The sequence below is a fragment of the Jaculus jaculus genome, chromosome 14, assembly GCF_020740685.1.
Source record: "Jaculus jaculus isolate mJacJac1 chromosome 14, mJacJac1.mat.Y.cur, whole genome shotgun sequence".
In the NCBI taxonomy this organism is placed as follows: domain Eukaryota; kingdom Metazoa; phylum Chordata; class Mammalia; order Rodentia; family Dipodidae; genus Jaculus; species Jaculus jaculus.
In genome coordinates this window covers 29321861-29389879 of record NC_059115.1, presented here as the reverse complement: position 1 = coordinate 29389879, position 68019 = coordinate 29321861, and the positions used below count along the sequence as shown (strand labels likewise).

The following is a 68019-nucleotide window of genomic DNA, read 5'->3' as shown; positions in this document are numbered from 1 at the left end:
ACATGAATGACAGTCCTCTCTAAAGCACACTGCAAAAACTCAGTGACTCGCAGAATTTTGTTTCTAGCAGAGAATTCATCATGTACTTTCGCTCTATGAGGTTGTTCACAAAAACCTTCAACACAGTGGCTATTTTGTCTGTCCATCCATTTCTGTTTCTTTTTTTTGGACAATTTTGTACATGTACATACTGTGTAGTACTTTCCTCAAAGTGCCCTTTCATTGTCTTTTCTTGTCCCTCTCCCCCGTTCTGCTTCCAGTGAAAAAGGATTGTTTGTACTTGTGTTCATGGTGGTGGCTGCACGTTTGTGCACTTGGCCTTGCTGTCCTTTCTCAAGGTCTGATGATTTCCAGTTCTCTGCTCACATACAGGATGGAGGTCACAGGCATGCATGGCCTTGCCTACTGCTCCTGTGGGATCTGACATCCAACTCTGGCCGTATCGGGCCCCTTCAGGCCCTCATACCCGTGCAGGTAGCATATTTACCAGCTGTATCACCTTTCCAGCCTAACTGCCTCTTTAATTTTTTTTTTATTTTTATTTATTCATTTGAGAGCCACAAATAGAGAAACAAAGAGGCAGACAGAGAGAGACTTAGAGAATGGACCTCCAACCATTGTAAATGAACTCCAGATGTGTGTGATCCCTTGTGTATCTGTAACGTGGGTCCTGGGGAATGGAGCCTCAAACTGGGGTCCTTAGGCTATAAAGGCAAGTGTTTAGCCACTAAGACATCGCTCTAGGCCCTAACTCCTTCTCTAATATGGCCTTTCTTAAAGCCCAATGAGTGGGTTGCAGACATGGTTCAGCAGTTAAAGGGCCCACATGCAAAGCCTAAAGCCCTGGGTTGGATCCCCAGTACTTATATAAAGCCAGATGCACAAGCTGGCATATGTGTCTGGAGTTTGTTTGCAGTGTTGGAGGTCCTGGTACACCAGTTCTCCATCTTTCCATTCTTTGTCTTCCTCCTGCTCTCAAATACATAAATAATAACAAGTAAAAAAAAATAAAATAAAGGGCCAATTAATTTTTATTACAAGACTTCCAGTTTTTAAATTGCTAAAGACATTTTCAATGATAGTGGATGAGTGATAGTGGGAAAAAAAGAGTATTACACTGCAAGCCAGCAAATATGGGAAAAACTACTTTTTTTGGTTTGCTTTTTCAATGTAGTGTCTCACTCTACCCCAGGATTACCTGTAATTCACTCTGTATTCTCAGGGTGGCTTTGAACTCACGGGGATCCTACTACCTCTGCCTCCCAAGTGCTGGGATTAAAGGCTTGAGGATCAATTGTGGGTCCTTAGTCATCACAGGAAAACAACTTAAAAACTAAGCCATCTCCCCAGTGAACACGCTTTACTTTCCAAAATATAGAGGTAAAGGAAGAAGGAGAGGTGATAGGTATTTTTGGATATGAAGGATTGAAATAAGTATTACTTGATCAATCTACAGTTCTTCCAGAAATATAAACAGGCATATATTTAAGTGGGGTCTTATGTAGCAATGCAGCACAGGCTAGCCTCACTCTTTCTATGTGTCAGACACAAGCCTTAAACTCATGATCCTCTTGTATCTACCTGCAGAATGCTGGGATTACAAGGAATGCACCACTATAGCTGGTTTAATTTTTGGGATCATTGAATTCACATGCTACACTTTATAAAATGAATGAATGGGGCTGAAGAGATGGCTTAGCGGTTAAGCGCTTGCTTGTGAAGCCTAAGGACCCCGGTTCGAGGCTCGGTTCCCCAGGTCCCACGTTAGCCAGATGCACAAGGGGGCGCACGCGTCTGGAGTTCGTTTGCAGAGGCTGGAAGCCCTGGCGCGCCCATTCTCTCTCTCTCCATCTATCTGTCTTTCTCTCTGTATCTGTCACTCTCATATAAATAAATTAATTAATTTAAAAAAAAGTTCTGATAAAATGAATGAATGAATGATGTGTGTGAGTGTGTATGTGTGTGTGTGATAACTCAACCGACCCAGGCTGACCTACATCTCACACTATATTCCCAGACTTGTCTTGAACTCACAGTGATCTCCTACCTCTGCCTCCAGAGTGCTAAGAATAAAGGCATGCACCACTGTGCCCAACTAAACAAATAGTGTTTAACGAGGTGTTGTGTCAGAATGAAACACTTCCGAGGAGTAAGGACATTTGTAAGTTTTCAGAACTTTCCCCTGGATGTCAAATTGCATGATCTAACTGAGAACCAAAGAAGCCGAGCAACTGAACTTCAGTCTCATCTCTTATTCACATATTCACTTTCTTATGTTATCTGCCCCCGAAACAACATCACTCATTGTAAATTTCATTTACTTTTGCTGAGTAGGGGCACATAGCACCTTGGAAATTGAAAGCAGAACTTTAGTTCATTAAACAAAATCATGGGCTGGAGAGATGCCTTAGCGGTTAAGGTATTTGCCTGTGAGGCCCAAGGACCAAGGTTGTGTCTCCAATATCCACATAAGCCATATGCACAAATAGGTGCATGTGTCTTACATTCATTTGCAATGGCTGGATCCTCTGGTGAGCACATTTTCTCTATCTGTCTCTCTCCACTCTGTCTCTCTCAAAATGGATGAATAATTCAATAAAAAAGTACCGCATCATCCACCTACATTTAGACATGTAGATTTGGCAGCAGAATTTATACTCATATGTAAATGGTTCTTATTTTTTTTTTAATTTATTTGAGAGCGAAAAACATAGAAAGAGGGGGAGAGAGAGATAGAGAGAGAGAGACAGAGAGAATAGGCACACCAGGTCCTCCAGACACTGCAAACGAACTCCAGATGCGTGCACCCACTTGTGCATCTGGCTAACATGGGTCCTTGGGAGCCAAGCCTTGTACCGGGGTCCTTCGGCTTCACAGGCAAGCGCTTAACCACTAAGCCATCTCTCCTGCCCATGTAAATGGTTCTTTCTGACAGGAGAGGGGCATGTGTAAAGAAATTATTTGATTCTCCCTATGTTTTCCACATAATCCCTTCAAAGTTTGCATCAAACTCCTAAATATGGTTGTGTTTATAACTCAATATATCCTTCCTTCCTTCCTTCCTTCCTTCCTTCCTTCCTTCCTACCTTTTTCCTTCTCTCCCTTCTTCCCTCCCTCCCTTCCTTTCTTTGTTTATTAATTTTCTGGGGTGAGGGGGTTCAAGGTACGGTCTCACTCTAGCACAGCTGACCCAGAATTCACTATGGCATCTCAGGGTGGCCTCAAACTCATGGTGATCCTCCTACTTCTGCTTCCCGAGTGCTGGGATAAAAGGTGTATGCCACAACGCGCTGCCAATTGTTTTTCTTAAACTAAGACTATCTTCCCATTTGAACAAAATATTTTTCTATGTTCATTTATTAAATAGACGAAACCTTTTTGTGCTATTGCTCAATTATCTAGTTTTGAATTCACCATACAATTTTCTGCACATTTTCCATTCTGCCTGATTTAGCCTCAGCTGAGAGAGCTAAAGCATTTTCACATAACTCATCAACACCAACAAGATTTAAAATGATCATGAAATAGTTTGGTGTTGTTTAGATATTTAGCTCATGGCTGATTTCAAGGAAAATTCTGTTGTCTGTCTTGATTTAACTAACTGAAAATAAAATTTGGAAAACTACAGCAAATTTTTATTTTTATTTTGAAACATATTTAGAAAAAAAATATATATATATATATTTACCTTTAACTTATCCATTGCTTTCTCTAATATTTTTCATATATGTATACAATAAATCTGTCCCCAGTACCCTGTAAACCTTCCTATGTCTATTTTACTCCTTTGATACTGTTTTTTGGGGGTGTTGGGGTAGTTGAGCTAGGGTCTCACTCTTGCCAAGGCTGACCTGGAATTGACTATGTAAACTTATAGTGGCCCTGAACTCATGGCAATCCTCCTGTATCTGCCTCCAGAGTGCTGGGATTAAATACATGTACCACCACCCCTGGCTACATTTGTAAGTTTTTATTCTAATTTAACAGGGAAAGAGGGAGGGGAGAAAGGGAGAATGAATGGGCATGCCAGGGGACCCAACCACTGCAAACCAACTCCAGACACGTGCGCCCACTTGTGCATCTAGATAACGTGGGTCCTGTGATATCAAACTTGGTTCCTTTGGCTATGCAGGCAAAGTTCTTAACTGCTGAGCCATCCCTCAAGCCCCCATTTGAAACTATATAATCAAGGAATGAGTGAACTTCTCCATGTGGAAAATGGAGTGACACATGCTACTGTTGGAAGAAATGTTCATCAAATATTTTGTAAGTGAGGTTGGTCATGCTTACCTTCACTTTGACTTCAGGGTCTGCATGGTATTCTAAGCAAAGTGGTCACCACTGGAGGGTAAATATTGTAGATGGCGTAGCGAAGGCCCATGTTCTTCTTGGCATCGGCGGCTTTGGGATTAGCATCAAACTGCAGTAGGATCTTCACACACGCTTCATGCTGGTGCTGTGAGGACTGTGGGGATTGTACCAACAGAATACATTGTCAATTCAAGAATTCCAGATAAGCTTTCTACAAGTTTCTCCCAAGAGATATGTGTAAGTGCCCTAAATTCAATTATTCTATGATTAAAAAAATTGTTTTATTTATTTATTTATTTGAGAGTGACAGAGAGAATGGGCATGACATGGTTTCAGCCACTGCAGACAAACTTCAGAAGGGTGAGACCCCTTGTGTATCTGGATAAAATGGGTCCTGGGGAATAGATCCTCAAACCGGGGTCCTTAGGCTTCACAGGCCACCGCTTAACCATTATGCCATCACTCCAGCACACATTCCATCATTTTTTAAAAAAGACATTTCAGGCACAGAGTCTGCTTCTTAGGATTAAATCAGATTTCCTAGGGAGTCCAGGCTTTTTGGAATCACAATCGTACTGTCTCAGCTTCCAGTATGCTAGGATTACAGGCCTGTACCACCACACCAGGTGATCTAAACATCTAGGCCAAGTCCACTTCATGCTGAGAGTGTGGGTTAGTCTTTACCTTAATCAGAGGTGTGCATCTGTCACTATCACATGCATTGATCTCACACTTCCTCTTTAGAACGAGCTGCCACTTTTGGGTGTCCATAATTACATGCATAGTTCAGTGTGGTCCTGTAGAAAGGAGACAGCTTTTAAAAATATGAAAGAGTATCACACCAAAACAACCATCCAGGTAACTGTAAAGGTTACGGAACATAGAATCATTTTACAGTGTAGAAATAGTATGATATTTCTATGTGGGCTGAGTTATATATCATTTCATTACTTTAGTTGAGATGAGGCTGTTACACATGCCAGCAAGCATCTGCCTCTGAGCTGTGTCCCTGCCCTGGCCACCAAAGCTGAACTCAAGAAAAATGACGTTGAGGTTTAGTTCAGACAACACTGAAATCCTACTTTCACATTTGTTACTTAACACCAGCTACTTCTTAGCTTAGTTGTGAACTCGACAGCTCAGTTACCCCATCCATAAAATGGGGATTGAAATTGTAGATACATTAGAGAAAACCATTTGGACGCTTCAGTGGGAATATATGGGGCGTCTTGAGAACTGTTCCTAGTACATGGCACCTCACTCTTCATTACATATTATACTCACTACTACTAACAAACATATATGCATATATATTTTTGGTTTCTTGACGTAGAGTCTAACTCCAGACCAGACCGAACTGGAATTCACTATGGAGGCTCACAGTGGCCTTGAACTCACGGTGAACCCCCAACCACTACCTCCCGAGTCTTGGGATTAAAGTGATGCGCCACCACACCCAGCACACACACATTTAAATGAGTACAATAATAAAATTATTCACAATGTAGAGATATGATTTAAAGGTTTTGTATTGTAACAAGTGTGCGATGACACCTATGGTGACCTTAATTCTGCTATATCTTTCCGCTCCAATCTCCAAGTAGTGGGATTGTGGGCCAGCACCCCCATACTTGGTTTAAAACGCTCACGGTAACACACGGAAACCCCTATGGTCTGGAGATGCCACTTAGAACTCATGATGTTTACAATTATAATTCGTATGAATTGAAACTTTTTTCTTAATAACCAAAACAAAATGAAGGGTCATCATACATTCAGCATTTCCCAGGAAAATATTCAGTAGGCATGTGGCAGTTCTCGTCAAGACAATGGCATTTCAGCAAAATTTATTTCTCAAAAGAATTATAGGTAAAGGGGGTTGGCTAATAAAATAACTCTAAACAAAGATTTCTCACTTTGATCTATGAGAAACATTAATCCAAAGGCAGGACAGACAAGCAGAAATGAGTAAGTACAGAAACCAAACTATGAACTTGATAGAGTCTCTCAAATTTGGGGTGATTACTGCTTCAAACAGGGCCTGGGGGGGAACTACAAGCGAATTTGGAAAACAGGTAAGGGTTCATGTTTGTTTGGACTCTCTTATAGAATGCCTGGTGTCCAGACCCATCCAAGGTGTGCAGGACCAGGAGCTGAGGAGCCTATGGTGGGAAGAAGACCCAGCATCTTCCGTGAAACCAGCTCTTGGGGCCCCCTTCTCTCCCCTCCAGTGAGCCAAGGCCAGGAGGGTGGCACTTCTCTCCCGTTAGGGCCTGCTGCCCACCGCCCCTTCCTGGGAGTCACACCTGTGGACCCTCTTACCTCTTGTTCTTGTCCGAATGGCTAATGAGGCTGTTCTTCATTGTGAGCAAACTCTGTACCTTGTCTAAGTCCCCCTGGTTTGCTGCTTTGTGGAAGTTTTCAATAGGCTTCTTCCCTGGCAAGTACCAAGGCTTGTCTAGGAGTGACGTGCTCCCAGGACCCAAGAACTTCTTCATGGTACAGGCTGTGGCCTTAATGGCCCCTTCTTTCCCACTAGCCTACTCTAGAATTGGCACATGTTAGGATGGCGTATTGTGTTCTCTCCTGGGGCAGAACACTCGACAAAAAGCAGCTGTTGGTAGAAAAAGGTGTATTTAGGCTTACAGTCTCTACAGGAAGCTTTATAATGGCAGGAAAAGCAGAGGTTGGACGTCATTTTTGCCATAGCAAGTGGAAAACTGCAACAAGAAACTAAGCTTGGGAGGGGTACTGTGTATAATGCTCCTCAGCCCGCTCCCCTCCCACCAACATGCTTCCTCCAGCAAGGTTCCCCTCCATGTTGCCATTAGCTGGAAACCAAGCATCCAAAACGCGTGCTTTTATGGAGGACGTCTGATTTAAACAATCACAGTATTCTTCAATGTCTTTGAGGTAGACATATACCTCGAATTATGAAGGATATATATAAAGATTTTCATTCATTGGCAGCAGGAGGCAAGACCTGAGTGATACAATTGAGTATTAGAATGAGACAAGTTGGATCAGTAGAGGAGAGATTCCAACATATTTTGGCTGTTCTGCCCAGAAACAAAAACAAACAAACAAACCAAAAACTCTATCTGTCCAAAGAAAATAGAATGGACAGTTGAAAGACTACTGAAATAGAACAGATGAGAAACAATCGTACCTAGACTTTAGGTTTTACAGGGTAGGATTTTGGATATGTATAGAAGGTAGAGACCATATAATTCATAAAATTGCATTTTGTAATATGAAAGTATATATATTCTGGATCTCCTCAGCAGAAGAGATGGGGGGCTTAGTGGTTGGGGCACTTCCAGGCTCAACCAAAAGACCCAGGTTTTATTCCCCAGGACCCACATAAGCCCACATGCACAAGGCAGTGTATGAGTCTGGATTTCATTTGCAGTGCTAAAGTTGACACTCTTAAGGGTTTTTGTATAAAAATAAAATGTTTTGAGCCTATGCTACTAATCTTCTAGGGCATTTTGCGGAAAAAAATCTACACTTAACAAATGACCCAAATGAACAATGAAATTCAAAAATACCAACAAAAAACCAGTACGTAAAAGACAGATGGCTCCTTAGTTAAGGTGCTTGGCTGTGAAGCCTAAGGACCCAGGTTCAATTCCCCAGTACCCACAGAAAAAACATTGTACAGAAGGTGGGACATGCGTCTGGAGTTTGATTGCAGCAGCTGGAGGACCTGACACACACATTATCTCTGTATCTACCTCTTTCTCTATCTCTCTGGCTCTTCTCCTTGCAAAGAAATAATTTAAAAACAGATCATCTTAATTTCCAAGAACTGAGACATACTTGCTTTCCTTACATGGAATTTGTGCATAAATTTGGTAAGATTTGCACCCCCACTAATGGCCACATGGTTTGGAGGATGGTGATGGCTTAGCGATTAAGCACTTGCCTATGAAGCCTTAGTATCCCGGATTCAGGCTTGATCGCCAGGGCCCACATAAGACGTACAAGGTGGTGCATGCATCCGGAGTTCATTTGCAGTGGCTGGAGGCCCTGGTGCACCCATTCTCTCTCTCTCTCTCTCTCTCTCTCTCTCTCTCTCTCTCTCTCTCTCTCCCTCTCCCTGTCTGTCACTCTCAAATTAATAAATAAAAATAATCAAAAATTTAAAAACATCAGTCTGCTTCTTATTACTTGTTTATGTTATAATAATTTGTTTTACGTTTCATTTTTAATTATCTCAGGGAGAACGAGGCAAAGAACAGGAAAAGAGATAGAGAGAAGGGGCACACTAGGGGCTCCAGCCACTGCAAACAAACTCCAGATGTATGTGCCGCCTTGGGCATCTGGCTTTACGTGGGTGCTTGGGACTTGAACTTCAGTCCTTTGGCTTTCCTGCAAGTGTTCTGATAGCTAAGCCATTTCGCCAGCCCTGCAGTGAGTTTAATGTGAGTGTGGTAACTTAGCAAGATCCTGTCTTACTTGAAACAAACAAAATGAAAAAAAAAAAAAAAAAAAAAACAGGAGGATGGGGTCTGGAGAGATGCCTAAGCAGTTTAAGGTGCTTGCCCATGACACCCAAAGATCCTGGTTTGATTCTCCAGAACCCTCATAAGCCAGATGCCCAAGGTGGTGCCTGTGTCTGGAGTTGTTTTGCAGTGGCTAGAGGTCCTGGTGTGCCATGGTATCCCTCCCTGCCTCTCTATCTTCCTAATATAAAGAAATAAAATATTTTTAAAAATAGGATGGGTATTAGGTCAGTGTCTCCCAGTAAGATTCTATGGTGTCACAGGGGTTCATGTAAAGATGGCAATCTTAGCAATCAGTGACAGACTGTGGTTCAAATAAGATTGGGTGACCCCTTCCTTCTCTCTCCTTCTCTCTCTTCATGTCTCCCTCATTCTCTCTGTGAATTAAATAAATAAAAATACGTTATTTTAAAAAAGAGTCTGGGGCTGTAGAGATGATTTAGCAGTTAAGTGCTTCTCTGTGAAGCCTAAGTACCCTGGATCAAAGCTCAATTATCCAGGAACCACGTTAGCCAGATGAACACAGGGGCACACACATCTGGAATTCGTTTGCAGTGGCTGGTTGCTCTGGTGAACACATTCTTTCTTTCTTTCTCTCACTCTCTAACTGCCTCTTTCTATCTCTGTTGTCACTCTCAAATAAATAAATAAAAATATATTAAAAAAATTTAAATGAGGGCTGGAGAGATGGCTTAGCGGTTAAGCGCTTGCCTGTGAAGCCTAAGGACCCGGGTTCGAGGCTCGGTTCCCCAGGTCCCACGTTAGCCAGATGCACAAGGGGGCGCATGCATCTGGATTTCGTTTGCAGAGGCTGGAAGCCCTGGCGTGCCCATTCTCTCTCTCTCTCCCTCTATCTGTCTTTCTCTCTGTGTCTGTGGCTCTCAAATAAATAAATAAATAAATTTAAATGAGGCTGGAGGGATTGCTTCTTTTTGGACAATTTTGAACATGTGCATGGTACATAGTACTTTCCTCAAAGTGGCCTTTCATTACCTTTGCTTGTCCCTCTCCCCCGTTCTGCTTCCAATGAAAAAGGATTGTTTGGGTTTGTGTGCATGGTGGTGGCTGCACGTGTGTGCACTTGGCCTTGCTGTCCTTTCTCAAGGTCTCATGATTCTCAGGTCTCTGCTCACACACATGATGGAGGTCACAGGCGTGCATGGCCTTGCCCACTGCTCCTGTGGAATCTGACATTCCAACTTTGGCAATATTGGGCCCTGTCAGGCCATCACACCTGTGCAGGTAGCATATTTAACAGCGGCACCACCTTTCCAGCCTAACTCCGTCTTAATTTTTTATTTTATTTTTATTGATTTATTTGAGAGCAACAGAAAGAGAAAAAAAGAGGCAAACAGAGAGAGAGAAAGAGAATGGACTTCCAACCACTGTAATTCATATTATTTTCTAGGCTAAAATGGACAAATTAGTAAATGGCCTCTTTTCCACTTGGGAAAACTAAGTATATTTCCCACTTTTAATGTTTTTTTTTTCTTTCCTTTTTTTTTTTTTTTTTAGTTTTCCAATGTAGGGTCTGGCTCTAACTCAGGCTGACCTGGAATTCCCTCTGCAGTCTCCGGTGGCCTTAAACTCAAAGCATCCCTCCTACCTCTGTCTCCCAAGTGCTGGGTTTAAAGGCATGCTCCACCATGCCCAAAAACGTTTAGTAATATTTTTTTTTACTTATTTGACAGAGAAAAAAAAAGGAGGAAGTAAAAGAGAGAGAGAGAGAGACAGAGAGAGAGAGAGAATGGGTATACCAGGCCTCCGACCACTGCAAATGAACTCCAGCTGTGAGTGCCCCTTGTGCATCTGGCTAAAATGGGTCCTCTAGCCCACAGCGACTCTTATATAAGGGGCAATCACTATGCTGCGGTGTGACCTCAACTTGGTACATATTTAAATGAAGATTTCTTCCCTATCCTAATGTACTATTTTCTGACTCATAACTGGCTAAAGGTCAAAAGGGAAAAACTAAATAAATTTGAGAATTACTTAGAAATATAGAAACATATAGTAAATATTAGAATAGTTGCAGTTAATGGGAGGTGCTAGCTCTTGATTGAATTTCTATATAAATAATATTAAAATCAAATACTGCCTCCGGAGATTGCCTTAGTGGTTGAAGTACTTGCCTGCAAAGCCTAAGGATGCATGTTTTAAACCCCAGATCCCACATAAGCCAGACACATAAGGTGGCTAAGGACTGGAGTTTGATGACAGTGGCCAGAGACCCTGACCTGCCAATTATCTATCTCGCTCTTTAAAAACTGCCCTTCTGTTTGACTGGCCTCAATAAATTCAACCTGCAAAAATATACCCTTAGGACTGGAGAGACAGCTTAGCAGTTATGGCACATGACTGGGAAGCGTAAGGATCCAGGTTTAATTCTCCAGGTCCTACATAAGCCAGAAGCACAAGGTGGCATATGCATCTGGAGTTCATTTGTAGTGTCTAGATGCCCTGGTGTGCCCATCCTCGCTCTCACTCTCTCTCTAATAGATAAATAATATAAAAAATATATACTCTGAGTCTCATATAATAAAATATGTTTAGTGCTGAGGAATGTTCCCAATTTCACCCAACTTTGCCAGTTGTAAAGCTATTGTTCAACACAGACCTCAGGATTGAAATTTTCTCAAGAGGAGAGAAGGGAGGCTGTGATTCAGGAAGTACAGACTGGGAGACCTGAAACCTGAAGGTCATGCAGTTCCTTCAAGGTTTTGTAAATGACAAAGTGAAACATTTCTTCCTCGGTGGTGGGCAGAATAAATTAACTTTCAGAGAGTTAGGATGTCAGCAATACAGGAAAGTGTTGCAAGTCCACACTCTAAAGATAAATGAAAGTGAAAACAGGGCTGGAGAGATGGTTGAGTGGTTAAGGAGCTTGCAAAATTGTGAGGCAAGTGCAATGTTGCACGTGACCACTATGTGGTGCAAGTGTCTGAAGTTCCATTGCAGCGACTGAGGGCCTCTGCTCCAACTCTCTCTCTGTGTCTCTGTCTCTCTCACATTCTCTAAAAACATAAAATAAGCAGGGCGTGGTGGCACATGCCTTTAATCCCAGCACTCTGGAGGCAGAGTCAGGAGGATTGCCATGAGTTCAAGGCCACCCTGAGACTAAATAATTAATTCCAGGTCAACGTGAACCAGAGTGAGAACTTACCTCGAAAAATCAAAATAAGAAAATAGAATAAAAAAAATGTTTTAAAGGTAAAACAACTGTTTGAAACTGACTCTTGGGCTTGGAGCAAGTGGTGCAGTGTGCTGGGACTCTCTGATTGAGCTGCCTGCAAGTGGTCCAATGTACTCAGGACTCTCTGAGCAGCCGAGCTTGTGCAGTGACCTCCAGAGGCACACCTTTTGTGAGGTGGCATGAGTGCTGTGGTAGGCTTTTGTGTGAAGTGTCAGCCTTTCATTCATTTATTGCTTGTACAATCCCTCATTCTTCTATGTGAAGAACCCCAGTAAACTTACTGGTTACCCCTAAGATGTTTTTGGCAATCATCCTTTGCTCTGGTATCTATGGCCAACATGGGGAAAAGACATATATTTGGGTCATCTCAGGGAAACAGAACTGCTAAGACAGAAAGATCTAAAGTAAACCTAATCTCATAGGAAAATAAGAATTCTCATTGGATTGGACAGATGGCTTGGCAGCTAACTTGCATGCCTGCAAAGGTTAAGGACCCAAGTTCAATTCCTCAGTACCCATGTAAGCCAAATGCACATGACGATGCATGCAAATGGAGTTCGTTTGCAGAGCATAGAGAAAATTGCCTCCAATTCTCTCTTCTCTGTCTCTCTCCCTTTCTTTCTTTCTCAAAGAAATGAAATAAAAATAAATTTAAGAGATGGATAAATAGCTTAGTAGTTAACACACTTGCCTATGATGCCTAATGACACCAAAGAACTAAGGTTCGATTCCCCTTACCCACTAAGGTATATGCACAACATGACCTGTGCATCTGGAGTTCGTCTGCAGGGCCTGGAAACCCCGGAGAATCCATTCTCTCTTTCTCTCTCTCTATCTCTCACTCCCTCTCAAATAAGTAAATATATAACCATTTAAAAATATATTTTAAAGGCTGGAGAGATGGCTTAGCAGTTAAGCGCTTGCTTGTGAAACCTAAGGACCCCGGTTCGAGGCTCGGTTCCCCAGGTCCCACGTTAGCCAGATGTACAAGGGGGCATACATGTCTGGAGTTCATTTGCAGAGGCTAGAAGTCCTGGTGCGCCCATTCTCTCTCTCTCCCTCTATCTGTCTTTCTCTCTGTGTCTGTCGATCTCAAATAAATAAAAACATAAAAATTTAAAAAATATATATGTTTAGATTTCCTTTTTTCATTCACTTGAGATATCTTCTTTAAAGAAAAAGGATCCAGGCCAGGCATGGTAGCACATGCCTTTAATCCCAGCCCTTGGGAGGCAGAGATAGGAAAATCACTGTGAGTTCGAGGCCAACCTGACACTATGTATTGAACTGTAGGTCAGCCTGAGCTAAAGTGAGACCCTAACTCGAAAAACCAAGCTGAAAAAAAAAATTTCAAGCTCAAGTGTATCAGTGAGGTAAAGTAAGTTTCAAAAGAATTTCTGCTTAACATAGCAATCCAAGGAAAAATATATAAGAAGCAGAGCAATAGATTTTATAAAATGATTAAGAATTACATGGTACATTTAAAATTTAGTAAAAATTCTATGTTTCATAGTTACACTTACATGGAACTGCTTTAGTTAGGACCATAAATGACAAAAACTTTACTACAAATTACAATCAGTATTAAAATGAGAAATGATGTATGTCTGTATCTGTTTTCAGTTCAGTGTCTTTCACCGTATATCTGTGTGCATCAGTTAATCTTCTAACTATTGACTCAGTTCTGACATATGTATTTGTTACCACTCGAAAATACCAAGAGGGGTTTTTGTTGTTGTTGTTGTTGTTTTAAAGGATAAATGAGGGCTGGATAGGTGGCTGTGCAGTTAAGAACACTTTCTTTGTAAGCACGAGGTACAGAACAGGCCTGAGAACCTACTCAAGTTTGCTCCTCTGGGCTCACATAAACAGCCGGCCATGGCCAAGCACCTCTGTCACCCCAGTTCTGTGGGGAGCCGACACTGGGTGTCACAGGGGTTCATGTAAAGATGGCAAGCTTAGTGACCACTGAGAGATTGTGTTTAAAATAAGAGTGGCTCATCCCTTCTCTCTCTCTCTCTCTCTCTCTCTCTCTCTCTCTCTCTCTCTCTCTCTGTGTTTCCCTCTTTCTCTCTGTCAACTATATAAATAAAAATAATTGTTTTTTAAAAAAATGCTCGGCTGGAGAGATATCTTGGCACTTAAGCACTTGCCGGTGAAGCCTAAAGATCCTGGTTCAAGACTTGATTACCCAACACCCACGTTAACTACATGCACAAGAGGGCACATGCATCTGGAGTTCGTTTACTGTGGCTTGATGCCCTGTTGCACCCATTCTCTCTCTCTTTCTCTCTCTCTCTAACTGCCTCTTGCTCTGTCGGCCACTATCAAATAAATAAATAAAAATACAGAAAAATTTTTTAAAATATGCAGGAGGGATGACTTAGTGGTCAAGGCATTTGCCTGCAAACCCAAAGGATCCAGGTTCGATTCCCCAGGAACTGTGTTAGACAGATGCACAAGGTCGTGCATGCATCTGGAGTTCATTTGCAGGGGCTGGAGACCCTGGCCCTCCCATTCATTCTCTCTCTCTCTTAATTTCTCACACTGTCTCACCCTTATTCTTTTTCTCTGTCAAATATATAAAAAATAAAGAAATAGAAAAGAAAGGGTGGAAGAGCAGAGGCCAGTGCTCTCTGTGGGTACATAAACATGCATGCACCACATCCCACAAAGACAGACAGACAGACTGCCCTCCCCACATCCACGCATACACAGACAGCATGAAGCCTACCTGTTCCACTACTCGCTGGCATTCACGTTCGCCTTCGTCAGCAGGATCACCGCTACCTACACACTGTCCTTCACCACAGCAGCTATGAGTGGCGTTAAGCCATCCTGGGAAAACGCAAAAGTAACTAACAGCTCACAGAACCGTGCGCGTCTCAAGCCGATGGAAAATGTTAGAAAAGCCCTTATGCGCATGAATGTGGAATGAGGAGAAGGTACAGTGATCTCTGCTCTTCTCTCTCAGCCACACATTCACGTATTTGGCTCCTCACTGGGAAATCCTCCTCCCCTCCCTTGGGCTGTCACGTCAAAGACAGTCCTCTCCAAAACAAACTGCAAAATCTCACTAACTCGCCGCATGTCTGTAGCACAGAATATGTCATGGTATTTTGGCTCCTTGAGGTTTTTCACGTAACTCTTGAACACAGGATTATTTGGTCTGTACAACCATTTTTGATTCTTTTTTTTATTTTTGGACAATTTTGAACATGTGCATAGTACATAGTACTTTCCTCAAAGTGCCCTTTCATCACCTTTTCTTGTCCCTATCCCCCGTTCTTCCTCCACCAAAAAAGGATTGTTTGTGCTTGTGTGCATGCTGGTGGCTGCACGTTTGTGCACTTGGCCTTGCTGTCCTTTCTCAAGGTCTCATGATTCTCAGGTCTCTGCTCACATACAGGATGGAGGTCACAGGCATGCATGGCCTTGCTGACTGCTCGTGTGGGATCTGACATTCTAACTCTGGCATTGTCGGGCCCCTGCAGGCCCTCATACATGTGCGGGTAGCATACTTAACAGCTGTACCACCTTCCAGGCTAACTCGCTTTTTAAATTGTTTTGTTTAGTTTTACTTATTTAGTTGAGAGCAACTGATAGAGAAACAAAGAGGCAGACAGAGAGAGAGAAAGAGAATGGACCTCCACCCACTGTACACAAACTCCAGAGGTGTGTGCCCCCTTGTGCATCTGGCTAAGGTTGGTCCTGGGGAATCGAGCCACGAACTGGGGTCCTTAGACTTCACAGGTAAACACTTAACCACTAAGCCATGTCTCTGTGCCCTAACTCATTCTTTAAATATGGCCCATTATAAGCCAAATTTCTGGGTTGGAGAGATGATTCAGCAGTTAATGGGCCCACCTACAAAGTCTAAAGACCTGGGTTTGATCCCCAGTACCTATAATGCTGTGTCTCTAAGGACAGGGGTCTTCAAAAATCCCTGGATTAAAAGTCCTGGGAGTGCATCTTTGTAGTATAACACATATGTATCATATATGAGTTACTGGGTTCAACGCCCAGGAATGCCAAGGAAAGGTCCTAAACTACAGAATTCTCTACCCATTGCTACATCAACTTAATATAGCATTTTGCTTAGTTTCTGACTGATAAGTCAGCTAGCTTACACTCATTCCAACTTCTAGAATTAGACTATGAAATTTCACTGGATATTCAAGTATAATATAGTTGTAACAATTAAAAAGGCATCCAAAGGTGTTGGAGAGATGGTTTAGTGATTAAGATGTTTGCCTATGAAGCCAAAGGACCCACGTAAGCCAGATGCACAAGATGCCGCATGCATCTGGATTTCGTTTGCAGCATCTGAATTCATAGTGTTCCCATTCTCTCATTTTCTATCACTCTCTTTCTCAAATAAATGAAGTCAATTTCAAAAACCACCGAGAAATCCAATAATCATTACATCTCATTTCAATGTAAGCATTTACTTATTAAGGCTGTCCTTAAAAATGTTGTAACGTAGAGTATGTTCAGAATTGAATACCAAACCATCATCACCACCATGCTCAAGAACGGGGATCATATTTTTTGATTGATGCATTATGGCATGGAAGAGGGCATTTCTAAAATAGCAGAGACATTAAAGTGTATAAACTAGTATTCCTTTATATTTTACCAGCTTAATCTCTTGTCTTTGTATATTAAATTGTCTAGTAACACCTAAGGACAGACATGAACATCCTATTGTAGAGTACTCATTTTATTTTCAAGGCTAAAATGAACAAATTAGGAAATGGCCTCTTGTCCACTTGGGAAAGCTAAGTAGATTTCCCACTTTTAGATCTTTTTTTTTTTAGTTTTCCAGTGTGGGGTCTCGTTCTAACTCAGGCTGAGCTGGAATTCACTCTGCAGTCTAACGGTGGCCTTGAACTCAATGCAACCCTCATACCTCTGCCTCCCAAGTGCTAGGATTAAAGGCATGCACCATCATGCATGGAAACTTTTAATAATATTTTATTTTTACTTATTTGACACAGAAAGAGGGAGGCAGGGAGGAAGCGAGAAAGAGAGAGAGAGAATGGGCATACCAGGTCCTCCAACCACTACAAATGAACTGAGACGTGAGTGCCCCTTGTGCATCCGGATAACATGGATCCTGGAGAATCAAACCTGGATCCATTGGCTTTGCAGGCAAATGCCGTAACTGCTAACCCAGTCCTCTAGGCCACAGCAACTCTACATAAGGGGCAATCACTATGCTGTAGTTTGACCTCAAGTTGGTAAATATTTAAATGAAGACTTCTTCCCTACCCTAGTAAAGTATTTTACAACTCATAAGTAGCTAAAGGCCAAAAATGAAAAACTAAATCAATTTAAGTATTACTTGGAAATATAGAAATATATAGTAAATATTAGAATAGTTGTAGTTAATGGGACTAATCACCATCTGCTAGCTCCTGATTGAATTTCTATATAAATAATTTTAAAATCAACATGCAGGCTGGAGAGATTGCCTTAGTGGTTGAAATTCTTACCTGCAAAGCCGAAGGACACATGTTTGACTCCCAAGATCCCACGTAAGCCAGACCCATAAGGTGGCAAACGCCTGGACTTTGATGACAGTGGCCGCAGGCCCAGGCCTGCCAATTATCTATCTCTCTCTTTAAAAACTGCCAGTCTGTTTGGATGGCCGCAATTAATTCAACCTGCAAAGATATACCCTGAGGGCTGGAGAGACAGCTTTCCAGTTAAGGCACATGGCTACAAAGCCTAAGGATCCAGGTCCTACATAAGCCAGATACACAAGATGGCACATGCATCTGGAGTTCATTTGCAGTGGCTAGATGCCCTGGCGTGCCCATCCTCGCTCCCTCTCTCTCTAATAAATAAATAATTTAAAAAATATATGCTCTGAGTCACATATAATGAAATATGTTTAGTGTTGAGGAATGTTCCCAATTTCACCAAACTTTGCCAGTTGTAAAGCTATTGTTCAACACAGTCCTCAGGATTGAAATTTTCTCCAGAGGAGAGAAGGGAGGCTCTGATTCAGGAAGTCCAGACTGGGAGACCAGAAACCTGAAGGTCATGCAGCTCCCTCAAGGTTTTGTTAATGACAAAGTGAAACAGTCCTTCCTGAGGGTGGGCGGAATAACTTATCTTTCAGAGACAGGACGTCAGCAAGTCTGGAAAAGGGTTGCAAGACCATACTCTAAAGCTAAATGAAGTGGAAACAGGGCTGGAGAAATGGCTGAGTGGTTAAGGCACTTGCCTACAGCCATGTTCTGCTCTCCAGATCCCAGTTATGCCAGACACACAATGGTGAGTCAAGTGCAAGGTTGCACGTGACCACTATGTGGTGCAAGTGCCTGGAGTTCCATTGCAGTGGCTGAGGGCCTGTGCTCCAACTCTCTGTGTCTCTGTCTCTCTCACATTCTCTAAAAACATAAAATAAGCAGGGCGTGGTGGCACAGGCCTTTAATGCTAGCACTCTGGAGGCAGGGTCCGCAGGATTGCCATGAGTTCGAGGCCACCCTGAGACTACCAGAGTGAGACCTTACCTCAAAAAAACAAAATAAATAAATAAAATAAAAAATATTTTAAAAGTAAAACAACTGCTTGATACTGACTCTTGGACTTGGAGCATGTGGTGCAGTGTGCTGGGACTCTCTGATTGAGCTGCCTGCAAGTGGTCCAATGTACTCAGGACTCTCTGAGCAGCCGAGCTGCCTGCAGACTGTGCAGTGGGCTCTAGAGGCACACCTGTTGTGAGGTGGCATGAAGGCTGTGGTGGGCTCTTGCGTGAGGTGGCAGCCTTTGAGTCATTTATTGCTTGTACAAGCCCTCATTTTCTCTGTAAAGAACCCCAGTAAACTCACTGGTTACCCCTGAGATGCTTTTGGCAGTCATCCTTTGTTCTATCATCTGTGGGAAGGTCCTAAAATGCAGAATTCTGTACCCATTGCTACATCAACTTAATCTAGTATTTTGCTACGTTTCTGACTGATAAATCAGCTAGCTTACACTCATTCCAACTTCCTGAACTAGACTATGAAATTTCACTGGATATTCAAGTATAATATAGTTGTAACAATTGAAACAGCATCCAATAGTTTTCGAGAGATGGTTTAGTGGTTAAGGTGTTTGCCTATGAATCTAAAGGACTTACGTAAGCCTGATGCAAAATGTGCCACATGCATCTGGAATTTGTTTACATCAGCTGATGGCAGAGTGTCCCGTTTTTTTTTCTCTCTCTCTCTTTCTCAAATAAATTAAATAAATTAAAAAAAAAAACTTAAAAAAATCCAATAAACATTACTGATCATTTCATATAAGCACTTGCTTGTCAAGGCTGTTCGTGAAAATGTAGTAATGCAGAGTATGTCCAGAACTGTCTTCCAAACCATCATCCTCAAGAATCATATTTTGATTGACGTATTATGGCATGGAAGTGGGAGGTTCTAAAATAGCACAGTCATTAAAGTGTATAAACTAGTATTCCAATATATTTCACCAGCTTAATGTCTTGTCTGTGTGTATTAAATTGATTAGTAACACCTGAGGACAGACATCCACCTCCTATTGTAGAGTAATCATATTATTTTCAAGGCTAAAATGGACAAATTAGTAAATGGCCTCTTATCTACTTGGGAAAACTAACTAGTTTTCCAACGTTTATAACTTCTTTATTTATTTATTTATTTATTTATTTATTTATTTATTTTTAGTTTACCAATGTGGGGTCTTGATCTAGCCAGTGTGACCTGGAATTCACTATGTAGTCTCAGGGTGGCCTTGAACTCAAAGCCACCCTCCTGCCTATGCCTCCAAATTGCTGGGATTAAATGCATGTACCACCATGTCTGGCAACTTTTAATAATATTTTAATTTTATTTATTTGATAGAGAAAGAGGGAGAGAGGGAAGAGGGAGAAAGAGAGAGAGAGAGAGAAAGAATGGACATACTAGGGTCTCCAACACTGCAAATGAACTCCAGATATGAATGCCCCATGCGCACATGGCTAACATGGGTCCTGGGGAATCGAACCTGCTCCTTTGGCTTTGCAGGAAAATGCCGTAACGTCTAAGCCAGTCAGTCCTCTTGCCAAGAGCAACTTTTATATAAGAGGCAATCACTATGCTGACATTGGACCCCAAGTTGGTAAATATTTAAGTAAAGATTTCTTCCCTACCTCGCACTATTTTACAATTTATAACTGGCTGAAGGCCAAAAAGGAAAAACTATAGAAATATAATAATTACTTTTAAATATAGAAACATGTAGTAAATATTATAGTAGTTGCAGTTAATGGGCCAAACACCATGTGCTAGCTCCTGATTTAATTTCTGTATAAATAATTTTAACATCAACATGCAGGTTGGAGAGAGTGGCTTAGTGGTGGAAGTACTTGCCTGCAAAGCCTAAGGACCCATGTTTGAGTCGCAGATCCCACAGAAGCTAGACAGATGAGGTGGCGCATGCCTGGAATTTGATGACAGTGACCAGAGGCCCTGGTGTGCCAATTATCTATCTCACTCGTGAAAAACTGCCAGTCTGTTTGAATGGCCTCAAAAAAATCAACCTGCAAAAATATACCCTGAGGGCTGGTGAGACAGCTTACCAATTAAGGCACATGCCTGGGAAGCCTAAGAATCCAGGTTCAATTCTCTAGGACCTACATAAGCCAGATGCACACAAGGTGACACATGTATCTGGAGTTCATTTGCAATGGCGAGATACCCTGGTGTGCCCATCCTTGCTCTCTCTCTCTAATAAATAAATATTTTTTTAAAAGAATATACTTTGAGTTACATATCATAAAATATACTTGGTGTTAAGGAATGTTCACGATTTCATTAAAACTTGCCAGTTGCAAAGGTATTGTTCAGCAGATTCTTCAGGTACCTATAATGCTGTGTCTCTAAGGATAGGGGTCTTAAAAAATCCTTGGGTTAAAAGTCCTGGCAATTCATCTTTCTGGTAAAACACATATGTATCATACATGAGTTTCTGGGGTCAATGCCCAGGAATGCCAAGGAAAGGTCCTAAAAGACAGAATTCCCTACCCATTGCTACATCAACTTAATCTAGCATTTTGCTTGGTTTCTGACTGATAAGTAAGCTAGCTTACAACCATTCCAACTTCCTGAATTAGACTATGAAATTTCAGTGGATATTCAAGTATAATATAGTTGTAACAATTGAAAAAGCATCCAATAGTGTTCGAGAGATGGTTTAGTGATTAAGGTGTTTGCCCATGAAGCCAAAGACCCACCTAAGAGAGAGATGCACAAGATGTTGCATGCATCTGGAAGTTGTTTCCAGCAGCTGAAGTCATAGTGTGCCCATTCTCTCTCTCTCTCTCTCTCTCTCTCTCTCTCTCTCTCTCTCTCTCTCTTTCTCAAATAAATGAAATAAATTATAAAAAACATTGAGAAATCCAATAAACATTACCTATCATTTCAATATAAGCTTTACTTGACAAGGCTGTCTGTTAAAATGCATTTCTAAAACAGCAGAGACAATAAACTGTATAAACTAGTATTCCAACGTATTTTACCAGCTTAATGTCTTGTCTGTGTGTATTAAATTGACTAGCAACACCTCAGGACAGACATGAACATCCTATTGTGGAGTAATCATATGATTTTCAAGGCTAAAATGAACAAATTAGTAAATGACCTCTTGTCCATTGGGGAAAGCTAAGTAGATCTCCCACTTTTAGGTTTTTCCAATGTGGGGTCTTGGTCTAGCTTAGGCTACCTGGAATTCACTCTGCAGTCTAACGGTGGCCTTGAACTCACAGCAACCCTCCTAACTCTGCCTCCCAAGTGCTGGGATTAAAGGCATATAGCACCATGCCTGGCAACTTTTAATAATATCTTATTCTTATTCATTTGACAGAGAAAGGAGGAGGGCAGGAGGAAGGGGAAAGAGAGAGAGAGAGAGAGAAAATGGGCATACCAGGGCCTTCAACCACTGCAAATGAACTCCAGATGTGAGTGCCCCTTGTGCATCTGGCTAACATGGATCCTGGGGAATCACACCTGGCTCCTTTGGCTGTGTAGGCAAATGCCTTAACCGCTAAGCCAGTGCTCTAGCCACAGCAACTCTATATAAGGGGCAATCACTATGCTGCAGTTTGACGTCAAGTTAGTACATATTTAAGTGAAGATTTCTTCCCTACCCTAATGTAATATTTTACAACTCATACCTAGCTAACAGCCAAAAATGAAAAACTAAATCAACTTAAGGATGACTTAGAAATACAGAATCATATAGCAAATATTAGAGTAGTTGCACTTAATGCGAATAATCATCATGTGCTAGCTCCTCATTGCATTTCTATATAAATAATTTTCAAATCAACATGATGCGTGGAGAGATTGCTTTAGTGGTTGAAGTACTTGCCTGCAAAGCCTAAGGACCCATGTTTGACTCCCCAGATCCCACATAAGCCAGATACATAAGGTGGCACACGCCTGGAGTTTGATGAGAGTGGCCAGAGGCCCTGGCCTGCCAATTATCTATCTCTCTTTAAAAACTGCCAGTCTGTTTGGCTGGCCTCACAAAATTCAACCTGCAAAAATATACCCTGAGGGCTGGAGAGACAGCTTAGCAGTTAAGGCACATGGCTGCGAAGCCTAAGGATCCAGGTTCAATTCCCCAGGTTCTAAATAAGCCAGAAGCTCAAAGTGGCACATGCATCTGGAGTTCATTTGCAGTGGCTAGATGGCCTGGTGTGCCCATCCTCACTCTCTCTCTCTTTAATAAATAAATAATTTACAATATATATACTCTGATTCTCATATAATAAAATATGTTTAGTGTTGAGGAATGTTCCCAATTTCACCCAACTTTGACAGTTGTAAAGCTACTTTTCAACACACTCCTCAGGACTGAAATTATGTCCAGAGGAGAGAAGGGAGGCTCTGATTCAGGAAGTCCAGACTAGGAGACCTGAAACCTGAAGGTCATGCAACTCCCTCAAGGTTTTGTTAATGACAAAGTGAAACATTCCTTCCTGGGAGTGGAGGGGAAGAAAGAAACATTCAGAGAGTCAGGAACTCAGCAATTCTGGGAAAGGGTTGCAAGACCACACCCTAAAGCTAAATAAAGAGGAAACAAGGCTGGAGAGATGGCTTAGCCATTAACGAAGGCACTTGCCTACAGCCACGTTCTGCTCTCCAGATCCCAGGTATGCCGGACACACACTCAGTGAGACAAGCGTGAGGTTGCACGTGCCCAATAGCTGGTGCAAGTGTCTGGAGTTCAGTTGCAGCAGCTGAGGCCCTGTGCTCCAACTCTCTCTATCTCTTTCTCACACTCTCTCTAAAAAAAATAAAATAAGCTGGGTGGTTGGCGAACTCCTTTAAACTCAGAACTCAGGAGGCAGAGTTAGGAGGAGTGCCATGAGTTCGAGGCCACCCTAAGACTACATAGTTAATTCCAGGTCAACCTGGACCAGAGTGAGATCTTACCTCAAAAACCAAAATGAATAAATAAAATAAAAAATGTTTTAAAGATAAAACAACTACTGGAAACTGACTCCTGGGCTTGTAGCAAGTGGTGCAGTGTGCTGGGACTCTCTGACCGAGCTGCCTGCAAGTGGTCCAATGCGCTCACGACTCTCTCAGCAGCCAAGATGTCTTCACACTGTGCAGTGGGTTCTACAGGCACACCTTTTGTGAGGTGGCATGAAGGCTGCGGTGGGCTTTTGCATGATGTGGCAGCCTTTGAGTCATTTATTGCCTGGACGATCCCTCATTCTTCTCTGTAAAGAACCCCGGTAAACTCACTTGGTACCCCTAAGATGTTTTTGGCAGTCATCCTTTGCTCTGTGATCTATGGCCTATCGGGGAAAAGACATGTATTTGGGTCATCTCAGGGAAACAAAACTCCTACGACAGAAAGATCTAAAGTAAATCTAGTCTCATAGTAAAATAAGTTCTCATTGGATTGGACAGATGGCTTGGCAGCTAAATGGCTTGCCTGCAAAGCCTAAGGACCCAAGTTCAATTCCCCAGTACCCATGTAAGCCAAATGCACATGATGGTGCATGCAAATGCACTTCGTTTGTAGAGTATAGAGAAAATTGCCTCCAATTCTCTGTATTCTACGTTTATCTCCCATTCTTTTTCTCTCAAAGAAATGAAATAAAAATAAATTTAAGACATGGATAAATAGCCAAGTGGTTAACACACTTGCCTATGATGCCTAAGGACACTAAGGAACTAAGGTTAGATTCCTCTTACCTACTTCAGCTATATGCACAACATAGCCTGTGCATCTGGAGTTCGTTTGCAGTGCCTGGAAACCCTGGACAATCTATTTTTCTTTCTCTCTTTCACTCTGTCTCTCTCACTCCGTCTCAAATAAGTAAACATATAAACATTTAAAAATAAATTTTAACATTTCCTTTTTTCATTCACTTGAGATATCTTCTTTAAAGAAAAAGGATCCAAGCCAGGAGTGGTGGCACATGCCTTTAATCTGAGCCCTCGGGAGGCAGAGGTACGAGAATCACTGTGAGTTCAAGGCCAACCTGAGACTACATAGAGAATTCTAGGTCAGCCTGAGCTAAAGTGAGACCCTACCTCAAAAAACCAAACAACAACAAAAAATTTAGTTTCAAGCCCATGGTTATCAGTGAGGTAAAGTGATTTTCAAAAGAATTTCTGCTTAAAATAGCAATCCAAAGGAAAAATATATTAGAAGCAGAGCAAGAAATTCTATAAAATGATTAAGAATTTCATTGTACATTTAAAATTTAGTAAAAATTCTATGTTTCAAAATTTCATTGACATGGAACTGCTTTAGTTAGGATCATAAATGACCAATAAAATTTACTACAAATTACAATCAGTATTAAAATGAGACATGAGCCTTGGTATACACTTCTTTTTTTTACTGAACCTGAAAAATTGAACTATGTCTGTATCTGTTCTTCAGTTCAGTGACTTTCACCAAATCTCTGTGTGTGTCATTTAATCTTCTGACTATTGATTCAGTATTTCTTTTTTTTTTAAATTTTTTATTTATTTATTTGAGTGTGACAGACACAGACAGAAAGACAGATAGAGGGAGAGAGAGAGAATGGGCGAGCCAGGGCTTCCAGCCTCTGCAAAGGAACTCCAGACGCGTGCGCCCCCTTGTGCATCTGGCTAACGTGGGACCTGGGGAACAGAGCCTCGAACTGGGGTCCTTAGGCTTCACAGGCAAGCGCTTAACCACTAAGCCATCTCTCCAGCCCTGATTCAGTATTTCTGACATGAGCATTTGTTACCAGTCGAAAACACCAGTAGGGGTTTTCGTTGTTGTTGTTGTTGTTTTTAAAGGATAAGTGAGGGCCAGAGAGGTGGCTCAGCAGTTAAGAACACATTATGTGTGAGCACGAAGACCAGAGCAGGCCTGAGAACCTACTCAAGTTTGCTCCTCTGGGCTCACATAAACAGCCGGCCATGGCCAAGCCCCTGTGTCACCCCAGCCCTGTGGGGAGCCGACACTTGGTGTCACAGGTGTTCATGTAAAGATGGCAAGCTTAGTGACCAGTGAGAGACTGTGGTTCAAATAAGAATGGATGACCCTTCTCTCTCTACCTCACTCTCTCTCTCTGTCTTCCTCTTTCTCTCTGTCAAATAAATAAATGAAAATAATTGTTATTTTTAAAAAAAGGTTCGGGTTGGAGAGATGGCTTGGCGCTTAAGCGCTTGTCTGTGAAGCGTAAAGGCCCTGATTCGAGGCTCGATTCTCCAGGAACCACGTTGGCTACATGCACAAGGGGGCGCACACATCTGGAGTTTGTTTACCTTGGCTGGATGCCCTGTTACACCCATTCTCTCCCTCATTCTCTCTCTGTGTCTCTAACTGCCTCTTTCTCTCTCTGTTTGTCACTCTCAAATAAAAAAATAAAAATAAACAAAAAAATTGTTTTTAAAGTGTGGAGGGATGGTTTACTGATTAAGGTATTTGCCTGCAAAACCAAAAGATCCAGGTTTGATTCCCCAAGACCTATGTTAGCCAGATGCACAAGGTCCTGCATGCATCTGGAGTTCATTTGCAGGGGCTGGAGACCCTGGTGCACCCATGCATTCTCTCTCTTTGCTCACTTTTTCTCCCTCCCTCTTTCTCTCTGTCAAATAAAGAAAATATAAACAAATGAATAAGAATGGGTGGAAGAGCAGCGGCCAGTGCATGGGGCACTGTGTGGGCCCATAAACATGCATACACCACATCCCACAAAGACAGACAGACAGACAGACAGACAGCCCTCCACACATCCAGAGAGCATGAAGCCTACCCCTGCAGTCTTCGCTGGCATTCACGTTCGCCTTCGTGAGCAGGATCACCGCTACCTGCACATTGTCCTTCACCACAGCAGCTGTGAGTGGCGTGAAGCCGTCCTGGATAAACACAAAAGTAACTAACAGCTCACAGAACCGCGTGCGTCTCAAGCCTACGGAAAATGTTAGAAGTTCCCCAATGTGCATGAATATGGAACTAGAATAAGGAACAGTAATCTCCACTCCTCTCTCACCCATATGTTAAGGTACTGAGGTCCTACCTGGGAAATCCTCCTCCTCACACTGGGGCTGTCACTAGAATGACAGACCTCTCCAAAACACTCTGCAAAAACTCACTGACTCGCAGAATTTTGTTTCTAGCAGTGAATTCATCATGGTATTTTGGCTCCATGAGATTGTTCCCATAAACATTCAACAAAGTGGCTATTTTGTCTGTCCATCCATTTCTGTTTCTTTTTTTTTTTTTTGGACAATTTTGTACATGTACAAACTACATAGTACTTTCCTCCAAGTGCCCTTTCATTACCTTTTCTTGTCCCTATCCACCGTTCTGCATCCACTGAACAAGGATTGTTTGTGCTTGTGTGCATGGTGGTGCCTGCACGTTTGTGCACTTGGCCTTGCTGTCCTTTCTCAAGGTCTGATGATCCCCAGGTCTCTGCTCACATACAGGATGGAGGTCACAGGCATGCATGGCCTTGCCCACTGCTCCTGTGGTCTCTGACATTCCAACTCTGGCAGTATCAGGCCCCTTCAGGACCTCACACCTGTGCAGGTAGCTTATAACAGCTGTACTACCTTTTCACCCTAACTCCCTCTTCAAAATGTGTTCTTTATTTTTATTTATTTATGTGACAGCCACAGATAGAGAAAGAAAGAGGCAGACAGAGAGAGAGAAAGAGAATGGACCTCCAACCACTCTAAACGAACTCCAGATGTATGTGCCCCCTTGTGTATCTGGCTAATGTGGGTCCTGGGGAATGGAGCCTGGAACTGGGTTCCTTAGCTTATACAGGGAAGCTCTAAACCACTAAGCAATCTCTCCAGGCCCTAACTCCTTCTTTAAATATTGCCTCATTAACAGCCCAATAAGTGGGTTGCAGAGCTGGTTAAGCAGTTAAAGGGCCCACCTGCAAAGCCTAAAGACCTGGGTTTGATCTCCAGTACCTATATAAAGCCATACGCACAAGATGGCATATGTGTCTGAGTTTGCTTGCAGTGTTGGAGGCCCTGGTACACCTGTTTTCCATCTTTCCATTCTTTATCTTCCTCCTCGTCTCAAATACATAAATAATAACAAGTGAAAAAAAATAAAAGCCCAACTTCTTTTTATTACAACACTACCTGTCATCAATTTGCTAAAGACCTTGTCAAGGATAGTGGATGAGTGATAGTGGGAAGAAAAAGATTATTACACTCCAAGTCATTAAATATGGTAAAAACTACTCTCTCTCTCTCTTTTTTTTTTTTCTTTTTGGTTTTTCAATGTACAGTCTCACTCTAGCCCAGGCTTAAATGGAATTCACTCTGTATTCTGAGGGTGGCTTTGAACTCACGGTGATCTTCCTACCTCTGACTCCAAAGTGCTAGGATTAAAGGTTTGAGGATCAATTTTGGGTCCTTAGGCTTCACAGGAAAGCACCTTAAAAGCTAAGCCATCTCCCCAGTGAACACGCTTAACTTTCCAAAATATAGAGGTAAAGGAGAAAGGACAGGTTATAGGTATTATTGGATAGGAAGGTTTGAAATAAGTATTATTTGATTAATCTACAGTTCTTTCAGAAATATAAACAGGCATATATTTAAATGTGGTCTTATGTAGCAATGTACCACTGGCTAGCCTCACTCTTTCTATGTTTCAGACAGAAGGCTTAAACTCATGATTCTCTTGTATCTAATTGCAGAATGCTGGGATTACGAGGAATGCACCACTATAGCTGTTTTAACTTTTGTGATCATTGAATTCACATGCTACACTTTACAAAATGAATGAATGAATGATGTGTGTGTGTGTGTGTGTTTGTGTGTGTGTGTGTGTGTGTGTGTGTGTGTGTGTGTGATAACTCACTCTACCCAGGCTGACCTAGATCTCACTCTATAATCCCAGACTGGTCTTGAACTCACAGAGATCTCCTACCTCTGCCTCCAGAGGCCTAAGAATAAAGGCATGCACCATTATGCCCAACTAAACAAATAGTTTTTAAAGAGGAGATGTGTCAGAATGAAACACTTCTGAGGAGTAAGGACATTTGTAAATTTTCAGAACTTTCCCCTGGACGTTGTACTGCGTGATCTAAGTAAGAACCAAAGAAGCAGAGAAACTGAAATTCAGTCTCATCTCTTATTCACATATTCACTTTCTTATGTTATCTGCCCCCGAAACAACGTCACTCATTGTAAATTTCATTTACTTTTGCTGAGTAGGGGCACATAGCGCCTTGGAAATTGAAAGTAGAACTTCAGTTCATTAAACAAAAAGCATGGGAGGAAGCGATGCCTTAGCGGTTAAGGTATTTGCCTGTGGAGCCCAAGGACCCAGGTTTGTGTCTCCAGTATCCACATAAGCCATATGCACAAGTAGGTGCATGTGTCTGAAATTCATTTGCAATGGCTGAATCCTCTGGTGACCACATTTTCTCTCTCCACTATGTCTCTCTCAAAATGGATAAATAATTCAACAACAAATAAAGTACCACATCATCCACCTGCATTGAGACATGTAGATTTGGCAGCAGAATTTAAACTCGTATGCAAATGGTTCTTTTTTTTTAAATATATTTAAGAGCAAAAGACAGAGAGAGAAAGACGGAGAGAGAAAGAGAGAGAGAGAGAGAGAGAGAGAGAGAGAGAGAGAGAGAGAGAATAGGCACGTCAGGCCCTCCAGACTCTGCAAACGAACTCCAGATGCATACACCCGCTTTTGCATCTCACTAACGTGGGTCCTGGGGAGGCAATCCTTGAACCGGGATCCTTTGGCTTCACAGGCAAGCACTTAACCACTAAGCCATCTCTCCAGCCCATGTAAATCGTTCTTTCTGACAGGAGAGGGGCATGTGTCAAGAAATTATTTGAACTCCCTCTGTTTTCCACATAATCAGTACAAAGTTTGCCTCAAAGTCCTAAATATGGTTGTGTTTATAACTCAATAATTTCCTTCCTTCCTTCCTTCCTTCCTTCCTTCCTTCCTTCCTTCCTTCCTTCCTTCCTTCCTTCCTTCCTTTCCTCATTTGCCTTCCCTCCCTCCCTCCCTCTGTTCCTTCCTTTATTTCTTTATTAATTTTCTGGGGGGTATTTTGAGGAACTGTCTCACTCCAGCACAACAGACCCAGAAATCACTATGGCATCTCAGGGTGCCTAAAACTCATGGTGATCCTCCTAATTCTGCTTTTCGAGTGCTGGGAGTAACGGCATGTGCCACCATGCCCTGCCAATTGTTTTCTAAGACTTACGATCTTCCGAAATGAAACAAATATTTTTCTATGTTCATCTATTAAATAAATGAAAGCTTTTTGTGCTATTGCTCAATTATCTAGTTTCCATTTTAGCATACAATATTCTGCACATTTTCCATTCTGCCTGATTTAGCCTCAGCTGAGAGAGCTGAAACATTTTCACATAACTCATCAACACCAACAAGATTTAAACTTATCATGAAATAGTTTGGTTTTCTTTGGATTTCAGCTCAAGACTGATTTCAGGGAAAATTCTGTTTTCTGTCTTCATTTAACTAACTGAAAATAAACTTTGGAAAAATACAGGAAAGTTTTATTTTTATTTTGAAACATATTTGGAAAAAATATTTATATATTTACTTTTAACTTATCCATTGCTTTCTCTAATATTTTTCATATATGTACAGAACATATTTGTACCCAGCTGTCTGTAAAAATTCCTTTGTCTATTTTATTTGATACTGTTTTTTTTGGGGGGAGATGGGGGGAGTTGAGTTAGGGTCTCACTCTTACCAAGGCTGACCTGGAATTCACTATGTAAACTTATACTGGCGTTGAACTCATGGCAATCCTACTACCTCTGCCTCCAGAGTGCTGTGATTAAATACATGTGCCAGCACACCTGGCTACATTTGAAACTTTTTTTTTAATTTAACAGAGAAAGAGGGACGGGTGAGAGGGGGAGAATGAATGGGCATGCCAGGGCCTCCAGCCACTGCAAACCAACTCCAGACATGTGCGCACACTTGTGACTCTGGATAACGTGGGTCCTGCGGAATCAAACCTGGTCCCTTTGGCTTTGCAGGCAAAGACCTTCAGTGCTGATCCATCCCTCCAGCCTCAATTTGAAACTTTTTAATCAAGGAATGATTGAACTTCTCCATGTGGAAAATGGAGTGACACATGCTACTGCTGGAAGAAATGATCATCAAGTACTTTGTAAGTGATGTTGGTCATGCTTACCTTCACTTTGACTTCAGGGTCTGCATGGTATTCCAGCAAAGTGGTCACCATTGGAGGGTCAACATTGTAGATGGCATAGTGAAGAGCCGTGTTCTTCTTGGCATGGGCAGCATTGGGAAAAGCTTCAAACTGCAGGAGGATCTTCACACAGGCTTCATGCTGGTGCTGTGAGGCCTGTGGGGATTGTACCAAAAGAATACATTGTCAATTCAAGGAATTCCAGAAAAGCTGTCTACAAGTTTCTCCCAATGGATATGCGTAAGTGCCATAAATTCATCTTATTCTGGGATTTTTTAAAATTTTTATTAGCATTTTCCATAATTATAAAAAAATAATCCCATGTTAATTCTGGGACTTTAAAAAATTGTTTTATTTATTTATTTGAGAGAGAAAGAGAGAATGAGTATGCCGGGGTTTCAGCCACTGCAAACGAACTTCAGAAGCGTGAGAGCCCTTGTGTATCTGGATAAAATGGGTCCTGGAGAATTGATCCTCGAACCGGGGTCATTAGGCTTCACAGGCAACCACTTAACCACTAAGCCATCTCTCCAGCCCATATTCTATCATTTTTTAAAAAGACATTTCGCGCACAGAGTCTACATCTTAGGAGGAAATCAGATTTCCTAAGGAGTCCAGGCTTTTGGAATCACAATCGTACTGTCTCAGGGTGCAGTATGCTAGGATTACAGGCCTGTACCACCACACCAGGTGCTCTAAACGTCTAGGCCAAGTCCACTTCATGCTGAGAGCGTGGGCTAGTCTTTACCTTAATCAGAGGTGTGCATCTGTCACTATCACATGCATTGATTTCACACTTCCTCTTTAGAAGGACCTGCCACTTCTGGGTGTCCGTAAGTACATGCATAGTTCACTGCGCTCCTGTGGAAAGGAGACAGCTTTCAGAGATATGGTGGAGCATCACACCAAAACAACCATCCAGGTAACTGTGAAGATTACGGAACATAGAATTAATTTTATAGTGTAGAAATAGTATGATATATATGTGGACTCACATATATATCATTTCATTTGTTTAGTTGTGATGAGGCTGTAGCAAATGCCAGCAAGCATCTGCCACTGAGATGTGTCCCTGCCCTGGCCACCAAAGCTGACCTCAAGGAACATGACGTTGAGGTTTAGTTCAGACGACACTGGAATCCTACTTTCACCTTGTTACTTAACACCAGCTACTTCTTAGTTTAGCTGTGAACTCGACAGCTCTGTCCCCCATCCATAAAATGGGGATTGAAAATTGTCCCTATGTTACAGAAAACCATGGCAATGCTTCTGTGGGAATATATGGGGTGTATTGAGAACTGTTCCTAGCACAAGGCAGCTCACTCTTCATTACATATTACATTCACTACTAGTAACAAACATATATGTATATATTTTTTTTGTTTTTTGAAGTTGAATCTAACTCTAGACCAGGCCGAACTAGAATTCACTATGGAGGCTCAGGGTCGCCTCTAACTTACGGCGATCCTCCGACCTCTACCTCTCAAGTGCTGGGATTAAAGGTGTGCGCCACCACGCCCCGCCCAGGCACATTTTAAATGAGTACAATAAAAAATTATTTACAATGTGGAGATATGATTTAAAGGTTTTCTATTGTAGTAAGTCTGAGATGTTCTTTTCAATTTTAATCCGATACAGGTATAGAGACCTTAATTCTGGTATATCCTTCCGCTCCAATCTCCAAGTAGTGGGATTGTGGGCCAGCACCCCCATGCTTGGTTGAAATGCTCATGATAACACACGGGAACTCTTATGGTATGGAGATGCCACTTACAACTCATGATGTTTACAACTAAAATTAGCATGAATTTAAACTTTTTTTAATACCAAAATAAAATAAAGCTTCATCATACATTATGCATTTCCCAGGAAAATATTCAGTAGGCCTGTAGCAGTTCTAGTCAAGACAATGGCATTTCACTAAAATTTATTTCTCAAAAGAATTATAGGTAAAGAGGGTTGGCTAATAAAATATCTCTAAAGAAAGAATCCTCACTTTGATCTACAAGAAACATTAAGTCCAAGGCAGGTCAGGCTGAAATGAGTAAGTACAGAAACCCCACTATGTACTTGATAGAGTCTCTCTCAAATTTGGGGTGAAAACTGCTGCAAACAGGGCTCGCGGGGGGGGGGGGACTATAAGCGAATTTGGAAACTAGGTAAGGGTTCATGTTTGTTTGGACTCTCTTATAAAAGCGAGGTGTCCAAACCCATCCAGGGTGTGCAGGACCAGGTGCTGAGGAGCCTACAGTGGGAAGAAGACCCAGCATCCTCAGTGAAAGCAGCTCTCACCGCCCTCTTCTCTCCCCTCCAGTGAGCCAAGCCCAGGAAGGAGTCACTTCTCTCGCTTTAGGCCCTGATGCCCACCACTTCCTGGAGGTCGCACCTGTGGACCCTCTTACCTCTTGTTCTATGGACCCAGGTTCGAGTCTCCAAGTGCCACATAAGCGAGATGCACGTGGTGGCGTATGTTTCTGGTGTTCCTTTGCCATGGCCCAGGCATGCTCATTCTTCCCTCTCTGTCCCTCCCTCCCTTTATCTCTAGTCAATAAATGAAAATAAATAAAGTCTTTAAAATATATTCTGTTCCTTCACATGTTAGGGGTCATATTTCAACCACATACTGAAGAGATTCTATGAATGCTTTGTAATAGTTCTAGAAGTAATTTATTATTCTTCATTAATATTCCACATTTTTTTGAAAATTTCTCTGTCTTATACTCATGTTCAAACAAAGTTTCGTATTTTGCAAGGTGATAAAAACTTGGGGATAGAAAATTATTGATTAACAGGTAATGCATGGATTAGCTTTTACAATAAGCATGGCTCACATAATTTGTATAAATTCTAAGTAAATCCGTGAATCATAAACCTATTTAATACTTCTACAAATACTATCGATCAAGCACAAATTTAATTTAAGATTTATTTTCAACCTTAGTGCTATAGCTACTATTGTATATACAATGTTACATAAACATACACATATATATGACATAGTAGTCTATCTTTTAAAAAGGGAAATACTAAACAACTAATAACAACTATGTGATTTCCCTTTTAGTATGAAAACAATTAGAATGGGGAGGCTAACATTGAGAAATGTTCCTTGATCTAGCTTACCATTTCCCCCTTTGCATTAAGTGTCAATTCTCCTTCAGAAATTGTGTAACAGGGTTGGGGAAATGGCTTAACAGTTAAGACAAGCCTAATGACCCCAGTTCAATTGCCCAGGACCCATGTGAGCCAGATGCACAGGAGGCACAGGTGTCTGGAGTTCCCTTGCAGTGGCTGGGGGCTGTGGTGTGCCCATTCTTTCTCTCTTCCCCCTCCCTCTCTCTCTCTCTCTCTCTCTCTCTCTCTCTCTCTCTCTCTCTCTCTCTCCTCTCTCCTCTCTCTCTGACTCTTACTCTCAGGTACCTTGGTGGACTGGCAGGTGCACCCATCCCACGATGATCCGGGTGATCCCAAGCATGGGCCCTGCCTCCCCCAGGCCCACGGGAAGCAGCAGGGCGCCCGGGGCCAGGAGCGAATAATCTGCAGCCAGCAGGGCAGGAGCAAGTGCGATGCTCTGGGAGAAGGAATCAGCGGTCCTGAGCCGACCCCTCAACCCTTCCCCACCCATGGCCACCTCGGGGCCTGACCCAGGTGCCAGGGATGGACCATGGAGGTCAGGGCTGGGCCTGCAGTGGTCAGCGGTCCCTGACTTTCCTCACATGGACACCAAGGTCCTCCCACGGAAGATGGGCCAAGCGGGCGCAGCGCAGACCAGGCCCCACGCGAGGCCGAGGCCCAAGTGCTGTCCACCCTGAGGGCCGAGGCCGAGGCCAAGGCCGCCACGCTGGAGAAGCCTGTGAGCTCTGCGCCAGTCTCCGCGTCCCAACGCTTTCCCTGCGCAGCTGACCACTGACCTCCGCCTCCATCCGCCGTCGCGCCCCGTGACCAGCCCATGTCCGCGGACCACTGCGCATGTCCGCCGCCGCCCTGACGCCCGCTGCCCCGCTGGACAACCCCGCGGACCTCGGAGGTGGCGGCGCCCAGCGAGAGCGCGGTGCGCGGACCTTCCACAGCCCGGGACGCCGCCCAGCGCTGCGCGGAGGCCTCGCGGGTCCCGGGGACGGGGTGGGGCAGGACCCGCGGGGCTCACCTCGGACCTGCCTCCCCTGCAGCCTCCGTGGTCACTGGAGTCGGGGAGACGCTGAACAGATGGACCCGGTGGACCCGGTGAGTGGAGAAAAAGTGAGGGAGCGCGATGTCCTGTGCTGCAGAGGGAGAGCTGATGAGCCCCGCCTCCCCGTCCGCCCCGCCCACAGCGCCTCGCTCCCCCAGAGCGCACCCCGCCCTCCTCCTCTTCTGCCCCAGACTCCCCCCTCCTGCTTGGTATTGTTTCATTTATTTGAGGGAGAGGGAATGGGGAGCATCAGGGCCCCTTGCAACTACAACCTCCAGACACACGTGCCACTTTGTGCATCTGGCTTTGTGTGGGTCCTGGGGAATCAAACCAAGGCTGGCAGGCGCTTAACTGCTGAGCCATCTTCCTGCTTTATGTAGTTTATTAGTTTTATTTACTGGGGATAGAATCAAGAGTGGTAGTGCAAACCTTTAATGCCAGCAATGAGGAGGATACCAGTGAGGTTGAGAGGAGCCTGAGATTACATGTGAATTCCAGGTCAGCCTGGTTTAGAAAGAGAGCCTATTTTGAAAATCCAAAATATAAAAAAGTAAAACATAAATTATTAGAGAAAGCATGAGAATGGGCATGTCAGGGCCTTCAGCCACTGCAAACAAACTGCATATGCATATGCCACTCTGTGCATCTGGTTTACCGTGTTACCAGGGAACTAAAGCTGGGTCCTTAAGCTTTCACCCCAGCCTGGCCAGTGCCTTCATCCCATGAAAAAGCTGACTCCCCTCCCAGTTTCTGTCAATAAACAGTCTCTCTGAAGAGATCCAGTCTGATGTTTTCTTTTCCTTTTCTTATTCTTTCCTAAAAGTATCTTTCTAACGCTTCACTTGAACGCTTAAGTGTTTTTGTATAAAAGTAAAATGTTTTGAGCCTATGGTACTAATCTTCTAGGACATTTTGAGGAAAAAAAATCTACACATAACAAATGACCCGAATGAACAATGAAATTGAAAAATACCAACAAAAAACCAGTACGTAAAAGACAGATGGCTCCTTAGTTAAGGTGCTTGGCTGTGAAGCCTAAGGACCCAGGTTCAATTCCCCAATACCCACAAAAAAAAAACTGTGTGCAGAAGGTGGGACATGCGTCTGGAGTTTGATTGCAGCAGCTGGAGGACCTGACCCACCCATTGTCTCTGTATCTCCCTCTTTGTCTATCTCTCTGGCTCTTCTCCTTGCAAAGAAATAATTTAAAAACAGATCCTCATAATTTCCAAGAACTGAGACATACTTGCTTTCCTTACATGGAATTTGTGCATGATAAATTTGATAAGATTTGCACCCCCCGTATTGGCCACATGGGCTGGAGGATGGTGATGGCTTAGCGGTTAAGCACTTGCCTATGAAGCCTTAGTATCCCGGATTCAGGCTCGATCCCCAGGGCCCACATTAGCCAGATGTACAAGGTGGTGCATGCATCCGGAGTTCATTTGCAGTGGCTGGAGGCGCTGGTGTACACATTCTCTCTGTCTCTCTCTCTCTCTCTCTCTCTCTCTCTCTCTCTCTCTCACTCTCACTCTCATTCTCACTCTCTCTCTCTGTCGCCCTCAAATTAATAAATAAGAATAATCAAAAATTTAAAAACGTCGCTCTGCTTCTTATTACTCGTTTATATTATTATAATTTTTTTACGTTTCATTTTTAATTATCTCAGGGAGAACGAGGCAGAGAACAGGAAAAGAGATAGAGAGAATGGGCACACCAGGGGCTCCAGCCACTGCAAACAAACTCCAGATGCATGTGCCACCTTGGGCATCTGGCTTTACATGGGTGCTTGGGACATGAACTTCAGTCCTTTGGATTTCCTGGCAACTGCTCCGATAGCTAAGCCATTTCGCCAGCCCTGCATTGAGTTCAATGTCAGTGTGGTAACTTAGCAAGATCCTGTCCTACTTGAAACAAACAAAATGAAAAAAAAAAAAAAAAGGAGGATGGGGTCTGGAGAGATGCCTAAGCAGTTAAGGTGCTTCCCCATGACACCCAAAGATCCTGGCTTGATTCTCCAGAACCCTCATAAGCCAGATGCCCAAGGTGGTGCCTGTGTCTGGAGTTGTTTTGCAGTGGCTAGAGGTCCTGGTGTGCCATGGTATCCCTACCTACCTCTCTCTCTTCCTAATATAAAGAAATAAAATATTTTTAAAAATAGGATGGGTATTAGGTCATTGTCTCCAAGTAAGATTCTATGGTGTCACAGGGGTTCATGTAAAGATGGCAAGCTTAGCAATCAGTGAGAGACTCTGGTTCAAATAAGACTGGGTGACCCCTTCCCACTCTCTTCTTCTCTCTCTTCATGTCTCCCTCATTCTCTCTGTCAATTAAATAAATAAAAATATGTTATTTTAAAAAAGAGGCTCGGGCTGTAGTGATGGCTTAGCAGTTAAGTGCTTCTCTGTGAAGCCTAAGTACCCTGGTTCGAGGCTCAATTCTCCAGGAACCAGTGCACACGGGGGCACACACATCTGGAATTCGTTTGCAGTGGCTGGTTGCTCTGTTGAACACATTCTTTCTTTCTTTCTCTCACTCTCTAACTGCCTCTTTCTATCTCTGTCTGTCACTCTCAAATAAATAAATAAAAATATATTAAAAAAATTTTAAATGAGGCTGGAGGGATTGCTTAGTGGTTAAGGCATTTACCTGCAAAACCAAAGAATCCGGGTTCGATTCCACAGGACTTGTGTTTGCCAGATTCACAAGATCATGCATGCATCTAGAGTTCATTTGCAGTGGATGGAGAACCAGGCACAGCCATTCATATTCTCTCTCTCTCTCTATCTCACTCTCTTTTCTTCTCTTTCTCTCTCTCCCTCTTTCTCTCTGTCTAATAAGTCAAAAATAAAAACAATAAAAAAGAATGGATGCAGGAGCACTAGCCAGTGCATGGGGCACTGTGTGGACACATAAACATGCATCCAACACAACCCACAAAGACAGACAGACAACCCTCCACACATCCACACACACTCATAGAGCATGAAGCCTACCTCTTGCAATCGTCGCTGGCATTCACGTTCGCCTTCGTGAGCAGGATCGCCACTACCTGCACATTGTTCTTCACCACAGCAGCTATGAGTGGCTTTTAGCCGTCCTGGGAAAATGCAAAAGTAACTAACAGCTCACCGTACCACGCACGTCTCAAGCCTACAGAAAATGTTAGGAAAGGCCCTATACAAGTGAATATGGAACAAGGAGAAAGAACAGTGATCTCTTCCCTTCTCTCTCAGCTGCACCTTCACATATTCTGCTCCTCCCAGGGAAATCCTCCTCCTCTCCCTGGGGCTGTCAAGCCAACTAGAGTCCTTTCCAAAATGCCGTAAATACTCACTGACTCGCAGAATGTTGTTTCTAGCTGAGAATTCATTGTGGTATTTTGGCTGCTTGAGGTTTTTCACATAAACCTTGAACACTGTGGCTATTTTGTCTGCCCATCCATTTTTGTTTCTTTTTTTCTTTTTGGACAATTTTGAACATGTGCATAGTACACAGTACTTTCCTCAAAGTGCCCTTTCATTACCTTTGCTTGTCCCTCTCCCCCGTTCTGCTTTCAATGAAAAAGGATTGTTTGTGCTTGTGTGCATGGTGGTGGCTGCACGTGTGTGCACTTGGCCTTGCTGTCCTTTCTCAAGGTCTCATGATTCTCAGGTCTCTGCTCACATACACGTGGGGGTCACAGGCGTGCATGGCCTTGCCCACTGCTACTGTGGGATCTGACATTCCAACTCTGGCAATATTGGGCCCCGTCAGGCCATCACACCTGTGCAGGTAGCATATTTAACAGTGGCACCACCTTTCCAGCCTAACTCCGTCTTTAATTTTTTATTTTATTTTTATTGATTTATTTGAGAGCAACAGAAAGAGGAAAAACAAGGCAAACAAAGAGAGAGAAAGAGAATGGACTTCCAACCACTTTAAACAAACTGACGTGTGCGCCCCCTTGTGCATCTGGATGACGTGGGCCCTGGGGAATTGACTCTCAAACTGGGGTCCTTTAGGCTTCGCAGGAAAGCGGTTAACCACTAAGCCATCTCTCCAGGCCTTAACTCCTTCTTTAAATATGGCCTCACAAAAAGCCCAACTTCTGCGTTGGAGAGATGGTTCAGCAGTTAATGGGCCACCTGCAAAGCCCAAAGACCTGGGTTTGATCCCCACTACCTATAATGCTGTGGTCTCTAAGGACAGGGGTCTTAAAAAATCCTTGGATTAAAACTCGTGGGAGTGCATCTTTGTGGTATAACACATATGGATCATACATGAGTTTCTGGGTTCAATAACCAGAATTGCCACAGAAAGGTCCTAATATACAGAATTCTCTATGCATTGCTACATCAACTTAATCTAGCATTTTGCGAAGTTTCTGACTGATAAGTTGGCTAGCTTACACTCATTTCAACTTACTGAATTAGACTATGAAATTTCACTGGATATTCAAGTATAATATAGTTGTAACAATTGAAAAGGCATGCAATAGGATTGGAGTGATGGTTTCGTGGTTAAGGTGTTTGCCTATGAAGCCAAAGGACTAACGTAAGCCGGATGCACAAGGTGCCGCATGCATCTGGAATTTGTTTACAGCAGCTGAAGGCATAGTGTGCCCATTTTCTCTCTCTCTCTCTCTCTTTCTCAAATACATGAAATAAATTTTAAAAATACTTTTAAAAATCCAATAAACATTACCTATCATTTCAATGTAAACACTCACTTGTCAAGGCTATCCGTTAAATGTAATAATGCAGAGTATGTCCAGAACTGTCTACCAAATCATCATCACACCACCATGCTCAAGAAGAAGGTGGATCATATTTTTTGATTGACGTACTATGGCATGGAAGAGAGCATTTCTAAAAGAGCAGTGACATTACAGTGTATAAACTAGTGTTCCAATGTATTTCACCAGCTTAATCTCTTGTCTGTGTTATTAAATTTAGTAGCAACACCTAAGGACAGACATACACATCCTAAGGTAGAGTATTCACATTATTTTCTAGGCTAAAATGGACAAATTAGGAAATGGCCTCTTATCCACTTGGGAAAACTAAGTATATTTCCCATATATATATATGCACATTTATTGATTTTTATTTTATTTTTCATTTTTTATTATTTTTTTTTTTTTAGTTTTCCAATGTAGGATCTGGCTCTAACTCAGGCTGACCTGGAATTCCCTCTGCAGTCTCCGGTGGCCTTAAACTCAAAGCAACCCTCCTACCTCTGTCTCCCAAGTGCTGGGATTAAAGGCATGCACCATTATGCCCGGAAACTTTTAGTAATATATTTTTCTATTTATTTGACAGAGAAAAAAGGAGGAAGGAAGGAAAGGAGATGGAGAGACAGAGAGAGAGAGAATGGGCATACCAGGCCACCAACAACTGCAAATCAACTCTAGCTGTGAGTGCCCCTTATGCATCTGGCTAATGTAGGTCCTCTAGCCCACAGCAACTTTTATATAAGGGGCAATCACTATGCTGAGGTGTGACCTCAAAATGGTAAATATTTAAGTGAAGAATTCTTCCCTACCCTAATTCACTATTTTCCAACTCATAACTGGCTAAAGGCCAAAAGGGAAAAACTAAATAAATTTGAGAATTACTTAGAAATATGGAAACATATAGTAAATATTAGAGTAGTTGCAGTAAATGGGACTAATAACCATGTGGTAGCTCCTGATTGAATTTCTATATAAATAATTTTGAAATCAACATGCAAGCTGGAGAGATTGGCTTAGCTGTGGAAGAACTTGCCTGTAAAGCCTAGGGACCCATGTTTGACTCCCCAGATCCCACATAAGCCAGACACATAAGGTGGCACATGCGTGGGGTTTGATGGCAGCAGCCGGAGGCCGTGGCGTGCCAATTATCTATCTCGCTCTTTAAAAACTGCCAGTCTGTTTGACTGGCCTCAAAAAAATCAACCTGCAAAAATATACCCTGAGGACTAGAGAGACAGCTTAGCAGTTATGGCACATGCCTGGGAAGCCTAAGGATCCAGGTTCAATTCTACAGGTCAAACATAAGCCAGATGCACAAGGTGGCACATGCATCTGGAGTTCATTTGCAGTGGCTAGATGCCGTGGTGTGCCCATCCTCGCTCTCTCACCACATCCCACAAAGACAGACAGACAGCTCCCCCCACATCCACGCATACACAGACAGCATGAAGCCTACCTGTTCCACTAGTCGCTGGCATTCACGTTCACCTTCGTGAGCAGGATCGCTGCTATCTGCACATTGTCCTTCACCACAGCAGCTATGAGTGGCGTGAAGCTGTCCTGGGAAAACGCAAAAGTAACTAACAGCTCACAGAACCACGCGCGTCTGAAGCCTATGGAAAATGTTAGAAAAGCCCCTATGCGTGTGAATGTGGAACGAGGAGAAGGAACAGTGATTCCGCTCTTCTCTCTCAGCCGCATGTCCAGGTATTGGGCTCCTCCCTGGGAAATCCTCCTCCCCTCCCTGGGTCTGTCACACGCATTACAGTCCTCTCCGAAGCACACAGCAAAACCTCACTGACTCGCAGAATGTTGTGTCTAGCAGAGAATTCATCATGGTATTTTGGCTCCTGGAGGTTTTTCATAAAACCCTTGAACACAGGATTATTTGGCGTGTACAACAATTTTTGTCCCTTTTGTTTTGACAAGTTTGTACATGTACATAATAAGTCGTACTTTCCTCAAAGTGCCCTTTCATTACCTTTTCTTGTCCGCCTCCCCCTTTTTTCCTCCAACGAAAAAGGATTGTTTGTGCTTGTGTTCCTGGTGGTGCCTACACGTTTGTGCACTTGGCCTTGCTGTCCTTTCTCAAGGTCTCATGATTCCCAGGTCTCTGCTCACAGACAGGATGGAGGTCACAGGCATGCATGGCCTTCCGGACTCTGGCAGTATTGGCCCCTTCAGGCCCTCATACCTATCAGGTAGCATAATTGACAGCTGTACCACATTTCCAGGCTAACTCCCTTTTTAAATTGTTTTGCTTACTTTTATTTATTTATTTGAGAGCAGCAGGTAGAGAAAGATACAGGCAGACAGAGAAAGAGAAAGAGAATGGAACTCTAACCAAAAATGTACACGAACTCCAGACGCGTGCGCCCCCTTGTGCATCTGGCTCACATGCGACCTGAAAAATCGAGCCACGAACTGAGGTCCTTAGACTTCACAGGCAAGCACTTAACCACTAAGCAATCTCTCCGGGCCCTAACTCATTCTGTAAATATGGCCCATTAAAAACCCAACTTCTGGGTTGGAGAGATGGTTCAGCAGTTAATGGGCCCAGCTGCAAAGCCTAAAGACCTGGGTTTGATCCCCAGTATCTATAATGCTGTGTCTCTAAGGACAGGGCTCTTAAAAAAATCCTTGCATTAAAACTCCTGGGAGTGCATCTTTGTGGTATAACATATATGTATAATATATGAGTTTCTGGGTTCAATTCCCAGGAATGCCAAGGAAGGGCCTAAAATACAGAATTCTGTACCCATTGCTACATCAACTTAATATAGCATTTTCTTAGTTTCTGATAAGTCAGCTAGCTTACAGTCATTCCAACATTCTGAATTACACTATGAATTTTCACTGGATATTCAAGCATAATATAGTTGTAACAAATGAAAAAGCATCCAACAGTGTTGGAGAGATGGTTTAGTGATTAAGGTGTTTGTCTATGACGTCAAAGGACCCACATAAGCCACATGCACAAGGTGCCACTTGCATCTGGAATTTGTTTGCAGCAGCTGAAGGCATAGTGTGCCCATTCTCTATCTCTGTTTCTCTCTTTCTCAAATAAATAAAATTAATTTTAAAAAATATTGAGAAATCCATTAACCACTACCTATCATTTCAATATAGACATTTACTTGTCAATGCTGTCTATTAAAATGTAGTAACGCAGAGTATGTCCAGAACTGTCTACCAAACCATCATCACCACCATGCTCAAGAAGAAGGTGGATCATATTTTTTAATTCATGTATTATGACATGGAAGAGGGCACTTCTAAAATATCAGAGACATTAAACTGTATAAAGTAGTATTCCAACATATTTTACCAGGTTAATCTATTGTCTTTGTGTATCAAATTGACTAGCAACACCTAAGGACAGACATGAACATCCTATTACAGAGTATTCATATTTACTTTCAAGGCTAAAATGGACAAATTAGTAAATGACCTCTTGTCCACTTGGGAAAGCTAAGTAGATTTCCACTTTTAGATTTTTTTTCTTTTTTAGTTTTCCAATATGGGGTCTTGCTTTAGCTCAGGCTGACCTGGAACTCACTCTGCAGTCCAACGGTGGGCTTGCAGTCAAAGCAACCCGCCTACATCTCCCTCACAAGTGCTAGGATTACAGGCATGCACCATCATGCATGGCAACTTTTAATAATATTTTATTTTTACCTATTTGACAGTGAAAGAGGGAGGGAGGGAGGAAGGGAGAAAGAGAGAGAGAATGGGCATACCAGGGCCTCCAACCACTACAAATGAACTCCAGATGTGAGTGCCCATTGTGCATCTGGCTAACGTGGATCCTAGGGAATCAAACCTGCCTCCTTTGGCTTTGCAGGCAAATGCCTTAACCACTAAGTCAGTCCTCTACCCACAGCAACTTTACATAAGGGGCAATCACTAAGCTTTAGTTTCGACCTCAAGTTGGTAAATATTTAAATGAAGATTTCTTCCCTACCCTAATGCACTATTTTACAACTCATAAGTAGCTCTAAGGCCAAAAATGAAAAAAAACTAAATCAATTTAAGAATTACTTAGAAATATAGAAACATATAGTAAATATTAGAGTAGTTGCAGTTAATGGGACTAATCACCATGTGCTAGCTCCTGATTGAATTTCTATATCAATAATAAAAAAATCAAATGCTGCCTCCGGAGATTGCCTTAGTGGTTGAAGTACTTGCCTGCTAAGCCTAAGGATCCATGTTTGAATCCCCAGATCCCACATAAGCCAGAAACATAAGATGTCAAACGACTGGAGTTTGATGACAGTGGCCGGAGGCCCTGGCCTGCCAATTATCTATCTCGCTCTTTAAGAACGGCCAGTCTGTTTGGCTGGCCTCAATAAATTCAACCTGCGAAAATATACATGAGGGCTGGAGAGACAGATTAGCAGTTAAGGCACATGGCTGCGAAGCCTAAGGATCCAGGTTCAATTCTCCAGGTCCTACAAAAGCCAGAAACACAAGGTAGCACATGCATCTGGTGTTTATTTGCAGTGTCTACATGCCCTGGTGTGCCCATCCTCGCTCTCTCTCTCTCTATAATAGATAAATAATATAAAAAAATATATACTCTGAGTCTCATATGATAAAATATGTTTAGTGTTGATAAATGTTCCCAATTTCACCAAACCTTGGCAGTTGTAAAGCTATTGTTCAACACAGTGCTCAGGATTGAAATTTTCACCAGAGGAGACAAGTGACGCTCTGATTCAGGAAGTCCAGACTGGGAATCGTGAAACCTGAAGGCCATGCAGCTCCTTGAAGGTTTTGTAAATGACAAAGTGAAACATTCCTTCCTGGGTTATGAGCAGAATAAATTAACTTTCAGAGACTTAGGATGTCAGCAAGTCTGGGAAAGGGTTGCAAGACCACACCCTAAAGCAAATTGAAGGGGAAAACAGGGCTGGAGAGAAGTTTGAGTGGTTAAGGAGCTTGCAAAAACCCATGTTCTGCTCTCTAGAACCCAGGTAGGCCAGACACACAATGGTGAGTCAAGTGCAATGTTGCACGTGCCCACTATGTGGTGCAAGTGTCTGGAGTTCCATTGCAGCGGCTGAGGACCTGTGCTCCAACTCTCTGGGTCTCTGTCTCTCTCACATTCTCTAAAAACTTAAAATAAGCAGGGCGTGGTGGCACACTCCTTTAATCCCAGCACTCTGGAGGCAGAGTCAGGAGGATTGCCATGACTTCTAGGCAACCCCGAGACTAAATAGTTAATTCCAGGTCAACGTGAACCAGAGTGAGACCTTACCTCGAAAAATCAAAATAAGAAAATAGAATAAAAAATGTTTTAAAGGTAAAACAACTGCTTGAAACTGACTCTTGGGCTTAGAGCAAGTGGTGCAGTGTGCTGGGACTCTCTGATTGAGCTGCCTGCAAGTGGTCCAATGTACTCAGGACTCTCTGAGCAGATGAGCTTATGCAGTGACCTCCAGAGGCATACCTTTTGTGAGGTGGCATGAGTGCTGTGGTAGGCTTTTGTGTGAAGTGTCAGCCTTTCATTCATTTATTGCTTGTACAATCCCTCATTCTTCTCTGTGAAGAACCCCAGTAAACTCACTGGTTACCCCTAAGATGTTTTTGGCAATCATCCTTTGCTCTGTCATCTATGGCCTACCAGTGGAAAAGACATATATTTGGGTCATCTCAGGGAAACAGAATTCCTAAGACAGAAAGGTCTAAAGTAAACCTAGTCTCATAGGAAAATAAGAAGTCTCATTGGATTGGACAGGTGGCTTGGCAGCTAAATTGCTTTCCTGCAAAGGTTAAGGACCCAAGTTCAATTCCCCAATACCCATGTAAGCCAAATGCACATGATGTTGCATGCAAATGGAGTTCGTTTGCAGAGCACAGAGAAAATTGCCTCCAATTCTGTCTTCTCTGTCTCTCTCCCTTTCTTTCTTTCTCAAAGAAAAGAAATAAAAATAAATTTAAGAGATGGGTAAATAGCTTAGTGGTTAACACACTTGCCTATGATGCCTAAGGACACCACCTAACGAAGGTTCAATTCCCCTTACTCACTTAGGGTATATGCACAACATGGCTTGTGCATCTGGAGTTCGACTGCAGGGCCTGGAAACCCTGGAAAATCCATTCTCTCTTTCTCTCTTTCTGTCTCTCACTCCCTCTCAAATAAGTAAATATATAAACATTTAAAAATAAATTTTAAGATTTCCTTTTTTCATTCACTTGAGATATGTTCTTTAAAGGAAAAGGATCCAGGCCAGGCATGGTGGCACATGCCTTTAATCCCAGCCCTCGGGAGGCAGAGATAGGAGAATCACTGTGAGTTCGAGGCCAACTTGAGACTATGTAGTGAATTGCAGGTTAGCCTGAGCTAAAGTGAGACCCTACCTCGAAAAACCAAACTAAAAAAAAAATAATAATAAGTTTCAAGCCCATGGGTATCGGTGAGGTAAAGTGATTTTCAAAAGAATTTCTGCTTAACATAGCAATCCAAAGGAAAAATATATAAGAAGCAGAGGAAGAGATTCTATAAAATGATTAAGAATTTCATTGTATATTTAAAATTTAGTAAAAATTCTATGTTTCATAGTTACACTTACATGGAACTGCTTTAGTTAGGATCATAAATGACCAAAAATTTACTACAAATTACAATCAGTATTAAAATGAGACATGATGAATGTCTGTATCTGTTCTTCAGTTCAGTGTCCTTCACCGTATATCTGTGTGCGTCAGTTAATCTTCTAACTACTGACTCAGTATTTCTGACATATGTATTTGTTACCAGTTGAAAATACCAAGAAGGGTTTTTGTTGTTGTTGTTGTTTTTAAAGGATAAATGAGTGCCGGAGAGATTGCTCAGCAGTTAAGAACACTTTCTGTGTGAGCACCAGGACCAGAGCAGGCCTGAGAACCTACTCAAGTTTGCTCCTCTGGGCTCACAGAAACAGCCCGCCATGGCCAAGACCCTCTGTCACCCCAGTCCTGTGTGGAGCCGACATGTGGTGTCACAGGTGTTCATGTAAAGATGGCAAGCTTAGTGACCAGTGAGAGACTGTGGTTCAAATAGGAATGGGCGACCCCTTCTCTCTCTCTCTCTCTCTCTGTCTCTCTGTCTCCCTCTTTCTCTCTGTCAAATAAAAAAAATAATTGATTTTTTTAAAAGGTTCAGGCTGTAGAGACGGCAGCGCTTAAGCGCTTGGCTGTGAAGGCTAAGGACCCTGGTTCGAGGCTCAAATCTCAAGGACCCACGTTAGCTACATGCACAAGTGGGCACACACATCTGGAGTTCGTTTACCTTGGCTGGATACCTTGTTGCACCCATTCTCTCTCTCTCTCTAACTGCCACTTTCTCTCTCTGGTTGTCACACTCAAATAAATAAATAAAAATGCACACAAAATTTTTTAAAGTGTAGAAGGATGGTTTAGTGATTAAGGCATTTACCTTCAAAACCGAAGGATCCAGGTTCAATTCCCCAAGACCTGTGTTAGCCAGATGCACAAGGTCCTGCATGTATCTTGAGTTCATTTGCAGGGGCTAGACACCCTCGTGCATCCATTCATTCTCTCTTGCTCTCTCTCTTTCCCTCACTTTCTCACCCTCCCTCTTTCTCTCTATCAAATAAAGAAAATATAAATAAATCAATAAGAATGGGTGGAAGAGCAGTGGCCTGTGCATGGGGCGCTGTGTGGTCACATAAACATGCATGCACCACATCCCACAAAGACAGACAGACAGACAGCCCTCCACACATCCACGCACACACAGAGAGCATGAGGCCGACCTCTTCCAATCGTCGTTGGCATTCACGTCCGCGTTCGTGAGCAGGATCTCTGCTACCTGCACATTGTCCTTCACCACAGCAGCTATGAGTGGCGTGAAGCCGTCCTGGGAAAACGCAAAAGTAACTAACAGCTCACAGAACCGCGCGCATGTCAAGCCTAAGGAAAATGTTAGAAAAGCCCCTGTGCGCGTGAATATGGAACGAGGAGAAGGAACAGTAATCTCCGCTCTCTCAGCTGCATGTTCAGGTACTGGGCTCCTGCCTGGGAAATCCTCCTCCCCTCCCTGGGGCTGTCACTCGAATGACAGTCCTATCCAAAACACACTGCAAAAACTCACTGACTCGCAGAATTCTGTTTCTATCAGAGAATTCATCATGGTATTTTGGCTCCATGAGGTTGTTCACAAAAACCTTCAAAACAGCGGCTATTTTGTCTGTCCATCCATTTCTGTTTCTTTTTTATTGGACAATTTTGTACATGTGCATACTACGTAGTACTTTCCTCAAAGTGCCCTTTCATTACCTTTGCTTGTCCCTCTGCCCCGTTCCGCATCCACTGAGAAAGAACTGTTTGTGTTTGTGTGCATGGTGGTGGCTGTACGTTTGTGCACTTGGCCTTGCTGTCCTTTCTCAAGGTCTCATGATTCCCAGGACCCTGCTCACATACAGGATGGAGGTCACAGGCATGCATGGCCTTGCCAAATGCTCCTGTGGGCTCTGACATACCAACTCTGGTAGTATTGGGACCCTTCAGGCCCTCATACCTGTGCAGGTAGGGTATTTCACAGCTGTACCACCTTTCCCGTATAACTCTCTCTTTTTTTTTTTTTTTGTTTATTTTTATTTATTTCTTTGAGAGCTACAGAGAGAGAAACAAAGAGGCAGACAGAGAGAGAGTTAGAGAAAGGACTTCCAACCATTGTAAACCAACTCCAGATGTGTGTGCCCCCTTGTGTATCTGGCTAATGTGGGTCCTGGGGAATGGAGCCTCGAACTGGGGTCTTTAGGCTATATAGGCAAGCACTTAACCACTAAGCCATCTCTCCAGGCCCTGACTCCTTCTTTAAATATGGCCTCATTAAAAGCCCAATAAGTGGGTTGCAGAGATGGTTCAGCAGTTAAAGGGCCCATCTGCAAAGCCTAAAGACCTGCGTTTGATCCTCAATACCTATATAAAACCAGACGCACAAGATGGCATATGTGTCTGAGTTTCGTTCCAGTGTTGGAGGCCCTGGTATACCTGTTCTCCATCTTTCCATTCTTTGTCTTCCTCCTCGTCTCAAATACATAAATAATAACAAGTGAAAAAAAATAAAAGCCCAACTTCTTTTTAATACAAGACTACCTGTCATCAATTTGCTAAAGACCTTGTCAATGATAGTGGATGAGTGATAGTGGGAAGAAAAAGATTATTACACTGCAAGACAGTAAATATGGTAAAAACTAATCTTTTTTGGGGGGGAGGGTTTCAATGTACGGTCTCACTCTAGCCCAGGCTTACATGGAATTCACTCTGTATTCTGAGGGTGGCTTTGAACTCATGGTGATCCTCCTACCTCTGACTCCAAAGTGCTAGGATTAAAGGTTTGAGGATCAATTTTGTGTCCTTAGGATTCACAGGAAAGCAGCTTAAAAGCTAAGCTATCTCCCAGTGAACATGCTTAACTTTCCAAAATATAGAGGTAAAGAAAGAAGGACAGGTTATAGGTATTATGGGATAGGAAGGTTTGAAATAAGTATTATTTGATCAATCTACAGTTCTTTCAGAAATATAAACAGGCATATATTTAAATGGGGTCTTATGTAGCAATGTACCACAGGCTAGCCTCAGTGTTTCTATGTGTTAGACAGAAAGCTTAAACTCATGATCCTCTTCTATCTACTTGAAGAAGGCTGGGATTACAAGGAATGCACCACTATAGCTGGTTTAATTTTTGTGATCATTGAATTCACATGCTACACTTTATAAAATGAATGAATGAATGACGTGTGTGTGTGTGTGTGTGTGTGTGTGTGTGTGTGTGTATGTGTGTGATAACTCACTCTACCCAGGCTGACCTAGATCTCACTCTATAATCCCAGACTGGTCTTGAACTCACAGAGATCTCCTACCTCTGCCTCCAGAGGGCTAAGAATAAAGGCATGCACCACTGTGCCCAACTAAACAAATAGTTTTTAAAGAGGAGTTGTGTCAGAATGAATCACTTCTGAGGAATATTGACATTTGTAAATTTTCAGAACTTTACCCTGGACGTCGTGCTGCGTGATCTAACTGAGAACCAAAGAAGCCGAGAAACTGAACTTCAGTCTCATCTCTTATTCACATATCCACTTTCTTATGTTATTTGACCCAAAGCAAAGCCACTCATTGAAAATTTCATTTAATTTTGCTGAGGAGGGGCAGATAGGGCATTGGAAATTAAAAGTAGAACTTCTGTTCATTAAACAAAAAGAATGGGCTGGAGCGAAGCCTTAGCGGTTAAGGTATTTGCCTGTGGAGCCCAAGGACCCAGGTTCGTGTCTCCAGTATCCACATAAGCCATATGCAAAATTAGGTGCATGTGTTTGAAATCCATTTGCAATGGCTGGATGCTCTGGTGAGCACATTTTCTCTGTCTGTCTCTCTCCTCTCTTTCTCTCTCAAAACGGAAAAATAAAAATTAAAAAAAAAACCACACCATCCACCTGCATTGAGACATGTAGATTTAGCCGCAGAATTTAAACTTGAAAGTAAATGGTTCTTTCTGACGGGAGAGGGACATGTGTCAAGAAATTATTTGATTCTCCCTTTGTTTTCCATATAATCACTTCAAAGTTTCCCTCCAAGTCCTTAATATGGTTGTGTTCATACCTCAGTGATTTCCTTCCTCCCTCCCTGCCTTCATTTCTTTGTTGATTAATTTTCTGGGGGAGGGGGGTTCGAGGTACAGTCTCACTCTAGCACAACTGACCCAGAATTCACTATGGCATCTCAGGATGCCGTAAAACTCATCGTGATCCTCCTACTGCTGTTTCCCAAGTGCTGGGTCTAAAATCGTGTGCCACCATGCCCTGCCAGTTGTTTTCCTGAAACTAAGACTTACTATCTTCCCATTTGAACAAAATATTTTTCTATGTTCATTTATTAAATAAATGAAAAGTTTTTGTGCTATCGCTCAATTATCTAGTTTCGAATTTAGCATACAGTTTTCTGCACATTTTCCATTCTGCCTGATTTAGCCTCAGCAGACAGAGTTAAACCATTTTCACATAACTCATCAACACCAACAAGATTTAAACTGATCATGAAATAGTTTGGTTTTGCTTGGATTTATAGCTCCAGGGTGATGTCAGGGAAAATTCTGTTTTCTGTCTTGATTTAACCAACTGAAAATAAACTTTGGAAAAATACAGCAAATTTTAATTTTAATTTTGAAACATATTTGGGAAAAAATTTATGTGTATACATATGTATATATATATATATATGTATATATATATATATATATGATTAATTTATCCATTGCTTTCTATAATATTTTTCATATATGCATACAATATAACTGTACCCAGTACCATGTCAAAATTCCTTTGTAAAAAGCCGGGCGTGGTGGCGCACGCCATTAATCCCAGCACTCGGGAGGCAGAGGTAGGAGGATCGCCGAGAGTTCGAGGCCACCCTGAGAATACATAGTGAATTCCAGATCATCCTAAGCTAGAGTGAGACCCTAGCTTAAAAAAAAAAAAAATTCCTTTGTCTATTTTACTCCTTTGATGCTGTTTTTTTGGGGGGGTAGTTGAGTTAGGGTCTCACTCTTGCCAAAGCTGACCTGGAAGTCCCTATGTAAACTTATAGTGGCCCTGAACTCATGGCAATCCTCCTACCTCTGCCTCCAGAGTGCTGGGATTAAAGACATGTGCCACCACACCTGGCTACATTTGGAACTTTTTTTCATTTAACAGAGAAAGAGGGAGGGGAGAGAGGGTAAATGAACAGCATGCCAGGGCCTCCAGCCACTGCAAACCAACTCCAGACACGTGCACCCACTTGTGCAAATGGCTAACGTGGATCTTGCGGAATCAAACCTGGTTCCTTTGGCTTTGCAGGCAAACGCCTTAACTTCTGAGCCATCCCACCAGCCAGGAATGATTGAACTTCTCCATGTGGAAAATGGAGTGACACATGCTGATGCTGAAAGAAATGTTCATCAAGTATTTTGTAAGTGAAGTTGGTAATGCTTACCTTCGCTTTGACTTCAGGGTCTGCATGATATTCTAGCAAAGTGGTCACCATTGCAGGGTCATCATTGTAGACGGCGTAGTGAAGAGCCGTGTTCTTCTTGGCATCGGCGGCATTGGGATTAGCATCATACTGAAGTAGGATCTTCACACACCCTTCATGCTGGTGCTGGGAGGCCTGTGGGGATTGTACCAAAAGAATAAATTGCCAATTCAAGGAATTCCAGGTAAACTTTCTACAAGTTTTTCCCAACACTTATGCGTAGTGCCATAAATTCATCTTATTCTATGATTTAAAAAAATGTTTATTTTTATTTACTTATTTGAGAGTGACAGACAGAGAGAGAGAATGGGCATGCCAGGGATTCCAGCCACTGCAAACGAACTCCAGACTCGTGCGCCTCCTTGTATTTCTGGCTAACATGGGTCCTGGGGAACTGAGACTTCAACCGGGGTCCTTAGGCTTCACAGGCAAGCGTTTAACCACGATCCATCTCTCCAGCCCATATTCTATCATTTCTTAAAAAAAACATTTCAGGCACAGAGTCTACATCTTAGGATAAAATCAGATTTCCTAAGGAGTCCAGGCTTTTTGGAATCACAATCGGACTGTCTCAGGCTCCAGTATGCTAGGATTACAGGCCTGTACCACCACACCAGGTGCTCTAAACATCTAGGCCAAGTCCACTTCATGCTGAGAGTGTGGGCTAGTCTTTACCTTAATCAGAGGTGTGCATCTGTCACTATCACATGCATTGATCTCACACTTTCTCTTTAGAAGGAGCTGTGCCACTTCTGGGTGGCCGTAAGTACATGCATAGTGCAGCGCGGTCCTGTGGAAAGGAGACAGCTTTTAACAATATGACAGAATATCACACCAAACAACCATCCAGGTAACTGTAAAGATTAAGGAACATAGAATTAATTTTACAGTGTAGAAATAGTATGGTATTTCTATGTGGGCTGACTTCTATATCGTTTCATTTGTTTAGTTCAGATGAGGCTGTAGCACATGCCAGCAAGCATCTGCCACTGAGCTGTGTCCTTGCCCTGGCCACCAAAGCTGAACTCCAGGAACATGACGTTGAGGTTTAGTTCAGACGACGCTGGAATCCTACTTTCACCTTTGTTACTTAACACCAGCTACTTCTTAGTTTAGCTGTGAACTCAACAGCTCAGTTCCCCCATCCATAAACTGGGGATTGAAAATTGTAGCTACGTTACAGAAAACCATGGCGACGCTTCAGTGGGAATATATGGGACAACTTGAGAACTGTTCCTACCACATGGCAGCTCAATCTTCATTAGATATTGTAGTCACTACTACTAATGAACATATATGTATATATATTTGTGTTTTTTTGAGGTGGAGTCTAACTCTAGCCCAGGCTGACCTGGAATTCACTATGGAGGCTCAGGGTAGCCTCGAACTCACTCAGATCCTCCTACCTCTGCCTCCCGAGTGCTGGGATTAAAGGCATGCACCACCACGGCCAGCACAGGCACATTTTAAATGAGTACAATAATAAAATTATTCACAATGTAGAGATATGATTTAAAGGTTTTGTATTGTAACAACTCTAAGATGTTCTTTTCAATTTTAATCCCAGACAACTATGGTGATCTTAATTCTGCTATATCCTTCTGCTCCAATCTCCAAGTAGAGGGATTGTGGGCCAACACTCCCATACTTGGTTTAAAATGCTCATGATGACACATGGGAACCCCTATGGTATGGAGATGCCACATAGCATTCATGAAGTTTCCAACTACAATTAGCATGAATTTAAACTTTTTTTTAATTACCAAAGAAAATGAAGGGTCATCATACATTCATTATTTCCCAGGAAAATATTAAGTAAGCCTGCAGAAGTTCTAGTCAAGACAATGGCATTTCAGCAAATTTTATTTCTCAAAAGAATTATAGTTAAAGAGGTTGGCTAATAAAATAACTCTAAACAAAGAATCCTCACTTTGATCTACAAGAAACATGAAGCCCAAGGCAGGTCAGGCTGAAATAAGTAAGTACAGAAACCCCACTATGTACTTGACAGAGTCTCTCAAATTTGGTGTGATAACTGCTATAAACAGTGCCCGGGGGGGGGGGGGAACTATAAGCGAATTTGGAAACCAGCTAAGGGTTCATGTTTGTTTGGACTCTCTTATAGAAAGCCTGGTGTCCAGACCCATCCAGGGTGTGCAGGACCAGGTGCTGAGGAGCCTGCAGTGGGAAGAAGACCCAGCATCCTCAGTGAAAGCAGCTCTCACCGCCCCCTTCTCTCCCCTCCAGTGAGCCAAGCCCAGGAGGGAGGCACTTTTCTCCCTTTAGGCCCTGATGCCCATGGCCCCTTCCTGGGAGTCACACCTGGGGACCCTCTTACCTCTTGTTCTTGACCAATTGGCTAATGAGGCTGTTCTTCAGTGTGAGCAAACTATGTGCCTTGTCTAAGTCCCCATGCTTGCTGCTTTGTGGAAGTTTTCAAGAGGCTTGTTCCCTGGCAGGTAACAAGGCTTGTCTAGGCTTGTAGTCCTCCAAGGACACAAGAACTTCTCCATGGTACAGGCTGTGGCCGTAATCGCCCCTTCTTTCCCACTAGCCTACTTCAGAAGTGGCACATGTTAGGATGACATATTGTGTCCTCATCTGAGCCCAACACCCGACAAAAAGCAGCTCTTGGTAGAAAAAGATGTATTTAGGCTTACAGTCTCTAGGGGAAGCTTCATAATGGCAGGGAAAGCAGAGGTTGGACGTCATTTTTGCCACAGCAAGTGGAAAACCGCAACAAGACACTAAGCTGGGGAGTGGGTAGTAGCTAGAATGCTCCTCAGCCCGCTCCCCTCCCACCAACATGCTTTCTCCAGCAAGGTTCCCCTGCATGTTGCCATTAGCTGGAAACCAAGCATCCAACACGCCTGCTTTTATGCAGGACGTCTGATTTAAACCATCACATCACACTTCAAGGTTTTTGAGGTAGACATATACCTGGAATCACGGAGGATATATATAAAGTTTTTCATTCAATCAGTGGGACCAGGAGGCAAGGACTGAGTGATACAATTGAATATTAGAACGAGGCAAGTTAGAACAGTAGAGGTGAGATTCCAACAGATTTTGGCTGTTCTGCCCAGAAACAAAAACCAACAAACAAACAAAAAACTGTATCTATCAAAGAAAATAGAATGGACAGTTGAAAGACTACTGAAATATAACAGATGAGAAAGGATGGTACCTAGACTTGAGGTTTTACTGGTTAGGATTTTGGATATGTTTTGAAGGTAGAGACCATATATAATTTATATAATTGCATTTTGAAAAATAAAAGTGTATATATTCTGGATCACCTCACCAGAAGAGATGGCTGGCTTTGTTGTTAGGGCATTTGCAGGCAGAGTCAAAAGACCCAGGTTTTATTCCCCAGGACCCACATCAGCCACATGCACAAGGCAGTGCTTGAGTCTGGATTTCATATGTAGTGCCTACAGGCCCTGGCATACCCACAACCATTCCCTCCCTCTCTCTCTCTCTCTCTATCTCTCTCTGTCTTTCTCTGCCTCTTTCCCTCTCTCTCTCTTCCAAATAAATTAATAAAATTTAAAAAGCTTTTAAAATATATTCTTGGGCTGCAGAGATGGCTTAGTGGTAAAGCGCTTGCCTGTGAAGCCTAAGGACCCAGGTTCGATTCTCCAGGTGCCACATAAGCAAGATGCGCATGGTGGCCCATGTGCCTGGTGTTTCTTTCGGTGGTTAGAGGCTTTGGCATGCTCATTCTTCCTCTCTCTCTCTCTCCCTCCCTTTATCTCTAATCTATAAATAAAAGCTTTAAAATATATTGTGTTCCTTCACATAAGTTAGGGGTCTTATTTCAACCACATACTGAAGAGATTCTATGAATGCTTTGCAATAGTTCTAGAAGTGATTTATTATTCTTCATTAACATTCCATTCTGTTTTGAAAATTTCTCTCTTATACTCATGTTCAAACAAAAATTAGTTTTTAGTGAGGTGATAGAAATTTGGGGATAGAAAATTAACGATTAACATCTAATGCATGGATTAGCTTTTACAATAAGCATGGTTCACATAGGTTGTAGAATTTCTAAGTCAGTCTGTGAATCATAAACCTATTTAATAATTCTAAAAATACTATCATTAACCACAAATTTAATTTAAATTTATTTTCAACTACAGTGCTATAGCTACTATTGTATATACAATGATACATAAACACACACATATATGACATAATAGTCTATCTTTTAAAATGGGAAATACTAAACTACTAATAATAACTATGGGCCAGGAGCGGAATCATCTGCAGCCAGCAGGGCAGGAGCAAGTGCGATGCTCTGGGAGAAGGAAGCCGCGGTCCTGAGCCGACCCCTCAACCCTTCCCACCCAAGGCCACCTCGGGGCTAGACCCAGGAGCCAGGGATGGACCATGGAGGTCAGGGGTGGGCCTGCAGTGGTCAGCGGTCCCTGACTTTCCTCTCATGGACATCCAGCTCCTCCTTCGGAAGATGGGCCGCCCGGGCCCAGCGCAGATCCGGCCCCACCCGAGGCCGAGGCCCAAGTGCTGTCCACCCTGAGGCTGAGGCCGAGGCCGCCACGCTGGAGAAGCCTGTGAGCTCTGCGCCCGTCTCCGCGTCCCCACGCTTTCCCGGCCCAGCTGTCCACTGACCTCCGCCTCCATCCGCCGTCGCGCCCGTGACCGGCCCATGTCCGCGGAGCCACTGCGCATGTCCGCCGCCGCCCTGACGCCCGCTGCCCCGCTGGACAACCCCGCGGACCTCGGAGGTGGCGGCGCCCAGCGAGAGCGCGGTGCGCGGACCTTCCACAGCCCGGGACGCCGCCCAGCGCTGCGCGGAGGCCTCGCGGGTCCCGGGGACGGGGTGGGGCAGGACCCGCGGGGCTCACCTCGGACCTGCCTCCCCTGCAGCCTCCGTGGTCACTGGAGTCGGGGAGACGCTGAACAGAAGGACCCGGTGGACCCGGTGAGAGGAGAAAAAGCGAGGGAGCGCGATGTCCTGTGCTGCAGAGGGAGAGCTGATGAGCCCCGCCTCCCCGTCCGCCCCGCCCACAGCGCCTCGCTCCCCCAGAGCGCACCCCGCCCTCCTCCACGTCTGCCCCAGACTCCCCCCTCCTGCTTGGTATTGTTTCATTTATTTGAGGGAGAGGGAATGGGGAGCATCAGGGCCTCTTGCAGCTACAACCTCCAGACACACGTGCCACTTTGTGCATGTGGCTTTGTGTGGGTTCTGGGAAATCAAACCAAGGCTGGCAGGCGCTTACCTGCTGAGCCATCTTCCTCCTTTATTTATTTTATTAATTTATTTATTGGGGATAGAATCAAGGCGTGGTGGTGCAAACCTTTAATCCTAGTAGTCAGGAGGATCACTGGGAGGTTGAGACGAGTCTGAGACTAAATTTTGAATTCCAGGTCGTCCTGGGTTAGCATGAGACCCAACTTTGAAAATCCAAAAAATAAAAATGTTAAAAATAAATTATTAGAGAGAGAAAGAGAATGGGCATACAAGGGTCTTCAGCCACAGCAAACAAACTCCTTATGCTTGTGCCACTCTGTCCATCTGGCTGTACAGGGTTACCAGGGAATTGAACCTGGTTCCTTACGCTCTGCAGGCAAGTGCCTTAGTAGTAGAGGCATGTCTGCAGCCCTCCATCACTTTTTGAGACAGGGTCTTACTATTTAGAAAAGTAGACCTCAAACATACAATTCTCCTGCCTCAGCCTCCTCATGCTAGGATTATAGGCATGCAAATCCATACGTGGCTTGTCTTTTATACTGATATGGGCTATTACAGCTATAATTTTCCCTGTAAGCACTGATTATATTTGTTTGACCACTTCGATATATTTTATTTTCATTCATTTTACATTCTCAGAATACCGTGAGGGAGCAGAAACCGTCCGGTGGGTTATCCTCCATGGACAATTTTGCTAGAAACGTTTATTCTGATAACTAGGTTTCCTTGTCTACTTCCCTTAGACCTGCAGCCAGTATAGTCTGGTTTTCTTAAGATCCCCCTTATAAGCTTGCACCCCAGCCTTGCCAGTACTTCAGCCTTCATCCCGTGGGCAAGCTGCTGCCCCTCGCTGTTTCTCTCAATAAACCAACTGTCTGTAGAGATCAAGTCTGATGTTGTCTTTTGCTTTTTCTTACCCTTTCCGTACAGTATCTTTTTAAAGCTTCACTAGACACTTTACAGAGTTTATGTATAAAAGTGAAATATGTTTCTACCCTATGCTACCAAATATTCTATGACATTTTGGGTAAAAAATCTACACTTAGGGCTGGAGAGATGGCTTAGCGGTTAAGCGCTTGCCTGTGAAGCCTAAGGACCCCGGTTCGAGGCTCGGTTCCCCAGGTCCCACGTTAGCCAGATGCACGAGGGGGCGCACGCGTCTGGAGTTCGTTTGCAGAGGCTGGAAGCCCTGGCGCGCCCATTCTCTCTCTCTCCCTCTATCTGTCTTTCTCTCTGTGTCTGTTGCTCTCAAATAAATAAATAAATAATTTTAAAAAAAATCTACACTTAACAAATAACCTGAATGAACAATGAAATTCAAAAATACCAATAAAAAATCAGTAGGGGCAAGACAGATTGCTCATTAGTAAGGCACTTGCTTATGAAGCCTAAGTACCCAGGTTCAATTCTCCAGGACCCAAGTAAAACTGAATGCAGAAGGTGGGACATGCTTCTGGAGTTTGATTGCAGCAGCTAGAGGACCTGACACACCCATTGAGTCTGTATCTCTCTCTCTCTGTCTCTCTGTTTCTGTCTCCTTGCAACTAAATAATTTAAGAAAACATCCTCATAATTTCCAAGAAATAAGACATACTTGATTTCCTTACATGGAATTTAAGCATGATAAATTCAATAAGATTTGCACACCCAGTAATGGCCATGTGGGTTACAGGATGGTAATGGCTGGAGAGATGGCTGATGGAGTGGTTGCCGCCCGCTTGTGAGGAGCTGACTTCAAATCCCCAGTACCCACATAAAAAGTCCAGATGTGGAGGCACACGTCTGTCATCCTGATGCCAGAAGATGGAGACCTGGCTGGAGGTGATATTGGAGAGGAGTGTCTGATAATTCATAACTAGCTAGTCTAGCTGAGTTGGTAAGCTTCCAGGCTAAGGAGAGGCCCACTGACTGTATGTGTGCATTCTTACATACCTGTCTGTCTATCTATCTATCTATCTATCTATCTATCTATCCATCCATCCATCCATCCATCTATCCATCCATCCATCTCTCATCTATCTACCAATCTTCTATCAATCTCTCTAACCATACATCCTTCACCTGTCATTTAACTCCTCTCTGTCTTTTTATTTATTTATTTATTTGGTTTTTCAAGTTAGGCTCTCACTCTAGCTCAGGCTGACCTGGAATTCACTATGTAGTCTCAGTCTGGCATTGAACTCACAGTGATCCTCCTATCACTGCCTCCCTAGTGAGTGCCAGGATTAAAGGTGTGTGCCACCACCACACCCTTTGTATGTCTTGTGAAGGAGCTGTATAATTACAATAATCTCCATGATGCAGAAATTCTATCCATCTACAAATTTTTAAATATTTTTAATTTTTTTTAATTTTTATTCATTTATGAGCGAGAGAAAGATAGACGGCCTCTACCCACTGCAAACAAACTTCAGATGCATGTGCCGAGATGTTCATCTGGCTTATGTGGAACGTGGAGAATCAAACCTGGGTCTCTAGACTTCACAGCCATGTGCCCTACCCACTAAGCCATTTCTCCAGGCCAGCTGTTTAAATATTTTTATTTTTATAAATGTATTTGAAATGAAGAGTGATAGAATGGCTGTGACAGGGCCTCCAGCCACTGTAATGGAACTCCAGACGCATGTACCATGTGTGTATGGCTTTTCATGGGTACTGGGGAATCGAACCTGGGGCTTTAGGCTTTGCAGGCAAGCACCCCAAACACTAGGCAATCTCTCCAGGCCTCACTTACATCTGGATGGATATTTAGATTTCTTCCAGTTAGGGGAAACTATCAATAGTCTATGTATGTTTGCGTGAAAGCATACATAGCCACAAATTTCTAAAACAATCTAGAAAAGAAAAGACTAGAAAATATGGCAGGTGCACGTTGAACGTTAAATGAAATTTCCAGACTGTTTCTAAATTGGTTACCCTATATAACATACTCCAGCAATAAAAGACAACAGTGAATTTATTACCTCATCCAAGGTGCTCTAGAAACATTCAATTTTTTAAAATAATTCCTAATGGATGTATAGTGGAATTCAGTTTTCATACTTTTTTCATTTCCCTATTCTCTGACAAACTGAGTGTGTTTTCATACACTGTCAGCTGTCCACACATCTCATTTGCAAAGTTTCCATCAGACTATGTTCTTTAAAAAAGATGGCACAGTGGTGAAGGCACTTGCCTGCAAACGTAAGGACCCATGTTTGATTCCCCAGGAATCAAGTAAAGCCAGATGCACAAAGGGGACACTTGCATGGGGAGTTCATTTGCAGTGGCTGGAGGCCCTGGTGCACCCATTCTCTCTTTCTCTCTCTCTCTACCTCTTTCTCTGTCTGTCACTCTCAAGTAAATAAATAAAAATAAAAAGTTAAAAACATTTCAATGTGCTTCTTGTCACTCGTTTGTATTATTTTAATTTTTTTACATTTCATTTTTAGTTATCTGAGGGAGAATGAGGCAGAAAACAGGAAAAGAGATAGAGAGAATGGGCACAGCAGGGTCTCCAAACAGTGCAAACAAACTCCAGATGCATGTGCCATCCTGGGCATCTGGCTTTACGTGGGTGTTGGGGAATTGAAATTCAGTCATTTGGCTTTTCTGGCAAGTGCTCTGATAGCTAAGCCATTTTGCCAGCCCTGCAGTGAGTTTAATGTCAGTGTGGGTAACTTAGCAAGATCCTGTCTTACTTGAAACATACAAAACGAAAGAAAAAAAAAAGTAGGATGGGGTCTGGAGAGATGCCTAAGCAGTTAAGGTGCTTCCCGTGACACCTAAAGACCCTGGTGTGATTCCCCAGAACCAACATAAGCCAGATGCACAAGGTGGTGCCTGTGTCTGGAGTTGCTTGCAGTGGCTAGAGGTCCTGGTGTGCCATTTTATCCCTCCCTGCCTCTCTCTCTTCCTTATATAAAGAAATCAAATATTTTTAAAAATAAAATGGGAATTAGGTCAGTATCTTCCCAGTAAGATCCTGTCTTACTTGAAAGTAACAAAACAAAAAAATAGGATGTCAGGCTGGAGGGATGGTTTACCAGTTAAGGCATTTGCCTGCAAAGCCAAAGGACTGTGGTTCAGTTCCCCAAGACCCATGTTAGCCAGATGCACAAGGTGGCGCATGCATCTGCAGTTCATTTGCAGGGGACAGAGGACAGGTTTGGGGACTGGACCTGACACCCTGGGCCTGAAGCACCAGTGGGGCAGAGCATTGTGGTCCTGACCATGAAAGCCAGTCAACACCGCTTTTTGAAAAAGTTTTTTATCAGTGGTAGCTGGGTAACTCCAAGGCTCACTGAGAGTTGGGGTGAGCAGGATCCCCGCCACCCAGCCTCCCCCATGTCACGTTGTCCTGCTGCAGAGCAGAAAGAGAATTTTTTTTTTTACACGCAAAAGCCCGATACAAAGTTGGCCCAGGAGGTCAGTGCCGGGCACAGACACGGTCACGGGTGTGGAGAGACCCAGTCACACGGAAAGGGGCAGGGGACCTGCGGGATGATGACCCTAGGAACTTTGCCTGGGGATGCTGTGTGCCCCCGACCTGCGGGGCCAATGTTACAATGATGACCCTGCAATGGTGACCACTTTGCTGGAATACCATGCAGACCCTGAAGTCAAAGTGAAGGTAAGCATGACCAACCTCACTTACAAAGTACTTGAACATTTCTTCCAGCAGTAGCATGTGTCACTCCATTTTCCACATGGAGAACTTCAGTCATTCCTTGATTATAAAGTTTCAAATGGGGGCTTTAGGGATGGCTCAGCAGTTCAGAACTTTGCCTGCAAAGCCAAAGGAACCAGGTTTGATTCCGCAGGACCCACGTTATCCAGATGTACAAGTGGGCGCACGTGTCTGCAGTTGGTTTGCAGTGGCTGGAGGCCCTGGCATGCCATTCATTCTCCCTCTCTCCCCTCCCTCTCTCTCTCTGTTATATATAAAAAAAAAGTTTCAAATGCAGACAGGTGTGGTGGCACATGTATTTAATCCCAGCACTCTGGAGGCAGAGGTAGGAGGATTGCCATGAGTTCAGGGCCACTATAAGTTTACATAGTGAATTCCAGGTCAGCCTTGGAAAGAGTGAGACCCTAACTCAACTCCCCCCACCCCCATAAAAACAGTATCAAAAGAGTAAAATAGACAAAGGAAGTTTTACAGGGTACTGGGTACAGATTTATTGTATACATGCATCAAAAATATTAAAGAAAGCAATGGATGAGTTAAAGGTAAATATATATATATATATTTCTAAATATGTTTCAAAATAAAAAAAAATTGCTGTATTTTTCCAAATTTTATTTTCAGTTAGTTAAATGAAGACAGAAAACAGAATTTTCCTCGAAATCAGCCATGAGCTAAAATCCAAACACAACCAAACTATTTCATGATCAGTTTACCCCTTGTTGGAGTTGATGAGTATTGTAAAATTCTTTAGCTCTCTCAGCTGAGGCTAAATCAGGCAGAATGGAAAATGTGCAGAAAATTGTATGCTGAATTTGAAACTAGATAATTAAGAAATAGCACTAAAAGATTTTGTTTATTTAATAAATGAACATAGAAAAATATTTTGTTCAAATGGGAAGATAGTAAGTCTTAGTTTAAGAAAAACAACTGGCAGGGCATGGTGGCACACGCCTTTAGTCCGAGCCCTCAGGAAGCAGAAGTAGGAGGATCACCATGAGTTTGAGGCCACCCTGAGATGCCATAGTGAATTCTGGGTCAGTTGTGCTAGAGTGAGTTCATACCTCGAACTCCCCCACCCCAGAAAATTAATAAACAAAGAAAGGAAGAAAGGGAGGGAGGAAGGGAGAGAAGGACAAAGGAAGAAAGCAAGGGAGAGAGGGAGAGAGGGAGGAAGGAAGGAAGGAAGGAAGGAAGTAAGGAAGGAAGGAAGGAGGGAAGGAAGGAAGGAAGGAAGGAAGGAAGGCTATATTGAGTTATAAACACAACCATATTTAGGACTTTGAGGCAAACATTGAAGCGATTATGTGGAAAACAGAGGGAGAATCAAATAATTTCTTTACACATGCCCCTCTCCTGTCAGAAAGAACCATTTACATGGGCAGGAGAGATGGCTTAGTGGTTAAGCGCTTTCCTGTGAAGCCGAAGGACCCCAGTTCAATGCTTGGCTCCCCAGGACCCATGTTAGGCAGATGCACAAGGGGGTGCACGCATCTGGAGTTCGTTTGCAGTGTCTGGAGCTCCTGGCGTGCCTATTCTCTCTGTCTCTCTCTCTGTCTCTCTCCCTCTTTCTATGTTTTTTTCGCTCTCAAATAAATTAAAAAAAATAAGAACCATTTATATATGAGTATAAATTCTGCTGACAAATCTACATGTCTCAATGTAGGTGGATGATGCGGTACTTTTTTTTGTTGAATTATTTATCCATTTTGAGGAAGACAGAGTGGAGAGAGACAGAGAAAATGTGCTCACCAGAGGATCCAGCCATTGCAAATGAATTTAAGACACATGCACCTACTTGTGCACATGGCTTATGTGGATACTGGAGACACAACCTGTGTCCTTGGGCTCCACAGGCAAATACCTTAACCACTAAGGCATCTCTCCAGCCCATGATTTTGTTTAATGAACTGAAGTTCTACTTTCAATTTCCAAGGCCGTATCTGCCCCTACTGAGCAAAATAAATGAAATTTACAACCAGTGGCTTTGTCTTTGGGGCAGATAATATAAGAAAGTGGATATGTGAATAAGAGATGAGACTGAAGTTCAGTTTCTCGGCTTCTTTGGTTCTCAGTTAGATCATTGCAATATGACATCCAGGGGAAAGTTCTGAAAACTTACAAATGTCCTTACTCCTCGAAAGTGTTTCATTCTGACACAACACCTCGTTAAACACTATTTGTTTAGTTGGGCACAGTGGTGCATGCCTTTATTCTTAGCACTCTGGAGGCAGAGGTAGGAGTTCACTGTGAGTTCAAGACAAGTCTGGGACTATAGAGTGAGATTTAGGTCAGCCTGGGTAGAGTGAGTTATCACACACACATGCACACACACACACACACACATACATCATTCATTCATTCACTTTGTAAAGTGTAGAATGTGAATTCAAAGATCACAAAAATCAAAACAGCTATAGTGGTGCATTCCTTGAATCCCAGCATTCTGCAGGTAGGTACAAGAGGATCATGATTTTAAGGCTTGTGTCTGACACATAGAAACTGTGAGGCTAGCCTGTGCTACATTGGTACATAAGACCCCATTTAAATATATGCCTGTTTATATTTCTGGAAGAACTATAGATTGATCAAATAATACTTCTTTCAATCCTTCCTATCCAGTTATACCTATAACCTGTCCTTCTTCCTTTACCTCTATATTTTGGAAAATAAAGCATGTTCACTGGGCAGATGGCTTAGCTTTTAAGGTGCTTTCCTGGGAAGCCTAAGGACCCATAAATGATCCTCAAATCTTTAATCCTAGCATTTGGGAGTCAGAGGTAGGAGGATCTCCGTGAGTCCGAAGCCACCCTGAGAATACAGAGTGAATTCCAGGTAAGCCTGGGCTAGAGTGAGACTCTACATTGAAAAAACAAACAAAAAAAAAAAAGTAGTTTTTCCCATATTTACTGGCTTGCAGTGTATTACTGTTTTTCTTCCCACTATCACTCATCCACTATCATTGAAAAGGTCTTTAGCAATTTTATAACAAGTAGTCTTGTAGTAAAAAGAAGTTGGGCTTTTATTTTTATTTTTTTCAGTTGTTATTATTTATGTATTTGACAGCAGGAGGAAGACAAAGAATGGCAAGATCGAGAATGGGTGTACCAGGGCCTCCAACACTGCAAACAAACTCCAGACACATATGCCAGCTTGTGCATCTGGCTTTATATAGGTACTGGGGATCAAACCCAGGGCTTTAGGCTTTGCAGGTGGGCCCTTTAACTGTTGAACCATCTCTGCAACCCACTTATTGGGCTTTTAATGAGGCCATATTTAAAGAAGGAGTTAGGGCCTGGAGAGATGGCTTAGTGGTTAAGTGCTTGCCTATATAGCCTAAGGACCCCAGTTTGAGGCTCCATATCCTAGGACCCACATTAGGCAGATACACAAGGGGGCACACACATCTGGAGTTGGTTTACAATGGTTGGAGGTCCATTCTCTAACTCTCTCTCTGTCTGCCTCTGTTTCTCTGTCTGTGGCTCTCAAATAAATAAATAAAAATAAACAAAAAAAATTAAAGGGGGAGTTAGGCTGGAAAGGTGGTACGGCTGTTAAATATGCTACCTGCACAGGTATGAGGGCCTGAAGGGGCCCGATACTGGCAGAGTTGGAATGTCAGGGCCCACACGAGCAGTTGGCAAGGCCATGCATGCCTGTGACCTCCATCCTGTATGTGAGCAGAGACCCGGGAATCATGAGACCTTGAGAAAGGACAGCAAGGCCAAGGGCTCAAACGTGCAGCCACCACCATGCGCACAAGCACAAACAGTTCTTTTTCAGCGCATGCGGAACGGGGGAGAGGGACAAGCAAAGGTAATGAAAGGGCACTTTGAGGAAAGTACTACGTAGTATGTACATGTACAAAATTGTTCAATAAAAAGAAACAGAAATGGATGGACAGACAAAATATCCACTGTGTTGAAGGTTTTTGTGAACAACCTCATGGAGCCAAAATACCATGATGAATTCTCTGCTAGAAACAGAATTCTGCGAGTCAATGAGTTTTTGCGGTGTGTTTTGGAGAGGACAGTCATTGGAGTGACAGCCCCAGGCAGGGGAGGAGGATTTCCCTGGGAGGAGCAAATATGTGAATGTGCAGCTGAGAGAGAAGGGCCGAGATCACTGTTCATTCTCCTCGTTCCATATTAACGTGTATAAGGCCTTTTCTAACATTTTCCGTAGGCTTCAGACGCGCGTGGTGCGGTGAGCTGTTAGTTACTTTTGGGTTTTCCCAGGACAGCTTCATGCCACTCACAGCTGCTATGGTGAAGGACAGTGTGCAGGTAGCGGCGATCCTGCTCATGAAGGCGAACGTGAATGCCAGTGACGAGTGCAAGAGGTAGGATTCATGCTCTCTGTGTATGCGTGGATGTGTGGAGGGCTGTCTGTCTGTCTTTGTGGGATGTGGTGGATGCATGTTTATGTGTCCACCCAGGGCCCCATGCACTGGCCGGTGCTCCTGCATCCATTCTTTTTTATTTATTGATTTTTGAATTATTAGACAGAGAGAAAGAGGGAGAGAGAGTAAAAGAGAGCGAGATTGAGAGAGAATATGAATGGCTGTGCCAGGGTCTCCATCCACTGCAAATGAACTCTGGATGCATGCATGATCTTGTGAATCAGGCAAACACAAGTCCTGTGGAATCGAACATGGATTCTTTGGTTTTGCAAGCAAATGCCTTAACCACTAAGCAATCCCTCCAGCCTCATTTAAATTTTTTTAATATATTTTTATTTATTTATTTGAGAGTGACAGACAGAGATAGAAAGAGGCAGTAAGAGAGTGAGAGAAAGAAAGAAAGTATGTGTTCACCAGAGCAACCAGGCATTGCAAACGAATTCCAGATGTGTGTGCCCCCGTGTGCATCTGGCTAACGTGGTTCTTGGAGACTTGAGCCTCGAACCAGGGTACGTAGGCTTCACAGGGAAGCACTTAACTGCTAAGCTATCTCTACAGCCCGAGCCTTTTTTTAAAATAACGTATTTTTTAAATTATTTATTTATTTATTTGAGAGTGACAGACACAGAGAGAAAGACAGATAGAGGGAGAGAGAATGGGCACGCCAGGGCTTCCAGCCTCTGCAAACGAACTCCAGACGTGTGCGCCCCCTTGTGCATCTGGCTAACGTGGGACCTGAGGAAACGAGCCTCGAACGGGGGTCCTTAGGCTTCACAGGCAAGCTCTTAACCGCGAAGCCATCTCTCCAGCCCTACAATAACATATTTTTATTTATTTAATTGACAGAGAGAATGAGGGAGACAGGAAGAGAGAGAAGGAGAGAGAGGGAAGAGGTCACCCAATCTTATTTGAACCACAGTCTCTCACTGATCGCTAAGCTTGCCATCTTTACATGAAGCCCTGTGACACCATAGTATCTTACTGGTAGACACTGACCTAATACACATCCTATTTTTAAAATTTTTTTTTTATTTTGTTTATATTAGGAAGAGAGAGAGGCAGGGAGTGATACAATGCACACCAAGACCTCTAGCCACTGCAAAACAACTCCAGACACAGGCACCACCTTGGGCATCTGGCTTATGAGGGTTCTGGAGAATCAAACCAGGATCTTTGGGTGTCATGGGCAAGCACCTTAACTGCTTAGGCATCTCTCCAGACCCCATCCTCCTTTTTTTTTTTTTTTCATTTTGTTTGTTTCAAGTAAGACAGGATCTTGCTAAGTTACCACACTGACATTAAACTCACTGCAGGGCTGGCGAAATGGCTTAGCTATCAGAGCACTTGCCAGGAAATACAAAGGACTGAAGTTCAAATCCAAAGCACCCATGTAAAGCCATATGCCCAAGGTGGCACATGCATCTGGAGTCTGCTTGCAGTGGCTGGAGCCCCTGGTGTGCCCATTCTCTCTATCTCTTTTCCTGTTCTCTGCCTCTTTCTCCCTCAGATAAATAAAAATGAAATGTAAAAAAAATTATAATAACACAAAAGAGTAATAAGAAGCAGACTGATAAGTTTTTAAATTTTTGTTTATTTTTATTTATTAATTTGAGAGCAACAGACAGAGAGAGAGAAACAGGCAGAGAGAGAGAGAGAGAGAGAGAGAGAGAGAGAGAGAGAGAGAGAATGGGTGCACCAGGGCCTCCAGCCACTGCACATGAACTCTGGATGCATGCACCACCTTGTACATCTGGCTTATGTGAGCCCTGGTGATCGAGCCTGAAACCGGGATACTAAGGCTTCATAGGCAAGTGCTTAACCGCTACGCCATCACCATCCTCCAACCCATGTGGCCATTACTGGGGGTGCAATCTTATCAAATTATCCTGCACAAATTCCATGTAAGGAAAGCAAGTATGCCTCATTTCTAGGAAATTATGCGGATCTTTTTTAAAATTATTTCTTTGCAAAGAGAAGAGCAAGAGAGGTAGAGAAAGAGGGAGATACAGAGACAATGGGTGTGTCAGGTCCTCTAGCTGCTGCAATCAAACTCCAGACGCATGTCCCACCTTCTGCACACAGTTTTTTTTGTGGGTATTGGGGAATTCA

General features: G+C 43.0%; 1 long non-coding RNA gene across 1 annotated transcript; it reads right to left on the bottom strand.

Moving 5' to 3' along the window:
- Positions 1-31460: 31460 nt before the first annotated feature.
- On the bottom strand, positions 31461-41160 carry LOC123454678. The gene is made up of 3 exons (XR_006633437.1): positions 41057-41160; positions 37880-37983; positions 31461-31573 (listed from the first exon to the last, which is right to left on the bottom strand). It is a non-coding gene; the product is annotated as an uncharacterized LOC123454678 (long non-coding RNA).
- Positions 41161-68019: the final 26859 nt, after the last annotated feature.